At 41.7% G+C, this 71,928-nt stretch overlaps 1 protein-coding gene, 1 non-coding gene and 1 pseudogene across 3 annotated transcripts; 2 read left to right on the top strand and 1 right to left on the bottom strand.

Moving 5' to 3' along the window:
- Nucleotides 1–2,831: 2,831 nt before the first annotated feature.
- LOC138997480 (U6 spliceosomal RNA) lies at nucleotides 2,832–2,938 on the bottom strand. Its single transcript, XR_011468944.1, has one exon. It is a non-coding gene; the product is annotated as a U6 spliceosomal RNA (small nuclear RNA).
- A 10,176-nt stretch (nucleotides 2,939–13,114) lies between these two features.
- On the top strand, nucleotides 13,115–58,868 carry ZNF570 (zinc finger protein 570). Of its 2 annotated transcripts, none has more exons than XM_070398431.1 (5): nucleotides 13,115–13,202; nucleotides 16,588–16,753; nucleotides 20,045–20,171; nucleotides 20,455–20,550; nucleotides 57,071–58,868. In XM_070398431.1, exons 2-5 carry the CDS (start codon nucleotides 16,724–16,726, stop codon nucleotides 58,423–58,425), a joined length of 1,608 nt encoding a protein of 535 aa, XP_070254532.1. In that variant the 5' UTR covers nucleotides 13,115–13,202; nucleotides 16,588–16,723; the 3' UTR covers nucleotides 58,426–58,868. The 2 variants fall into 2 exon arrangements, with proteins under 2 accessions (XP_070254532.1, XP_070254533.1); XM_070398432.1 differs by having other exon boundaries at nucleotides 13,121–13,202; nucleotides 16,673–16,753.
- On the top strand, nucleotides 41,114–41,691 carry LOC138997270 (jun dimerization protein 2 pseudogene; annotated as a pseudogene).
- Nucleotides 58,869–71,928: the final 13,060 nt, after the last annotated feature.

Genomic DNA, 71,928 nt, shown 5'->3' with positions numbered 1-71,928 from the left:
ATATATTTCATTCCATTACCTCCTGGCCTAGTGTGTTTCTGTTGAGAAATCAGTCACTAGTCTGATGGGAGATCCTTTGAAGGTAACTTTCTGTCTCTCTCTGGCTGGTTTTAAGATTCTTACTTTGTCGTTGGTGTTTGCCAATTTAAGTATAATGTGCCTTGGCATTGGTCTTTTGGGGTTAATTTAGTTAGAGACTCTTTGAGCTTCTTGAATTTGTATGAGTTTTTTCTTCCCTATATCAGGGAAGTTTTCTGTCATTATTTTTTCAAACAGGTTTTATATTCCTTGCTCAGTTTCCTCTCCTTCTGGCACCCCTATTATGCGGATGTTGTTTCATTTTGTGTTGTCCCAAAGTTCTCTTAGGCTCTCCTCCTGCTTTTTAATTGTTTTTTTCTAGAAGCTGCTCTGCTTGGGTATTTTTTCCTACCCTGTCTTCTATCTCACTGATGAGGTCCTCTCCTTCTTCTAGTCTACTTACTATTGATGCTTTCTATTGAGTTCTTTATAGCAGTGATGTCATTTTTCATTTCTTCTTCCTTCTTCTTCATTTCCTCTTGGTGCTTACACATATTGTTGAATTTGTCTTCCATTCTTTTCATTCACCTTATGACCATTTCTCTGAATTCTTTCTCTGACAGGTTGCTTGCCTCCATTGCCTACAATTCATTTCCTTCCTTTTCTGGTGATGTCTGTTTTTCTTTCATATGCAGGCTGTTTCTTTGTCTCCCCATGGTCTCTCTTCTCTAGGTGTTTGGTTATGTAGTTCTCTCTCTGCTGTGTTGATTTAAAGGCACAAATTACAACACAACAAGGCACAACACACAAGGCACTGAACACAAATATATTCATGATACTAATAACCCCATATAAAGGTGACCACCAGAGCAAAGAGAATTAGGGTATAAGGAAAAAGGAGACAAAAGGAAAAGAAAAGGAGTGCAAAAATGAAGTTGGGAAAAGGAAAAAAAAAGTAAGAGAGAGAATGAAATAGAAGAGGGGAAGAAACTATTTATATGGGGAGAAAACTGTAATTGAAGAGCCACTAATCCCAACTAATTCCAGCAACAGATCCCTAGAGATGAGTGCAAACTACAAACAACCACTAATATCAAGTGAGGCGAGGGAACACAGAAGCAAAAAAATAACCGGGGGGAAAAAACCAACAGAAAAGAAAAAGAAAAACCATCTCACAAACAAGCATAAAAACCAATATACTCAACAATCAAGTGAACAACAACAAAACGACAGAGAAAAAATATTTGGATAGTGAAAAAAGAGAAGAGTATATGGATTTAGAGCAGGGGATTGGAAATTAGATATATAAGTAGGGTGAAATTTAGACAGGGGGTAAAAAGAAGGAATAGGGAAAATCTAAAGCAGGAATAGGGTAAGAGAAACAGGACAACAAAAGGGGAAAAGTGAGGAAGAGAGTTTTGGCATAAAGGTAAAGTTGAGGTAGAGTAAAATGATGCTAAAGGAGAGATGAAAATAGAATGTAGAACACTAATCCCAAAATAAAATAAAGAGAAAATAAAATGACACTATAAAAAAAGGTAAAATGGTAGTAGTGATAATACTGGTTAAAAATAGAAATGTAGTAATTAAAAAGGTAAAATCAGGTGATGAAAAAAGAAAAAAAATTAGTTTCTTGAGTAAAAGGTGAAAAAAAAAAGTGCAGTAGTGAAGGTCCTTCAATTCCTCTACTCTTCTGTTTGGCACGCCTTAGTCCTGTCAGGTATTCAGGAGAGTGTTGAAGTTCCCTATGATACATTGTTCCTCTGTGTTGTAAACCACAGTCCTGTTTTTAAAGCAGGCCGTATTTGTTTCCCAGACTGCCTTTATTTGTGTTTACAGAAGAGTCAGTTTGTGGTTCAGCCCCTGGGTGGCAGTGTTTCTGGATTGACCTCCAAGGCTATAAGTCCTCTCTAGCCAGTAGTTAGGTTTTGGGAGAGTCGACTGCCCCAGAACTGGTTCTTTGATCATTACTCCCCGCTCTGATTCTCAGGTTCCACAAAAACAACTTTCCCCTGCAATCTCTGAGTGACCCCGATTGTGCGAACCTATGTATTGGGTTTAATAATCAAACACAAAGATTTAAAAGGAAGAGAGAAAAGAGAAAAAGAGCCTGAGAAGGTACGCGAACTGGCAACCCTCTACTGTCCAGCTCTGTGCTCAAACTCTTCTGCGAGACCTCTCTCCCCTGGCACTAAGCAGCCGGCACACTGGCAAAATCCGAGGCTGCCTTTTTGCACCCAGTCCAGCTATGGGCTTATTTTTAGAGTTCCCTTCTGCCAGAAGCCCTATGGGAGCCCTTCCACATTCATGGATCACTCTGGCCCCAACGGCCGCAGACTTTGTGGGGCGCAGAGTTCCTCCACGTGTGTTCCTCTCTCCAACCTGGATTGCAAACCACACCTTTAGGTGAGATCTGACCTTTCCATGAGGAGGAGCAGGGCTTGTCTGAGTCCACATAGTCGCGCTGCTTGAGATGATCCCTGGATGCCGTGGTTGTAGGGTCTCTGCATGTATATGCTTCCGATATCAGCCACTCAAGATGGTGCGGTCTCCGTGGCTGAGCTGCCCGTGATTTCAGCAGCAGTGGAGCCTGCCCATGTAGGGGAGCCCGATCCAGCAGTCTCCAACAGTCCCCTTTCTCTTGGAGTCCTCTGTCTTTCCCGGCTGCAAACTGTCTCCCAGCTGAATCTCCTCTGCCAATTTGGGCTAGATGTTACTGGTTTCAGCTGCTCACCCTATCTGCTCCAGGACAAGGCTAGGGACATGTCCATCTATACCACCACCATTTTCTCAGTCCCAGTAATTTTTTTTTTTTAAATATGGAACGCTTCATGAATTTGCATGTCATCCTTGCGCAGGGGCCATGCTAATCTTCTCTGTATCGTTCCAATTTTAGTATATGTGCTGCCGAAGCGAGCACAGTCCCAGTAATTTTTTAAAAAATATATTTTATTGACTTTTTACAGAGAGGAAGGGAGAGGGATACAAGAGTTAGAAACATCGGTGAGAGAGAAACATCGATCAGCTGCCTCCTGCACAACCCCCACTGGGGATGTGCTCACAACCAAGGTACATGCCCTTGATCAGAATTGAACCCAGGACCTTTTAGTCCATAGGCCAATGCTCTATCCACTGAGCCAAACCGGTTAGGACCAGATTTTTTTTTTATCCTTTGTAGCACTCAGTGTGTAATCTGGGTGTGGCTGTATTGGTTGCCTGGAGACTGATGGGAGGGGCTATCTCTTCAGGAAAAAATGGCTGCCTAAGTCCAGCTTGTCAGGTATGTGTCAGTGCCAGACTCCAGGCCACCTCTCCGCAACCTGCTCCTCTCCTCAGCCTCTCCCCAGACTCTGCATCTCAGCCACGGGTGAGTGTTTGTATTTGAAGGTCCTATGAACTGGGTTTAGCGAATAAAAGCAAAGACCAAAGAAGGAAAAGAGCTGGCCACTGAGAACTTCTTTCCCGTGGCACGGCGCGGCTTGGGCAGTTGTTCAGGCTGCCCACTCCAGGCTCAGCCTCTCATGGTTGTGGGCTTAGATCTAGAATCCCCTGCCACCAGCAGCCCTGTGGACTTCCTTTCCATAGTCAAATGTTACGCCTGTCTCAAGGGACGCAGCCTTGGTGCTGTGTGGCTTCCTTCTGACCCTCTGGGCTTGGAGGTCTCATAATACTCTCCAGCCCAGATTCCTAATTTCACCATATTTTAGTATCTACTCTGGGACAAGGCTGGGGACATGTCTGCCTATTCTGCTGCTATTTTGTCTCTCCAGTGTTCAAGTTTTTAATCTATTTTTAGTTTATTCTCGTTTATGATGTAAGAAGGTGGTCTAGTTTCCTTTTTTGTACATGATTTTTTCAAGGTTCATCCATAGTGTAGCATGTATTCCTTTTTATGGCTGAAAAAAATGTTCAAATGGATGTATACCCCATTTTGTTTTGTCCATTCACCTATTGATAGACACTGGTGTTATTTCCACTTTTTGTCTATTTTGAATAATGCTGCAGCTAATATTGGAATACAAGTATATGCTCAAGTCCCTGTTTTCCATTCCTTTGGCTGATACTTAGACGAAGGGTGCACATTTTAAGTAGAAATAAGATAGAATCCAACATGTAGTACTCCCTGGGTTGGCCTTCCTTTCCAGTCCCCCACACCACATAGTTGGTCTTCACTCTCTTGGGCCAGGAGAACTTGCCACAAAAGATGACTTTGTCCCCCTTCACCAAGATCTCCTTCTCCAGGACATTGTATTGTTGCAGGACACTGAGCACAGCTGCCATCTTCCGCCACTGCCACCACGAGGGCCCCGCACACCAAAGCCATTGCCTCCTAGCCCACCTCTGGCCATGCCTGCGACCTTGCTCACTGGGCTGCTGCTGCTGCTGCTACATCGGCCGCTGCTGCCACTACCTGTTCCACACACCCACTCAGCAGTTTCTCTTATACATTTGAAATTAAGGATGAAATGTAAAAAAGATTACATGAAGGTGGGAGAAAACAAGACAGGGATTGGATTATAAGATTACTAGAAGCCTGGTACATGAAATTCGTGCACTGGGGGAGTGTCCCTCAGCCCAGCCTGCTCCCTCTCGTAGTTCGGGGGGATGTCCAACTGCCACAGAGGCCGGAGAGGCTCCTGCCACTGCAGCTGTGCTCACCAGGTATGGCCAGAGTTTCTTCAATAGGGTGGGGCAGTTTCTTTTGCCTGGAGGCTAATTGTTATTTTTAATCTCTTAAGTGGCCTCAGGGCAAGGTGTTTTCTAATAGGGTGTGTCAACTGTCTTCCCCCCAGGCAAGACAAATGTCTATGTGGGAAAGATGACCTCTACTGTGTGAGGGAATGACTCAACCCAGGAAACTTGGGGTGTCTGCCTTCTGAGCTCTATCTCCGGAGACCCCAGTCCTGGCTTCTGCTCTCACAGTTCTAGTCCACTTCACCCTCCCTCTGGTGGAGTACAAGGTGGGTGGCTCCACAGGGAATTTTGTGTGTTGGCCCTTTAAGAGGGTGCTTGAATTTTCAGCTGCTACTCCCTAGCAGACAGTACCCCCTTGCTTTTCACAGCTAGATGTTATGTGGGGACCCTCCTCAGTTTAGGTGTTCTCTGCTGGGGAGCACAGCTTGGGGATTAAATCCCAGAGTTTTTGGTAGCAACCCCCCAAGCTGAGATATCTCTCTGGGACTTCAGTTGCCATCTGTGGGTGCCAGGCCAGCCCTTTTGTGCCTCAGAACCTCCTACCAGTCTCTATGTGGTCGCCACCTTCAGTCTTCAGTTATCAGGGGTCTCTCCTGCAAGTTTTCTGTTGATTATTCAGGAAGTTTTTCTGTATTTTAGTTGTAATTCCAGTTTGTTCCTGGGAGCATATCTGTGAAGCATCCACTTACTCTGCTGCCATTTTTAATCCTTCATATCTTCTTTAGAGAAATATATATTCAGGTCCTGTGATCACTTTTTAATTGGGTTAATTGTCTTTGATGTTGAGCTTTAGAATCTCTTTAGATGTTCTGATTATTAAACTCTTATTAGATACTAGAGGCCTGGTGCACAGATTCATGCACCGGTGGGGTCCCTTGGCATAGCCTGTGGGGATCAGGCTGAAATCAGCAGTCCAACACTGCCTGCTGCTCCTGCCTACCACTCCACTCATCCCAGCCCCACTGTGCTTGCCTCTGCCGCTCAGTAGTACTTCCATGGAGGGAGAGGCTTGTGCCACTGCAGTGGCACTCGCCAGCCATGAGCCGGCATCTGGTGCCTGTTGGTCAGCTGAGCAGTGCTCCTTCTGTGGGAACACACTAACCATCAGGGGGAAACTCATACATTGAGCGTCAGCCCCCTGTGGTCAGTGTGCATGATAGCAACTGGTTGACTGGTCAATCGGTCGCTTAGGCTTTTATATATATAGGTATGATTTAAAATATTTTCACCTATTCTGTAGGCCACTTGTAAAAAAAAATCTTTATTGTTGAAAGTATCACATATCTCCCCTTTTTTCCCCCATTGACTCCACTAGCTCACCCCACTCCCTGCCCCAGACCTTCACCACCCTATTGTTTGTGTCCATGGATTATGCATATATGCATACAAGTTCTTTGGTTGCTTACCTCCCACCCTCCCAACCTACCTCACCTTCCCTCTGAGATTCTACACTCTGTTCCATGCTTCATGTCTCTGGATCCACTCCATTCAGCAGTTCATTTTGTTAATTAGATTCCACATACAAATGAGATCATGTGACACTTATCTTTCTCTGACTGATTTATTTTACTTAGCATGACACTCTCCAGGCCCCCACATGCTGTCCCAAAGGGTAAGAAATTCTTTTTTACTGCTGCATAGTATTCCATGGTGAAACTGGCAGTCCAATGCTGCCAGCTGCTGCTTTTTTCCCCATTCATCTGATGGGCAGTTGAGCTGTTCACAGATCTTTGCTATTGTAAATTGTGCTGCTATAAACATAGGGGTGCATACATTCTTTCTGATTAGTGTTTCAGGTTTCTTTGGATATATTCCTAGGGATTACTGGATCAAATGGCAGTTCCCTATTTCATTCTTTGAGTAAAATCCATACTGTTTTTCATAATGGTTGTACCCGTCTGCATTCCCACTAGCAGTGTACTAGGGTTCCCTTTTCTCCACATCCTTGCCAGCACTTGTCATTTGTTGCTTTGTTGCTGGTACCCATTCTGACAGGTGTGAGGTGATACCTCATTGTTATTTTAATTTCCATCTCTCTGATGACTTTGAGCATTTTTGCATATTTCTCTTGGCCACCTGTATGTCCATTTTGGAGACGTGTCTATTTAGGTCCTTTGCCCATATTTTTATTGGATTGTTTGTCTTCCTTTTGTATGAGTTCCTTATATATTTTGAATATTAACCCTTTATCAGATGACTGCCAAATATGTTCTCCATACAGTGGGCTCCCTTTACATTTCATTGCTGTGCAGAAGCTTTTAATTTTGATGTAGTCCCATTTGTTTATTTTCTCCTTAGTTTCCTTTGCCCTTGAAAATGTATCTGTAAACATATTTCTATGAGAGATATCTGAAATTTTGCTGCCTATGGTTTCTTCTAGGATTTTTATGGTTTCACAACTTACGTTTAAGTCTTTTATCCATTTTGAGTTTATTCTTGTGTGTGGTGTAAGTTGATAGTTTAGTCTCATTTTTTTGCATGTATATGTCCAATTTTTCCAACACCATTTATTGAAGAGACTGTTTTGACTCCATTGTATATTCTTGTCTCCTTTGTCAAATATTAATTGAGCGTAATGGCTTGGGTGGATTTCTTGGATCTCTGTTCTGTTCCATTGACCTATATGCCTGCTCTTGTGCCAGTGCCAAGCCTTTTTTTATTATTATGGTAGCTTTGTAGTATAACTTGAAATTGGGTATTGTGATTCTTTCTCAACATTGTTGCAGCTATTCTGGGTCTTATTTGGTTCCAAATAAATTTTTGGAGTATTTTTTCTAGATCTGTAAAATACGCTGTTGGTATTTTAATAAGGATTTCATTGACTCTGTATATTGCCCAGGGTAGTATGGGCATTTTAATGATGTTAATTCTACCAATCCATGAACACGGTTTATTCTTCCATTTGTTTATACCTTTATCTCTTTTTTTCAATGTCCTGTACTTTTCCAAATACAAGTCTTTTACCTCCTTGGTTAAGTGTATTCCTAAGTATCTTAAATTTTTTTGTTGCAATGGTAAATGGGATTGTTTGTTTGGTTTCTCTTTCTGAGAATTCAGTATTGGTGTATAAAAAAAACCCAATAGATTTTTGAGTATTTTGTATCCTGCTAATTGCCAAATTTATTTATTAAATCTAGTAGTTTTTTGGTGGAGTCTTTAGAGTTTTCTATGTACAACATCATTTCATCTTCGAATAATGAGAGTTTTACTTCCTCCTTTTCAATTTGGATGCCTGTTATTTCTTCTAGTCTGATTGCTGTGTCTAGGACTTCCAGTGCTATGGTGAATAAGAGTGGTGAAAGTGGAAATCCCTTTCTTATTCCTGTTCTTAGGGAAAATGATTTTAGTTTTTGCCTATTGAGTATGATGTTTGCTCTAGGTTTGTCATATATGACCTTTATCATGTTGAGATATGCTCCCTTTATTCCCACTTTGCTGAGTTTTTTTTTATTACTAAAAATGGGTATTGGATTTTGTTAAATGCTTTTTCTGTGTCTACTGATATGATCATGTGATTTTTGTCTTTCAGTTTGTTTATGTGATGTATCACATTTATTAATTTGGAAATATTGTAACAGACTTGCAACCCTGGAATAAATCCCACTTGGATGTGGTGTATAATCTTTTAAATATATTGCTGGATGTGATTTGCTAATATTTTGTTAGGATTTTAGCATGTATGTCCATCAGGGATATTGGCCTGTAATTCTCTTTCTTTGTAGTGTCTTTATCTGATTTTGGAATTAAGATAATGCTTGCCTTAATAAAAGAGTTTGGAAGTGTTCCTTCCCCTTGGATGTTTTGGAATACTTTGAAGAGCATAGGTGTTAGTTCTTCTTTGAATGTTTGGTAAAACTCCCCTGTGTAGCCATCTAGACCCGGGCTTTTGTTTGCTGTTTATTACTATTATTATTATTATTATTATTGCTTCTAATTCATCAGTTGTTATTGGCCTATTCAAGTTTTCTGATTCTTCCTGATTCAGATTTGGGAGATTCATCCACATTGCCCAGCTTGTTGGCATATAGTTGTTCATAGTGTTTTCAGTGATTACTTCTCTGCTTTCATTTCTGATTTTATTTGGGTCCTCTCTCTTTGTTTCTTGATGAATTTGGCTAATGGTTCATCAATCTTGTTTATTCTTTGAAAGAACCAGCTCTTCGTTTCATTGATTTTTTTGTATTGTGTTGGGTTTTTTTTGTTGTTGTTGTTTTTTTAGTCTCTATATCATTTATTTCTGCTTTAATTTTATTATTTCCTTCCTTCTACTTACTCTGGGCTTTTCTTGTTTTTCTATTTCTAATTTTTTAAGTTGTAGGGTTAAATAGTTTATAGTTAATTTGTCTTGTTTTTTGAGGTAAGCTGGTAATGCTATGAACTTCCCTTTTAGGACTGCTTTTGCTGTGTCCCAGAGATTTTGGGTTGTTGTGTATGTTCATTTTAACTTGTTTCCAGGAAGTTTCTTTATTATTATTTTTTTTATCTCATTGGTAACCCATTCACTGTTTAATAAATGTTATTTAGTCTGCATGTGTTTGAATGTTATGGGGTGTTTTTACTGTAGTTGATTTTTAATTTCATTCCACTGTGATCTAAGAAGATGCTTGATATGATTTCAATCTTCTTGAACTTGTAGAGATTTGTGCCCTAACATATGGTCTATCTTAGTGAATGTAGGTCACTTTCTTGATGTTATTTGATGCACACAAGTTCTTAATTCAGAAGAGGTCCAGTTTATTTTATTTTTTTTTTTGTGGTTGCTTACTCCTTTGGAATGACATCTAGGAATCCATTCTCGAAACCAAAGCCATTCCAGCTTTCTTTACACAGCATTAGCATGTATCTTTCTATTCTTGTAATTTTAACCGTTTGATTTCTATTTTTTCTTTTCTTTTTTTTTATTAAATCTTTATTGTTCAGATTATTACATTTGTTCCTCTTTTTTCCCCCCATAACTTCCCTCCTTCCAGCTCCCACCCCACCCTCCGCCCTCACTCCCCACCCACTGTCCTCATCCATAGGTGCACGATTTTTGTCCAGTCTCTTCCCGCATCTCCCACACCCCTTTTCCCCCCAAGAATAGTCAGTCCATTCCCTTTCTATGTCCCTGATTCTATTATAATCACCAGTTCATTCTGTACATCAGATTATTTATTCACTTGATTCTTAGATTCACTTGTTGATAGATGCATGTTTGTTGTTGATAATTTGTATCTTTACCTTTTTCTTCTTCTTCCTCTTCTTAAAGAATACCTTTCAGCATTTCATATAATACTGGTTTGGTGGGGATGAACTCCTTTAGCTTTTCCTTATCTGTGAAGCTCTTTATCTGACCTTCAATTCTGAATGATAGCTTTGCTGGATAAAGTAATCTAGGTTGTAGGTTCTTGCTATTCATCACTTTGAATATTTCTTGCCACTGCCTTCTGGCCTGCAAAGTTTCTGAGTTCTATTTAAGGTGAAATTTTCCTAGGCAACATGTGTTAAGCTGTGTGTGTGTTTTTTGTTTGTTTGTTTTTGTTGATATTTTTAATCCATTCTGACACTCAGTGCCTCTTAATTGGGATGTTCAGATCATTTATATTTGATATGTTGAGTAATATAAACCTTGCTTCCTGTAATTTGTTTCTCATTTGTTATTTGTTCACATCTCTTCCCAATTGAATATTTTTATGATTTTATTTTATCTCCTTTGTTAGATTATTAACTATAACTTTTGGTTAGTTTAGTGGTTGCTTTAGGGCTTTGAATTTGAGTATTTCATTGATCACAGTATTTGTTCAAGTGATATTATATTACTTCACATAGAATATAAGAACTTACAATAGTTTATTTCAATTTACATCTCCTCTCCTGGCCTTTCTGCTATTTTTTCATACAATTTGCTTCCATATGTGATATATCCTAACAATAGATTTTCAGGTGTTAATTTTGTATTTATTATTTAAACCTCATTTGTTGAGGTTTAAATAATAAAAAAAAAGTCTTACATGTTTACCCTATATTTCCTGTCTCTGGTATTCTTATTTCCCTTCTATGGATTGAGATTTCTATTTGTTAACCAATTACACATATGTTAATATGCCGCTTGAGGTTGCACTTCCATTCATTAATATTCTGTTTGCAAATTTTTAAAGTTTGTTTTCTCTGTGTCTATCTGAGCACCTCAAAGAGCATCTGGCACACTGTGGGTGCTTTCTAATCAGATACCACAGGGAAGAATTCCACACACAGACAGACATCTATTCGTCTAATCCTCATGGTCTCTCACACACCATCATATCACACTCCTGCTCCACTCTCCACCAGTATGTCCGTTTCTATTACAGCAGATTCTCAGAGGTAACATCACAAATCTCAAACACACGATCACATGGTCACCAAAACACAGCATGCCAACCTCAGCACATAGAGTTTTATATAGGTACTCTCATAGAAACACACACATACACACACAATGACAGAATCAAAGGGTCATGCACCAACTCACAAAATCACAATCTGGTGACAGAAACTCGTGGCTAGGCAATAAACAAATAAAAAATTTAAAATATAAACACTATTGTTCTAACGGGGTATACAGTTAGTTACATTAAGGAGCCATGGAGTGCCAAGGGAGAGCTGTGATCAGGTAAAGCCTCTTTGGAAATGTGACATTTTTATCTGAATGTAGGGAGTAAGGGAAATTTGAAGATACCTAACAGAAGGCCCATGTTAGAAGAGGGTTCACATTCAATCCCATCATCACTAAATCACAAATAGCAGAACCATATGCAAACAGTTATGCATTCTACCCTATCCCCACTCTCGTCCCACCCACCCCCATCTGCAAGGTAAGGTGTTCCCTGAACTAGAATGCCCTAAGACAGGGGTGGGCAACCTTTTTGTGAGCACGTGCCAAAACCAGCAAAATCTCTGACTCAAAATTCTTCTGCGTGCCAACCCTAATTTTTTGAGAACATGTTACGCCTACTTGATATCTCTTAAGGTGTACGTATGTGAAGAACCTTGAAGAAATAATAAAATTCATTCGAGTGACAAAAACACAGTATATGATGATGAAAAATACATTTATTTTTAATGTATACATGTACAATGATAGTCGGACAGAAAACTTCATGATTCTGTTTGATATTATCAGTAGGACTTTTGCTGCTGCATCACTGATGACAGAGATTTTACATCAGGTTTATATTTCGTGACCTTCAGAGATATGCACGAGCTACTACTTTCATCCGTCAGGCTACTTCTATTACGAGACTTAACAAAATTCATCACTGAGAACAAAGATTCACAATTGTAAATGGAAGATTATAAGAGAGGGTTTCCCATGCCAGCAAAAGTTACTGGCGTGCCATGTTTGGCACGCGTGCCAGGGGTTGCCCACCCCTGTCCTAGGGACTGGGAGAAAGTATAATATGCCTGTACACTCTAGTCCAGTGATGGTGAACCTATGACACGTGTGTCAGAGGTGACACACGAACTCATTTTTTTGGTTGATTTTTCTTTGTTAAATGGCATTTAAATATATAAAGTAAATATCAAAAATATAAATCTTTGTTTTACTATGGTTGCAAATATCAAAAAATTTCTATATGTGACACGGCACCAGAGTTAAGTTAGGGTTTTTCAAAATGCTGACACGCCGAGCTCAAAAGGTTCGCTATCACCGCAGTCCCTGCTCCCCCCCACACACCAACTTTTGGGGGATACCCTTACGGAATTCTAGGAACTATCCCTTCTCCCACTTTGTGTAGACGCATGCACTATCAGTGATGGCGAACCTTTTGAGCTTGGCGTGTCAGCATTTTGAAAAACCCTAACTTAACTCTGGTGCCGTGTCACATATAGAAATTTTTTGATATTTGCAACCATAGTAAAACAAAGATTTATATTTTTGATATTTACTTTATATATTTAAATGCCATTTAACAAAGAAAAATCAACCAAAAAAATGAGTTCGCGTGTCACCTCTGACGCGCGTGTCATAGGTTCGCCATCACTGCACTAGATCCAGCCTACACAAACCCTGCGCCTTGGCTAATCTCGGGCTCTAAATTCTTCACCCCGGGTTGCTAAGGGTTGTGGACCGGCGCCCGCGCACTTTAATCTTAGGCCATCTAGTGTGAAACTTAGCTCTGTCCCTGTTGCGGACCCAGGCCAAGCTAAGAGGAACAGGGACTTGGGGCTTCTTTTGGAAGATCTGGGAAAGGCCCCCGTGGGAGGACCTGTAACAGAGGGGGTGGCGTTTGCAGCCCCTAGTGTGGACGCAGTTGGATTCTGTGGCGTTGGCTACGGGTTTTTTTCCTGGTCTGGACTACATTTCCCAGTGGACACCGCGTGCATCAGTCGGTGGCCCTTTTGTCCCTTCTTTCCCGGGCCTTGGGGGCTGGGTTCCATCAGGCACTCAGGGCTGTAGGTGGGCCCTAGTAGAAATTGCCGGAGCCTTGGGGGCGAGGACCGTATCTTCCCGCCGTTCAGTTCTGCAGGTAGGGAGTGGGCTGAGGAGTGGCCTGTGAGTCTTCGGGCCGCGGGGCCGGGGCTCCTCTGTGTGACGTGGTAGTCGCTATGGTGCCGTGTGAGACTGTCACTGGATGTGCCCCACACATGTATTTGTGTGACTGTGGGTGCGAGTAAGTGCGAGGTTGGTGTCACGGGGAGTAAGACTGTGGACAGGGGTGGGAGAGTATTTTCTGCCCCTCGTTCCCCTACCCTCGGCTCCGTGAGGGCGGTGAGCGAGACCATCGGTTGTAACACCCTAGTATTTGAGGTTGGGGGCATGGGAGAGAGGGCGAGACTGTGTCCATACCCGGGGCCTCTGACTGTGATGTCTGTAAAATGGTGGTTGACGCTGTCGTTTTAAGAATCAGTGAGTATTTATGGAGATTGAGACTGTGTGCCACCACTGATCTATTGAAGAGGACCGTGAAGTCAGGAAGATCTTTAGTTGATCTTGGTGTTGTTATTTATTACTTGCATTGTCTTTTATAAATGATTATATTACTCGGAGTTTTTATTTATAAAGTCTAAAAAATTTATTGTTAAAAAATAAATTAGGAAGTGATTTAGGCATGGATTAAATGGTATGCAAATAAATTCCCAGGTTTCCATTATGCTCTCTTTTTTTAAAATTTAAATTCTTTATTGTTCAAAGTATTACATATGTCTCCCTTTCCCCCCCTTTGACCTCTTCTCTGCCGCTCCCACCGCCCTCCTCCCCCCCAGCACATGCTCTCACCTTCCTACTGTCTGTGATCATTGGTTATGCTTATATGAATGTATACAAGTCCTTTGGTTGATCTCTTACCCCTTTCCTCCCCTACCGCCCTCCCCTGCCTTCCCTCTGAGGTTTGACAGTCTGTTTCATGTTTCTATGTCTCCGGATCTGTTTTTGTTCTTCCATTTATGTTGTTCATTATATTCACAAATGAGTGAGATCATGTGATACTTATCTTTCTCTGACTGACTTATTTCGCTTAGCATAATGCTCTCCAGGACCATCCATGCTGTTGCAAATGTTAGGAGTTCCTTACTTTTTATAGCAGCATAGTATTCCATCCTGTAGATGTACCACAGTTTTTTAATCCACACATTTGCTGATGGGCACTTAGGCTGTTTCCAAATCTTAGCTATTGTAAATTGTGCTGCTATGAACATAGGGATGCATATATGCTTTCTGATTGGTGTTTCTAGTTTCTTGGGATATATTCCTAGATGTGGGATCACTGGGTCAAATGGGAGTTCCATTTTTAATTTTTTGAGGACACTCCATACTGTTTTCCACAGTGGCTGCGTGTGCTCCTCTCTTAAGATATATATATATATATATATATATATATATATATATATATATATATATATACATACACACACTAGACGCCCGGTGCAGAAAAATTTGTCCACTCGGGGGGGCGGGGGGGGGGGGTCCCTCAGCCCATCCTGTGCCCTCTCGCAGTCTGGGACCCCTCAGGAGATAATGACCTGCTGGCTTAGGCCTGCTCCCGGGTGGCAGAGGGCAGGCCCAATCCCTAGGTGCAGCCCCTGGTCGGGCTCAGAGCAGGGCTGATTGGGGAGTTGGGGCGCTGCCCCCTGTCATGCACAGAGCAGGACGGATCAGGAGGTTGCGATGCCACCCCTAGTCACGCTTAGGGTACAGCCGATTGGGGGGTTGGGGCACCGCCCCCTGTCACACTCAAGGCAGGGTCGATAGGGAAGTTGCAGCGCCACCCCCTGTCACACACAGAGCAGGGCCGATCAGGGGGTTGGGGCGATGCCCCCTGTCATGCACAGAGCAGGGCCCATCAGGGGGGTTGGGGCTCCGTACCCTGTCACACACAGAGCCGGGCTGATCGGGGGTTGAGGAGCTCCCCCCTGTCACGCACAGAGCGGGGCCGATCAGGGGTTTGGGGAGCTACCCCCTGTCACGCACAGAGCGGGGCCGATCAGGGGGTTGAGGAGCTCCCCCCTGTCATGCACAGAGCGGGGCCGATCAGGGGGTTGGGGAGCTCCCCCCTGTCATGCACAGAGCAGGGCCCATCAGGGGGTTGAGGAGCTCCCCCCTGTCACTCACAGAGTAGGGCTGATAGGGGAGTTGGGGTACTGCCCCCTGTCACACACAGAGCAGGGCGGATCAGGGGGTTGGGGCGCCGCCACTGTCACACTCAGGGAAGGGCCGATGGGGAGGTTATGGCTCTACCCCGTCACACACAGAGCAGGGCCCGAGGGGGGTGGGGGCGGGCGCCGCCCTCTATCACTCACAGAGCAGGGCGGATCAGGGGGTTGGGGCGCTGCACCCTATCACACACACAGCAGGGCCGATCAGGGGGTTAGGGCGCTGCACCCTGTCACACACAGAGCAGGGCCGATCAGGGGATTAGGGCGCTGCACACTGTCACACACAGAGCCGCAGGGCAATCAGGGGGTTGGGGCGCCTTCCCCTGTCACGAACAGAGCAGGGCTGATCAGGGGGTTGAGGAGCTCCCACCTGTCACGAACAGAGCAGGGCGGATAGAGAGGTTGTGGCCCCACTCCCTATCACACACAGAGCCGCAGGGCGATCAGGGGGTTTGGGCGCTGCCCCCTGTCACACTGATCCTGGTGCCGGGAGGCCTCACGGCTCCACTGATCCCGGCGCTGGGAGGCATATTACCCTTTTACTATATAGAATAGAGGTCTGGTGCATGGGTGGGGGCTGGCTGGTTTGCCCTGAAGGGTGTCTTGGATCAGGGTGGGGGTCCCCACTGGGGTGCCTGGCCAGTCTGGCTGGGGCTGATGGCCGTTTTCAGGCTGGCGGGTGACTGAAGCTCCCAAACACTCCTTTTTTTCTTTTTTTTTTTATTCTGGGCCAGCTTTAGCTCTGAGGCCTTGGCTGCTGAAAGCAGGTTTCTGGCCTTTGTTTACCTTCTGTATTTGATACAATGTTGCGGTCCGGCTGGCTGAAGCCCGGCTGACTAAAGCCGGTTTCTGGAGTTTTGTTTAGCTTCTATATTTGCAATATAGTTGCTTAGAATTGCAGGTGAGAGGCCGGCAAGTCAGGCAGGGAACGTTGGAATCTGCCGTCACTGGAGCAAGCAAGCCTCCCTGTTCGCTTCAGTGCATGGCTGCTGGCCGCCAACTTGGCTGGCAGTTAATTTGCATATCGCCCTGATTAGCCAATTTTTATACATATATTTCAGAGAGGAAGGAAGGGGGAGAGAGAGAAACATCAATGATGAGAGAGAATCATTGATTGGCTGCTCTCTACATGCCCCACACCAGGTATCCAGCCCACAACCTAGGCATGTGCCCTGACCCTGAATCAAACTGTGATTTCCTGGTTCATAGGTTCATGCTTAACCACTGAGTCTTGCTAACCAGGAGCTCCTCTCTTTACAGGAGGAGAGAAGCTTCAAACCTTAGGCTGGTGATTCTGGATGCTGCAAGAAAAACCTAGTTTCTCATGTTCTCTTTTCCATCTTAGTCATCTAAGAACACTGCCATTTCCCAACAGAAGAGCCAAGAAAAGGATAGAATGGCTCTTGACCTTAAAACCATGTACCAGGTGAGTTGGTGTTTTTTCCTGAAATATTGTTCTGCTATATGAAATAAGCAGACCTTAGTTTTTCTTTTGCTGAAGCTTTTTCTGGTTGGCGACCACTGTTTCAGAGCACAGGAATCAAATGATCTGATTCTCATTTTAATAGGATCACTCTCACTGCTACTTAGACCAATGGTTTTCAACCTTCCTAATGCCGCAACCCTTTAATACAGTTCCTCATGTTGTGGTGACCCCCAATTTCATTGTTACAAATTGAACATAATTAAAGCATAGTGATTAATCACAAAAACAATATGTAATTATATATGTGTTTTCAGATGGTCTTAGGCGACCCCTGTGAAAGGGTCGTTCGACCCCAAAAGGGGTCGTGACCCACAGGTTGAGAACCGCTGACTTAGACTAAACCTAATGTGACAAAGATAGAGGCAGGGAAACCAACTGGGAAATTCTTACATATTCCTTATTTGAAGTGCTCAAGCTAGAAGTCTTCCACCTTCAAAAGATATCTAGAATCTGACCACTTCTTAATACCAACACTTTTTTTTTCCTGGTCACATCATCATCTCTCAACTAGATCATTGCTATACTCTCCTAACTTACTCTCTTCTAGTCTGTTCTCAACAGAGTAACTGAAGTGATCCTGTTACACAGGTTATATTATGTAATTCCTCTTCATGGTGGGGATAGAAATAAAAGTATAGACAACTTTATAAAATAGTTTAGCTATAAGCAAAAAAGAGAAATGGGTGATGACTGAAGGAGAAACTGGTGGACAAAGTTTTTTAAAGATGAGTATATGTATTAGGCTGATGTTGATTCTGTAGAAATGGAAACCTGAAGGTGAAAAAGCGAAAGGAGAGAATTGCTGGAACACTACTTGAGTAGGTCAGAGGAGCTGAGGTTTAGTGTATAAGTGGAGAGGTTAGCATTTGCTAGGAAGGCAGGCTGTTCATTTATAGTAACAGGAACAAGTTAAGAGTATATAGGCACAGGTGCAGGTAGATGTATAGATGCTGTAGGAGTTTATGGAAATTCTCTTAAAATGGCTTTTTTTTTTTTTAGTGGAACAGAACGTAGGATTACCAACTAAAAATAAGGATGGGGGAGGAGATATCAAAGATTTGAGGAGAGGAGAAAGTATTAAATGGTCATTTAGGAGAATAGTAGAATACATGGACTACTATATTGTGTAGGTAGCATTTTGGCCTACTTGAGGTTAGTGATCATGACTTTAAAGTGAGACCAGTTAGTATGGTTGGTATGATTTCTCCAGTATGTTTACCTGTGTACTGTATAGAAATGGAGTATATGCTGAGAAATGGCTATGGTTAAACCAGGTGAGAAAGGAGCAAGTAAGCTGAGGATGTATGAATGGGATGATTATAACAAATGGTTGTGCTAGGAAGTGAGGGTATGCAGGGATGAAGAGCAGTGAAAACATGGCAAGATCAATGATCTATAGGTTCAGTTGGGATGAAAAATTATCCTAATTGGGATACCATAGAGCTAAAGTTGGAATATAGAAGATGGAAGTCAGAGTTAAAGAGTTGAGATTATGGAGGGTTTGGCAATGAAAAGGTCTGGGCATTATGATGGAAGTGTGACTTTAGAAGTGTAGAGGACTGCATTATTGAAGGAGAGGGGGTTGGAGTACTGAGAGGCCAGGCTGTTGTGAGGATTATTTTATGGGTATTGAAATGACCAAAGATTATAACAGGAATAGCATTGGGAAGAGTGACAGTGAGCCATATGTTCAAGGAATGACAGAAACTTGGTATCTACCAGGAATTGGTAGATAACTGAAATGAGGGATAGTGTGATTGATATAGTCTGACTTCATGAGGCATAAAACTAGGTGTCTTTCTGTTGCATAAATAATGAATAAAATGATTCATATGTTTGTAATTCCATTGTTTCATTTTATCAGCAGTGCCTGGACCAGAACAGTTATCAGTTTCAAAACAGGCATAGGACAAAAAATTTATTCATTTCTGTAGATTCTTTTAAATTTTGAAAATGACTTTATAATCATTCAAAGTATGTATATATTGCTTTGGGACACCCTGTATTTATATAAACTAAAAAAGACATTTTTTGAAAGCATATATACCATATGAACCAAACTCTTAACAGGAATGTTTCTGCAACATATGAGATATGTTAATGGCAGAACAGAGAGGGCAAAATTCACAAACTACTTCATATAATTAAGAATAAAAGTTACTGAGTGGTGAAAAACACTTTAAGAGTTTTTATTTATTTATTTTTTAAAAAATATATTTTATTGATTTTTTACAGAGAGGAAGGGAGAGGGATAGAGAGTTAGAAACATCGATGAGAGAGAAACATCGATCAGCTGCCTCCTGCACGCCCCCCACTGAGGATGTGCCCGCAACCAAGGTACATGCCCTTGACCAGAATCGAACCCGGGACCCTTGAGTCCACAGGCCAATGCTCTATCTATTGAGCCAAACCGGTCAGGGCAAGAGTTTTTATTTGGCAGAGAGAGTTTCTTTAACTATGACAAAATTATTTCAAATGACCAATAATGAAGTCTTTTCTTGCCATGACAGATTTACCTCTTTCAATTTTGTAAAAAAATATATATATATTTTACACACACACACACACACACACACACACATTAATTTCATCAGCAAGTGATCACATTATAGAAATCTGGAATCAGCATGACTTGCAAGTTTTTAAGAACTTTGCCCAACCTATTTAGGCAGAAGTAGTATTATGAGTGAAACATCTATTCCTTTACATAAAATGTAAGGTTCTCTTGATTGAAGTGCTTGAATTTTAATGTGGTCTACCACATTTTTTAGAGATATAGTATATACTTTCTGGTCCCACTTTTAATCCTCTTACAGGTTCTTGAACTTTTCAAACCATTCATTTATTAATTCAGTTTATTCAATGCATGTTTGAATACCTCACCTGTGCCAAATACTGTTCTGTACCTGGGAATACAGCAGTGGCTGAAACAAAAACATGCTTTGCCCTCATGGAGCTTATATTGTAGTGGAGGTGAGGGACAGACAATAAATAACAAAAATATTAAGTGCTATCAAGAAAAATAACGAGGGTTCGTGAATAGAGAACTGAGGCATGAGCATTGATATTTTTATACAGAATGATCCGAGAAGTACAAAAGCCCTAAGGGGGATCATGCTTTACATATTTGAGGTTGTAATATCAGGGAGACCCCATTGTGCCTGGGGCAAAATGAATGAGTTAAGTGTGGTAAGAGATGAGGTTATTTTACTTCCACTTATTTCACTTCAGGAGTTGGTGACCTTTGGGGATGTGGCTGTAGACTTCTCCCAAGAGGAATGGGATTGTCTAAATTCTTCTCAAAGGCATCTGTACAGTAATGTGATGTTGGAGAACTACAGGATCTTGGTATCACTGGGTAAGAATTAAGCTTCTATTCATAAGGGGCTCTTTGCTACCACCATTATGATTTTTTTGGATAACATCTGCAGTGCTTGGTTGAATGTGTACTGCTTGTACCAAATAATGATTTATAAATATTTGTGGAGTTGGCAGTGGACAGGTCTATTATTAACCTATGTTGGAAGCTTCATTTTCCCTATGCTTTGAATACATATCTCTTCCCTGATGAACAAAGGGTTGGATGTGAGTTCTGAGATATCCACAGCATGACCAAATTCTGTTTCTTTTTATATATGCAGGACTTTGTTTCTCTAAGCCAAGTGTGATATTATTGTTGGAACAAGGAAAAGAGCCCTGGATGGTGAAGAAAGAGCTGGCAAAAGACTTGTGCTCAGGTGGGTGAAGAAGAATTAGGCAGGCAAAACCTTTGCAGGGTACAGCTCTGTTTGTGTTACCCCATCACTTTTCTTTGTTGGCATGTTCTCAAATGCTCTAGGTCTTAGTAGAAGCTCAGGGCCTTTTAGGGTGTTCTCCCAATTTATTATTCATAACTGTCTCTCCTTTAACATTTTGCCCCCTTCTTTCTAATAACTCACTTATCTATTTTCTGAGTACAGTTTCTTCCCAGTTTCATAAGCCTCTCTCAGTCTTTTAAAAAAATATTTTCCTAATCTGATAAACTTTTAAGCTGGACAGATAGCTGTAACTGATGTACCAGGTTGAAATCCTGACACATGCAGGAAAATTTGAGGAAAGTTACTAACCTCTCTGTGCTTTTGTTTCATCATATGTAAAATGGGATAACACTTTAAAATTCTTTGAACAGTTCCTACCTCATATTATGAACTCAATAGATGTTAGCTACTACTGCTACTAGTAGTATACATCTAAATGCTTCATTTTTCTCTTAATGGTCAGTTTATTTTCCCTTTAATCAACATATTTTGAAATTGTACTTTAAGCGAGGTACTTGCAAGATACTAGGGTGTTATACACTTATATAAATAAATAATTAGTAGGCTAGTTCCAGAGTTATGATATAGCTATAAATGGAATATCTGGAGAGAAAGCTGACATAAATGGGAAACTCACAGAAAAAGGTGAGAGGCAGAGGAATCTGGGTAACTGGAAGATGATGATCTTAAGCAAAAACACAGGTCAGAAGCTAGAAAACATGCACATACTATGAGTTTATCTTTGTGGCACAGGAAGGATTTTCATACAGATAGGAAGCATTAAGATAAAATGGAAAACTGAAGTTCAGAAAAAAATCAGGGTCTTTATAAACATCTCTGTCAATATCACTCCCCACTCAACTATCACTACTTCTTCCTATGTTTTATATATATCCTTGTTCAGCTTTCTGAGAAAAAAATTTGATGTAGAATCATAGTATTAAATATATATTATTTTAAACTAATTATTATTAAATAACTCTCACACACATAAATATATATTAGCATGCATGTGTAGTTTAAATAGTATTAAAACTATGGTATCAGATTGCAAGACAGATGTACCATAAACCTACTCCTTAGTGTAAGAAATAGAAAATTGTCAGTGCCATTTGAGGCCCTTAAAGGCCTCTGCCCAATGATATACCACTTCATACCCATGGTTCATTCTCACTTCTCATTGGAGAACCAATTTTGCTTATAATTTATTGGCTTTTCTTTATAGTTGTATCATATATCCCTATTTTCAACTTTTTATGCACAGAATTGTGTATGTAATTCTGACTTTTTAAAACTCAAAATTATATTACTAAGATTCATCCATGCTGATTTTAGTTTCTGTGGTTCATGGAATATTTTTTTCTTCTGAAATGTAATGTATTCCACTTGTAAATGACACTTTATCCATTTAAGGTCATTGGAATTGTTTCAGTTTTATGTTAGTGCTATGAATCTTAGTAAATGTGACTGACTGCTAGTACACATATGCTGGAGTTCATTTAGAGAATACAGCCAGGAATTTACTAGATAATGTTATTTTACTTTCCAAAGTGTTTGTACTAATTTACATTTCTAACAATTGTGTGTAAGGTTGGTCATTATTCCACACTTGGAATAGACAAATTAAAAAAATTTTTTGCTAACCTTCTGGGTATAAAATATTATTTCTTTATATTTTAATCTGAATTATCTTGATTACTAAAAGAAATTGAGCATATTTTAATATTTATAATGGTCATTTGGATTTTCTCTCTAGTCTTTTGCCCATTTTTAAGAAGGTTGTCTTTTGTACATACACTAGTGGCCTGGTGCATGAAATTTGTGCATGAGGGGGGCGGGGGTATGGGGTTCCCTCAGCCCAGCCTGCACCCTCTCCAATTGGGGACCCCATGGGGGATGTCTGACCACCAGTTTAGGCCTGATCCCTGTGGTCAGACATCCCTAAACTGGCGGTCGGACATCTGTCTTGCAATCTGGGACCACTGGCTTCTAACCGCTCACCTGCCTGCCTGCCTGATTGCCCCTAACTGCCTCTGCCTGCCTGTCTGATCTCCCCTAACTGCCATCCCCTGCCGGCCTGATCTCAACCTGTCAGGGCCAGCCTGACAGGTTGAGCTGGGCTGAGGTAGGGAGGTGGGAATTGAGAAAAGAAAGAAAGACAGGAAAGCGGGGTCGGGAGGACTCCAGCTCTCTCGATGAACTGAAGCAACTTTATTAGCCACACAGTCCTATTTATACATAACACACTGAATAGGAGGTCTGTCAAGAGGAATGTATTCTTTGTTCCTCTTAATCTCTAAGGGAGAGACACAGCAGAAGGACAAGTTCTCAGTACAGCAAATCTCAGTAAATAGTTACAGACTTCTTGGTAAGCTATGAAAGGCTGTTCTCATTCTACAAATGTTGCTCTCATTCTACTGATAATCGCCATCCAAACCAGTCTGGGAAAACTGTGTGGGTAAGGGTCCCAGCCTTGCTAGCCCCTTCAGGTGCAAGGACCTTGCCAGCTTACATCTGGCCCCCAACAGATCCCCCTTCTTTGTTTTTTAGGCGAAGTTCATGTTTCAGTGTCCAACAGTTTTTTATGTGTACATGTCAGCAGTAATATTTCAGTTCTGGATGGTGGACAAATGGTGGCAATGTAGGTCCGACCCTCTCTGGTTTGGTCCTGGGCAACCTGCAGCGACGCACAGCTGCTGACTGCTAGCATGATAAAGCATTGTCACCGTCTTCATTTCTGGACTGCTTCTCTTCTTGTTGTCTCACGGGGCCACTGCTATTCTGTGGCTGGAGCAGTCCTGATAATTCCTCTCTGTTGCAGGAATCTACATGGTCATGGAGTTGTTTTCTGAAAATATACAAATGTATTCTCGACCAAAGGTTAATAATTATTTTTGCTCAAATGAATTTCCTTTGGCTTATTTTGACACCATGTATGTTTTTCATGTGTGTCTTGCTGTTAGCATTACAAATAAAAAAAATTAATTTTCAAGTAAAAATTTTAAAGCAATTTAGGCATTTACTTAGTAGGTTATTATTCCACTATCCCCCTTCTTTGTTTTTTAATATTAGGAGGTTTTTGGAAATTTTATAATGCAGTCTAGATAACTTTAAATTTTAATTTTTTGTACAAAAATATGACTGCTTTAGGTTTTTGTATGTTAAGCAATTTTTCCATGAAATGATAATTTTGGTTAATACTACTTAAGCTAATTTTAATTAATCTGAAAACTTGACTATTATTTTATTGTTAGATTAAATATTTTAATAACAATTTTAATTTATACTGTAAATATTAATGGAAAGGATTATTTTGCATCCTTGAGAAGGCCTTGAGCATTCCTGGTGTTAAGCTGGATTTAGACATAGGGTAGCTGCTGTTAGCTAAGTCTCTGTTATCTGGGTATCAATCTCGGCTGGGCTAAGTCTCTTTCTGTTATCTGGGTCTCGATTTGAGCAGGGCATGGGAATTGGGAAGCATCCATGGGGGCAGGAGACCTCCCTCAGAAGGGGCGAGTGTTCAAACCCCTGCATAGTTGGGGGGGGGTGAGGATCTCTGCCCCACCTCTGTTTACCCCCAAGTTCTCCCCTGAGGCCCCCTGCGACTGTGCCTGTCTTAGGTCGCCCCTCCCTGAGGGGTCTTACCCGTCATTGACTAACCAGCCATCCTCCAGGGCCAAGCAGGGTGATGTGAGGTTTAGTTCTGTCTCCTTGGTAGCGTATGCCCCTGTGACCTCCATGCCCAGTAACTGCTTTTGGATCCCCTCACCTGCTGGCGGGGCCCCAGCATTGATCATGGGGAACCCAGATTTCTTCTACAGAGAGGGCCCAACTTACGCCATTGGGCAAGAGACAGATCCATGGTACCAGCCACCATGAGGCTTCAACCTCAGCATGAACAGAGAGCTTAGGTAACAGCTATGGGCAATTGGAAGAGGGACCCCCTTGGTAAAAAGGTCAAGAGAGGTCAATATAGAATGCTCAAGTGCCTTCCTTGGGGGCCTTCCACACAGTGGAAGGGATAAAATCCTTATTAAATTGCTGCTAAATATTTAAAGAATTAGTTTGTAAGTTTGTTTGGGATAAATGTACAATATGCCGTTGTAAAATATTAAACATTATTAATGAGCTTTTGTAGAGTAATATCATGTAAGGATATTCTTTGCGCTAGGCCAGGGGTGGGCAAACTTTTTGACTCAAGGGCCACAATGGGTTCTTAAACTGGACCGGAGGGCCGGAACAAAAGCATGGATGGAGTGTTTGTGTGAACTAATATAAATTCAAAGTAAACATCATTACATAAAAGGGTACGGTCTTTTTTTTTTTTTTTTAGTTTTATTCATTTCAAACGGGCCGGATCCGGCCCGCGGGCCGTAGTTTGCCCACGGCTGCTCTAGGCCATGGCAATTCAATTTTAAACTGGCTGTCAATTTCTTTTTGTATAGACAAGCTCTTAGTTATATTTCCTGTACCTCTCCCAGGAGCAAGTAGTGACAGTCCCCTATTTCCTTGCCCTATTTATGTTCCTACTGGATACTATATTAGGCGGGGGATCATCCCACGTAAGGGTTCTTACCTATGAAGGGTCAGGAGCATAAGTCTGAAATACTTCTATATTTGCCCTAGGTAATATTACCGTATAGATGATTACTGCTAGCATGGCAAGAAAGATGTTCTCAGGCTTCAGGCGTCTTCTTTACTATGCTCCAGGTGGTTTCCGGGCTGTTTGTCGTCTGGCTCATCTTCCTCCTGCTGGGTTATACTTGGAAAACTTCAATTAAAAAAAAAATTTTTTTTTCTTTTATACTAGGTAGTCTACAGGTTACTTCTTGGATGTGGATTGATAGTGCCGTAAGGCTATGTATATTAAGTCAAAGTTATTAAATATTTATGGTGATTGTACTTATTTTTAGATTTGGTATTTTAATAGCAAATCATTAGATCATCTTATAAATATTAGTGGAAGATACTTCAAAATTTTAAAATTTCTTCTTTTTATTAAATTTAAGATAATATTTTTAAATAACATTCCCTTTTGGCTTATTTCTATATACAGAGGGATTATGGGAAGTCTTCAGTAACTATTTTATAAGAATTTACTTTACTAGGATTTAATTGCTTATAAAGATATTGGCTTCTTATGGTAGGTACTTTTATTAATAAAGTTAGTAAAGTTTTATGTCTGATTTACGAGGTGTAAACGCTGCCTATCTTTAGCCTAATTTAAAATGTAGCAGCAAGGAGCTTTTGTTATTTTAAATTACATCTTAAAATTCTATTGCTGTATTTTAAGAAATTTTAAATAAAATAACTTGTTTTGCCCTTTCTTAGAGGCAAAAACTTAAAATATATATTTATTAACTTTTATTTGATAAAGCTTTCCATGTGATTTCAAGTATATTAAATTGGCTTTATTAAAAAATCCTTTAAGAAGAGAGAATAAACTTTTGAAAACATTTCAGGGCACATGAAATGTCCTAAAGTCATTCCTTGCTTATAGTTTTGAAATCTAACTTGAAAGACTATTAAATATATATGTATATATATGATTTAAAGATTATATACTATTTATAATTATTAAGAGATATCAATTAAATTAAAATTGATCTTTGTATTTAAAAATTTTGGTTGGGATTATAGAATTTATCCTCTTTTTTCAATTAGACAAATGTTGAAATTTTACTATAATTATATGATTTCTCCCAATTTATTTAACCAGAACTTTAAACTCTTAGCTGGCAAGTTAAATATTTAGTATTTTTTAATCAGTAACATTTTTAAGAATAAACTTCATAAATACAAGACATAATCAATAGATTTAATTCTGTCCTCTAGATTTTTCGTGAGGGACATTTAGATTAATATTTTAGCATTTTGTTATTTCAGAATATCTAATTCAATTCAGCAAACTCCTAAGCCTTGGGGTGCCATTGACTGAAAACAGGTAACCATTAAAATGTAAATTAGTTACATTCTTTCTACTAAGGATGGGAAACTGAGAAGCAAGCCTCTTTTTAAAAGTTGTCACTGGCAGGAAATTTTTGGCCTACCTGCTCTGTTGGGAGAAGGGAAGCTAGCCCTTCCTCTATTAGAAATTGCTTTGGGAAGCCAGCCTTAAATAGAGGGCGTAGCCGTCTTTTACCTGGGCTACTTAGATTTTTATAATTAATATATTTTAATAATTCTTGAGATTTAAATCTAATTTATTATTTTAAGGCATATTCTTAGCAAATTTTTTAACAGAGACAATGTTACTGAATTTCCTTTTTGGCCTTGAAATTAACATTTTAATATTCTTCATTAGTATTTAAAAACTGTTCTTTATTATGGAAATGCCAATCCTGCTGCTAGAATCTAGCCAGCATCTTTTTTCCTTTGGGTTAAATTTTCTATTTTTCTTAGGAAATAATCAGTCTCGGGTTTTATTTTGTATATTTGTAAAGAGATTTCAGCTCAAAACTCTATCTAAATGTCCAAAATTGGACGATGCGTGCCTTAGTTCCAAGCCAACTTTTCTCTTTACACGTGCACAGAAATCCCAGATGTATTTTTAAATTTCAGATCCGGTGGCATTTGCTGTAGCTGTATCGGGAATGCAAGGAAATCATCATTTCTTCTCTATGTGGGAGGTTTTAAATCTAATGATATTTTGTTTACTTCAGTAGGCAAGGGCAGCGCCCAGGGCAGACAGAATGTCTTATTCCTATGGATCCAAGGTCCAGCCCGGCACTTCCGGGGGTTGCTCGGAATAGCTCTTTGTATCTATTTTGCTCTCTTGGGTAGGCTGGGTGCTGTGCAGCCTGCTGGCCTTGAGACGGCATAGGGACAGGAGGGTAAATAGACAATGCCCCTGTTATTTGCCTTGGCTGGGCTGGCCCCTTTTGGTAGTTTCCCAACTGGTGTTGAGGCAAAGAATTTCCCTGGACATCTGTCTTAGATTTACACTCATTTGCCCAATGTTTTCCTTTTTTACATTTAGGGCATAGTCCAGGTTGTTTGGGACCTCTGCCATTTCCTTTATTAACCCCTTTATTAGAAGGACACTGTTTTGCCATGTGTCCTGTTCCTCCACAAGTAAAACACTTGTGTGTTTGACTTTTCCTTGGAACTGGTGCCGCACAAGGCAGCGGAGAGCGGCGGGAACGGCCCCCGTGGCTTCTCTTTTTCTTGCCAAGAAGCTTTAATGTTTCTAAAAAGCGTTCCAACACATCCTCTTTATTACTACCCTCTTCAGTTCCAGCAGAAAAATATTCTTCCTCCTCTTCTGCCTGAACAATACCTGTATTATCATCATGACAAAGAGCAGCAGCTTCCTCAAAATCCTCCTCATCTTGAGGAGTTAAATTATCTTTAAAAGTTACATTATTTCTTTTTAATATACTGTCTTTTTTAGGCCCCTGTTTTGTGCTATCACACTGCTTCTCCTTTTTTTCTGGCTTAAGAGATGGTTGATTATGGTCATGCCTGGGATCTAAACAATCCCATATTAAATTTCATAAGGAAAATGCATCTACCAGGGTCTTACTTGGCCCAAGGGCTTTATAATGATTGCGCATTTGTTCTCCATCTTTCTGCCACATGTCTAAGTTAACGGTTCCTTCCTCAGGAAACCAAAGGCAGACCTCTTGAATGAATTTTAAAATTTTTTCTACTTGCTTGTCATTAACCTTAGTTCCTTTACTGTTGAGCATAAACTTTAACATTTGCCCATAAAGGGCATTTTCTCTAGATTCTAATTGCCCCATACTTTACTCCCGATTACCAAAAAATTGCTCCTCCCTTACCTTAACGAGTGCACTCTTTCTCCGGAGGAGTTCCTCACTGTCTGCTTCCCTCCTCAGTCCCTGTTCGGGCGCCAGTTTGTCAGGGCCAGCCTGACAGGTTGAGCTGGGCTGAGGTAGGGAGGTGGGAATTGAGAAAAGAAAGAAAGACAGGAAAGCGGGGTCGGGAGGACTCCAGCTCTCTCGATGAACTGAAGCAACTTTATTAGCCACACAGTCCTATTTATACGTAACACACTGAATAGGAGGTCTGTCAAGAGGAATGTATTCTTTGTTCCTCTTAATCTCTAAGGGAGAGACACAGCAGAAGGACAAGTTCTCAGTACAGCAAATCTCAGTAAATAGTTACAGACTTCTTGGTAAGCTATGAAAGGCTGTTCTCATTCTACAAATGTTGCTCTCATTCTACTGATAATCGCCATTCAAACAAGTCTGGGAAAACTGTGTGGGTAAGGGTCCCAGCCTTGCTAGCCCCTTCAGGTGCAAGGACCTTGCCAGCTTCAACATCAACCCAACTTCTCTCCCCTGTCGGCCTGTTCTTGCCCTCAACTGCCTCTGCCTGCCTGATCACGGGCCGTGGGGGTGGGGGAGTCCCTCAGCTCAGCCTGCACCCTCTCCAATCAGGGACCCCTTGGGGGATGTCTGGCTGACAGTTTAGGCCCCTATGGAATCAGGCCTAAACCGGCGGTTGGACACCCCTCTTGCAATCTGGGACAGCTGGCTACTAACCTGCCTGCCTGCCTGATTGCCCCTGCCTTCCTCTGCCAGCCTGCTCACCCCTAACTGTCCTCCCCTGCCGGCCTCATCTTGTCCCCAACTGACCTCCCCTGCCAGCCTCATCTTGCCCCCAGCTGACCTCCCCTGCCGGCCTGATCTTGCCCCTAATGACCCTCCCCTGCAGGCCTGATCTCACCCTCAACTGCCCTCCCCTGCCGGCTTGGTCTCGCCCCCAACTGCCCTCCCCTGCCGGCCTGATTGCCCTTAACTGACTTTGCCTCAGCCCCCACCACCATGGCTTTGTCTTGAAGGAAGTCCGAAAGATAGCCGGTCGACCTGGTCTAATTAGCATATTACCCTTTTATTAGTATAGATAGATTATATAGGATAGGATTACTTAAATGGGTAGGGGGGAGCCTTTTTCATCAGGAGAAGATGCTCTTGGCAGACAAAAACACATAATCCCTATATCTGGACTGATAGCCAGCCATATGCACTATACTGCCAAAACAGTCATTAAAAAATTGAACCGTTTTCTTTCACCTTACACCAAATAGCTGTTGTCCTTAAAACCCCTCCTCAGCCCCCACCTTAGGTTCTGCCTTCGTAGTTTACCCAGATTAGGTTCTGATTGGTCGGTTTCTATGCCAGTCAGCATCAAAAGCTCCACTTCCTAGGCTGCCATTGGCTCCTGGCACTTAACCCAGATTTGGTTTTGATTGGTCGGTTTCTATGCCACTAAGCATCTCCAGGCCTATCTCTGGGCCTGATCAAAGAGGCATGGCTGATCAGCAGCCCCCCTGGAGGCCTGGAGAGAAACAGAGGCCCGGCTGCTGGTGAAGCCAGGAGGAAGAGAGAGGCAACGGCTGATTAACAGCTGCCACAGAGACTGCTGATCAGACCCTGCCTCTCTCTCTTCTGGCCTCTCTCCTGGCCTGATCTGCAGCCCCCTCAGCAGTCAGTGCTGGGTCGCTGCACCACACTGGCTGCAGTCAGTGCTGGGTCGCCCTGGCAACCCAGCACTGACTTCTGGTGTTGGGTCGAGCCTTGGTCTTTTCGGAAGTTACTGACCCTGTCTATTTATATACATAGATTTGTAGTTTATATTTTTGATATTTTGTTTTAAACCTTTATATATTCTAAAATCATATGTATACTCTTAAATTGTCTTTTAAAGATTTTCCTTTTATATTTAGGGCCATAATATAATTGAAATTGATTTTTGAGATTGAAGTAAATTTAATTTTAGTACCTATAGAAAAGCAGATGTCATAGATATTTATTAAATAAATGAGCCCTCTTTGTTCATTGTTCTGAATGTTATATACTATATCAGATTATAGTATATTTATGGTTCTGATTTTTTTAAACTATAAGAGAACATTTATTTGGAATATAAGAGATAGAAGAAGTAATTTGTAGAAGAAATGGGCTTAGAAAACAAGTTATAGAGGTAAAGGAAGGGCCCTAGGAGCTTAGGAGTGAGTAAGGTAATAGTAACACACCTGGGCAGGAGGAGAGATGTGGCAGGAAGGGAAAGTCACAGGCTTGCTCCAGGAGGGAGAGCCTGGGGGTTTAATTTTGAGCTCTATTCCACCCATCTTCATTTTTTTATGCCCAGCCTATCTTTAATTAAAATACTTTATTATAACACTGAATATCTGTTAAGGCAGGTACCTATGTCTTGCTTATGTTCTTTAGAATCTTTTGTTTGCCCTTTGGCCATCCAAATAAAGTTTAGGGTTGGCTTGTCAATTTCTACCAGAAAACAAGAGAGCTATTGGCTTTTGATTTGTTCATTTATTTATTTTATATACCAGTTTTTCTCTTTGTAAATATGATTTATCTCCATTTATTTAGGTTTTAAAATTAATCCTTACCTGTGGATATTTTTTCCGTTACTTTCTAGAGAGAGTGGAAGGGAGGGCAGAGGAGGAGAGAGAAAGAGTAAGACCTCAACAACTGAGAGAGACACATCAATTGGTTGCCTCCCACATGTGCCCCTACCAGGGCTGGGAAACCTGCAACCAAGGTACGGGCCCTTGACTAGGGCACGTGCCCTTTGGTCTGCAGGCAGGTGCTCTAACCACCAAGTCCAACTGGCCAGGTCTCATTCAATATGTTTTATAATTTTCTCTATAAAACACATGCACACCTTCTGTTAGATAAATTCCTAGGCATATTGATTTTGATGCTATGTTAAGTGTTGTCTATATTTTCTATTTGTTGTTTGTATATAAAAATGAAGTTAAGGTGTATACATTGACTTTATATCCAGCAACGTTTCTAAGCTGTCCTGCTAATAATAATACATTTTAGATTTCTTTGGATTTTATTCTGTGAGCAGGTAATCTGTGAATAATGGCAGTTTCTTCATTTTAAATTCTTATGCCCTTAATTTCTTTTTGTTTTTGTTAACCTGTCTTCAATCTTCAGTATGGTATGAACTAAAGTAGTGATAGCAGGTGTACTAGTACTTGTCAACTTCTGGTCTCAATGAGAATGCTTTAATATTTTTTTATTAATAATTCTGATGTTTACAGGTTTTTAGCAAATACCCTTTCAATTCTACTTACTAAAGTTTTGAGTTTTAAGACATGTTTTTTAGTTTTTCATGTGTTAATGTTGTAAATTACATATTACAATTTTCAATGTTGAACCAACCTTGTATTCCTGATACAAACCCATCTTTATATCTTTTCTGTTCACCGTTAGTTGCTACTCAGTAATATTATCTTTAGGTTTTTTACATCTATGTGTATTGCTGAGGTTGTTCTTCAATTTTCCCTTCACATACTCTTGTCATATTTTGGATTTAAGATTGCCCTAGTCTCATAAAATTTGTCTGTGAGTATTCCTCTTTTTCTTCCTTAGAAGGATTTGTGTAAATCATTGTCTTTTCAAAGTTTGGTAGAACTTTTTTCATCTTGACCTGTGATGTGTGTGTGTGTGTGTGTGTGTGTGTGTGTACATAATTGAAATTGATAATTCAGTTTCTGTTTTGTTCTAAGAGTCTATGTTTTCTGTTTCTCCTGTAGTCATGCAGTTATGGTATTTTTTCTAAGAACTTCTACTTCTCATGTAAATTTTCAAATTTATTAGGTAAAGTTGTCTATTATTTTCTAAAGTTGGTAACATATGTATTTATGGCTTAATTTTTCCTTCAAAAAATGGAGAGACAGATCTTTACAGGGAATGATCAATTTATATATATACTAGAGGCCCGGTGCACAAAAATTTGTGCACTCAGCGGGGAGAGGGAGTCCCTCAGCCCGTCCTGTGCCCTCTCGCAGTCTGGGACAGCTCAGGAGATAACGACCTGCTGGCTTAGTCCTGCTCCCGGGTGGCAGAGGGCAGGCCCAATCCCTAGGTGCAGCTCCTGGTCGGGCTCAGAGCAGGACCGATTGGGGAGTTGGGGCGCTGCCCCCTGTCATGCACAGAGCAGGGTGGATTGGGAGGTTGCAAAGCCATCCCTAGTCATGCTCAGGGTACAGCCGATTGGGGGGTTGGAGCACCACCCCCTGTCACACTCAAGGCAGGGTCGATAGGTAAGTTGCGGCGCCACCCCCTGTCACACAAACAGCAGGGCCCATCAGGGGGGTTGGGGCTCCGTACCCTGTCACACACAGAGCAGGGCTGATCAGGGAGTTGAGGAGCTCCCCCCCTGTCACGCACAGAGCAGGGCCGATCAGCGGGTTGAGGAGTTCCCCGCTGTCACGCACAGAGCAGGGCCGATCAGGGGGTTGAGGAGCTCCCCCCTGTCACTCACAGAGTAGGGCCAATAGGGGAGTTGGGGCACCACCCCCTGTCACACACAGAGCAGGGCAGATCAGGGTTGGGACGCCACACCCTGTCACACTCAGGGCAGGGCCGATGGGGAGGTTATGGCTCTACCCCGTCACACACAGAGCCGCAGGGCGATCAGGGGGTTGGGGAGCTCCCCCCTATCAGGCACAGAGCAGGGCTGATCAGGGGGTTGGGGCACCTTCCCTTGTCACGAACTGAGCAGGGCGGATAGGGAGGTTGTGGCCCCGCCCCCTGTCACACACAGAGCTGCAGGGTGATCAGGGGGTTTGGGCACTACCCCTGTCACGCTGATCCCAGTGCTGGGAGGCATATTACCCTTTTACTATATAGAATAGAGGCCTGGTGCATGGGTGGGGCCCGGCTGGTTTGCCCTGAAGGGTGTCCTGGATCAGGGTGAGGGTCCCCACTGGGGTGCCTGGCCAGTCTGGCTGAGGGCCTGGGGGCTGTTTTCAGGCTGGCGGGTGACTAAAGCTCCCAACCGCTCCTTTTTTTTCTTTTTTCTTTTTTTTTTATTCTGGGCCAGCTTTAGCTCTGAGGCCTCGGCTGCTGAAAGCAGGTTTCTGGCCTTTGTTTACCTTCTGTATTTGATACAATGTTGCGGTCCGGCTGGCTGAAGCCCGGCTGACTAACGCAGGTTTCTGGGGTTTTGTTTAGCTTCTATATTTGCAACATAGTTGCTTAGAGAGCAGCTGAGAGGCCGGCAAGTCAGGCGGGGAACGTTGGAGTCCGCCGTCACTGGAGCAAACAAGCCTCCCTGTTCGCTTCAGTGCATGGCTGCCAGCCGCCATCTTGGCTGGCAGTTAATTTGCATATCACCCTGATTAGCCAATGGGAAGGGTAGCGGATGTATGGCTAATTACCATGTTTCTCTTTTATTAGATAGGACTAGAGGCCCGGTGCACAAAAATTTGTGCACTCAGGGGGCAGAGGGGGTCTCTCAGCCTGGTCTGTGCCCTCTCGCAGTCTGGGACCCCTCAGGAGATAATCACCTGCTGGCTTAGGCCTGCTCCCGGGTGGCAGAGGGCAGGCCCAATCCCTAGGTGCAGGCCCTGGTTGGGCTCAGAGCAGGGCCGATTGGGGAGTTGGGGCGCTGCCCCCTGTCATGCACAGAGCAGGGTGGATCGGGAGGTTGCGATGCCACCCCTAGTCATGCTCAGGGTACAGCCGATTGGGGGGTTGGGGCACCGCCCCCTGTCACACTCAAGGCAGGGTTGATAGGGAAGTTGCAGCGCCACCCCTTGTCACGCACAGAGCAGGGCCGATCAGGGGAGTTGGGGCACCGCCCCCTGTCACACACAGAGCAGGGCTGATCAGGGAGTTGAGGAGCTCCCCCCCTGTCACGCACAGAGCAGGGCCGATCAGCGGGTTGAGGAGTTCCCCGCTGTCACGCACAGAGCAGGGCCGATCAGGGGGTTGAGGAGCTCCCCCCTGTCACTCACAGAGTAGGGCCGATAGGGGAGTTGGGGCACCACCCCCTGTCACACACAGAGCAGGGCAGATCAGGGTTGGGACGCCACACCCTGTCACACTCAGGGCAGGGCCGATGGGGAAGTTATGGCTCTACCCCGTCACACACAGAGCCGCAGGGCGATCAGGGGGTTGGGGAGCTCCCCCCTATCAGGCACAGAGCAGGGCTGATCAGGGGGTTGGGGCACCTTCCCTTGTCACGAACTGAGCAGGGCGGATAGGGAGGTTGTGGCCCCGCCCCCTGTCACACACAGAGCTGCAGGGTGATCAGGGGGTTTGGGCACTACCCCTGTCACGTTGATCCCGGTGCTGGGAGGCATATTACCCTTTTACTATATAGAATAGAGGCCTGGTGCATGGGTGGGGGCCGGCTGGTTTGCCCTGAAGGGTGTCCTGGATCAGGGTGAGGGTCCCCACTGGGGTGCCTGGCCAGTCTGGCTGAGGGCCTGGGGGCCGTTTTCAGGCTGGCGGGTGACTAAAGCTCCCAACCGCTCCTTTTTTTCTTTTTTCTTTTTTTTTATTCTGGGCCAGCTTTAGCTCTGAGGCCTCGGCTGCTGAAAGCAGGTTTCTGGCCTTTGTTTACCTTCTGTATTTGATACAATGTTGCGGTCCGGCTGGCTGAAGCCCGGCTGACTAACGCAGGTTTCTGGGGTTTTGTTTAGCTTCTATATTTGCAACATAGTTGCTTAGAGAGCAGCTGAGAGGCCGGCAAGTCAGGCGGGGAACGTTGGAGTCCGCCGTCACTGGAGCAAACAAGCCTCCCTGTTCGCTTCAGTGCATGGCTGCCAGCCGCCATCTTGGCTGGCAGTTAATTTGCATATCACCCTGATTAGCCAATGGGAAGGGTAGCGGATGTATGGCTAATTACCATGTTTCTCTTTTATTAGATAGGACTAGAGGCCTGGTGCACAAAAATTTGTGCACTCAGGGGGCAGAGGGGGTCTCTCAGCCTGGTCTGTGCCCTCTCGCAGTCTGGGACCCCTCAGGAGATAATCACCTGCTGGCTTAGGCCTGCTCCCGGGTGGCAGAGGGCAGGCCCAATCCCTAGGTGCAGGCCCTGGTTGGGCTCAGAGCAGGGCCGATTGGGGAGTTGGGGCGCTTCCCCGTGTCATGCACAGAGCAGGGCAGATCGGGAGGTTGCGATGCCACCCCTAGTCACGCTCAGGGTACAGCCGATTGGGGGGTTGGGGCACCGCCCCCTGTCACACTCAATGCAGGGTTGATAGGGAAGTTGCAGCGCCACCCCTTGTCACGCACAGAGCAGGGCTGATCAGGGGAGTTGGGGCACCGCCCCCTGTCACACACAGAGCAGGGCGGATCAGGGGGTTGGGGCGCTGCCAGTGTCACACTCAGGGCAGGGCCAATGGGGAGGTTATGGCTCTACCCCGTTACACACAGAGCAGGGCCCGTGGGGTGGGGGGGAGTTGGGGCGCCGCACCCTGTCACACACAGAGCAGGGCCGATCAGGTGGTTGGGGCGCTGCCACTGTCACACTAAGGGCAGGGCCAATCAGGGGGTTAGGGTGCTGCACCCTGTCACACACAGAGCCGCAGGGCAATCAGGGGGTTGGGGAGCTCCCCCCTATCAGGCACAGAGCAGGGCTGATCAGGGAGTTGGGGCACCTTCCCCTGTCACGAACAGAGCAGGGCTGATAGGGAGGTTGTGGCCCCGCCCCCTGTCACACACAGAGCCGCAGGGCGATCAGGGGGTTTGGGCGCTGCCCCCTGTCACACTGATCCCGGTGCCGGGAGGCCTCACTGCTCCACTGATCCCGGTGCTGGGAGGCATATTACCCTTTTACTATATAGAATAGAGGCCTGGTGCACAGGTGGGGGCTGGCTGGTTTGTCCTGAAGGGTGTCCTGGATCAGGGTGGGGGTCCCCACTGGGGTGCCTGGCCAGTCTGGCTGAGGGGCTGATGGCCGTTTTTAGGCTGGCGGGTGACTGAAGCTCCCAACCACTCCTTTTTTTCTTTTTTTTTTTTATTCTGGGCCAGCTTTAGCTCTGAGGCCTCAGCTGCTGAAAGCCGGTTTCTGGCCTTTGTTTACCTTCTGTATTTGATACAATGTTGCGGTCCAGCTGGCTGAAGCCCGGCTGACTAAAGCCGGTTTCTGGGGTTTTGTTTAGCTTCTATATTTGCAACATAGTTGCTTAGAGTTGCAGCTGAGAGGCTGGCAAGTCAGGTGGGGAACGTTGGAATCTGCCGTCACTGGAGCAAGCAAGCCTCCCTGTTCGCTTCAGTGCATGGCTGCTGGCCGCCATCTTGGCTGGCAGTTAATTTGCATATCACCCTGATTAGCCAATGGGAAGGGTAACGGATGTACGGCTAATTACCATGTTTTTCTTTTATTAGATAGGATATATTTTTAATGTAACTTTATTGTTGAAAATATGACAGACATCCCCTTTTTCCCCCCATTGACACCCTCCCCAGGACTTCACCACACTATTAGTTGTGTCCATGTGTTATGCATATCCTATATAATAAAAGCCTAATATGCTAAGTGTCTGGTCATTCATTCAACCAATCAAAGTGTAATATGCTAATGATATGCTAAGACTACTCAACCACTCGCTATGATGTGCACTGACCACCAGGGGGCAGACAGTCAATCTGTCAACAAGTTTCTATGATGCACACTGACCACCAAGGGGCAGACGCTCCGACCGGTAGATTAGCTTGCTGCGGGGGTCCGGCTGATGGGGACTGAGCGAGATGGGCTGGACATGCCCTGGAGCCCTCCTGCAGTCCCTCCCCAACTGGCCAACCTCCCGCATCCCTCCTCAGCCCCAATCGTGTACTGGTGGGGTCCCTTGGCCTGGCCTGAGCCCTCTCGCAATCTGGGACCCCTCGGGGGATGTTGCAGAGCGGTTTTGGCCAGATCCCACAGGCCAGGCCAAGGGAACCCACTGGTGCATGAATTCATGCACCGGGCCTCTAGTATGCATATAAGTTCTTTGGTTAATTTCTTCCCGACCCCCCACACCCACTTCATTCCCTCTGCTATACGTCAGTATATTGCATATGTCAATGACTCTGGCTCTATTTTGTTTGTCAGTTTATTTTGTTCATTAGATTCCACACATAAGTGAGATCATGTGATAGTTGTCTTTCTCTGACTAGTTTATTTCACTTAGTATAATACTCTCCAGGTCCCTTAATGCTATCTCTAAGGGTAAGAAATTCTTCTTTTTTACAGCTACACAGTATTTCATTGTGTAAATGCACCACAGTTATTTTATCCATTCATCTACTGGTGGGCAATTGGGCTGTTTCCAGATCTTAGCTATTGTAAAGGATGCTGCTATGAACATAGAGGTTCACATATTCTTTCTGATTGGTGTTTCGGGCTTCTTAGTACATATTCCTAGAAGTGGAATCACTGGGTCAAATGGCAGTTCCATATTTAATTTTGAGGAAACCACATACTGTTTTCCATAGTGCTTGTACCAGTCTGCATTCCTATCAACAGTGTACTAGGGTTCCTTTTCTCCATATACTCATCAGCATTTGTTTGTTGATTTATTGATGATAACCATTCTGGCAGGTGTGAAGTGGTAGTTTTAATTTGCATCTCTCTGATGATTAGTAATATTGAACATTTTTTCATGTGTCTCTTGGCCACTTGTCTGTCCTCTTTGGAGAACTATCTATTCAGGTATTCTTCCCATTTTTTAATTGTATTTTTTTGTGTTCCTTTTGTTGAGTTGTATGAGTTCTTTATATATTTTGGAAATTTACCCCTTATCCGATGTATCATTGGCAAATATGTTCTCCCATACAGTGGGTTCCCTTTTCATTATGATGCTGTTTTCCTTTGCTGTGCAGAAGCTTTTTATTTTGATGTAGTCCCATTTAAAAATTTTTTTCCTTTGTTTCTCTTGCCCTAGGGCCGTGGTCGGCAAACTGTGGCTCGCAAGCCACATGCAGCTCTTTGGCCTCTTGAGTGTGACTCTTCCACAAAATACCACGTGTGGTGCACATACAGTGCGATTAAAACTTCGTGGCCCATGCACAGAAGTCGGTTTTTGGCTTGGGCGAGTCTATTTTGAAGTACTGTTGATATTTGGCTCTGTTGACTAATGAGTTTGCCGACCACTGTCCTAGGGGAAATTTAACTACATGAGATGTCTGATATTTTGCTGAATACATTTTCTTCTAGTATTTCTATGATTTCACAACTTACATTTAAATCTTTTATCCATTTTGAGTTTATTCTTGTGTCTGGTGTAAGTTGGTGGTCTAGTTTCATTTTTTTGCAAGTACCTCCCCAATTTTTCCAACACTCTTTATTGAAGATACTGTCTTTACTCCATTGCATGCTCTTGTCTCCATTGTCAAATATTAATTGAGCATAATTGTTTGGGTTGATTTCTGGATCTCTCTTCTATTTCATTGATCTCTATGCCTATTCTTGTGCCAGTACCAAGCTGTTTTGATTAAAATGGCTTTGTAGTATAGCTTGATATCCAGTACTGTGATTCCTCCAATTTTATTCTACTTTCTCAAGATTGCTAGGATATTCAGGATCTTTTTCTTTTTTTGTATATAAATTTTGGACTGTTGGTTCTAGATTTGTGAAATATGCCATTGGTATTTTAACAGGGATTGCATTGAATCTATAGATTGCTTTGGGGAGTATGGACATTTAATGATGTTAATTCTACCAACACATGAACACTATATATTCTTCCACTTGTTTATATCCTCCTCTATCTCTTTTTTCAATGTCCTATAGTTTTCTGAATACAGGATTTTTATTTTCTTGGTTAAGTTTATTCCTAAGTACCTTATTTTTTTGTTGTTGCAATGATAAATTGGATTGTTTGTTTAGTTTCTCTTCGTGAGAATTTATTATTGTTTTTAAAAATGCCATGGATTTCTGCATGCTAATTTTGTATCCTGTTACATTGCCGAATTTATTTATTAAATCTAATAGTTTTTTGTTGGAGTCCTTAGGGTTTATGTACAATATCATGTCATCTGCAAATAATGACAATTTTACTTCCTCCTTTCCAATTTGGATGCCTTTTATATTTTTCTTTTGCCTAATCACTCTTGCTAAGACTCCCAAACTATGTTGAATAAGAGTGGTGAAAGTGGACATCCCTGTTTTGTTCCTGTTCTTAGGGGAAATGCTTGTAGTTTTTGCCCATTGAGTATGATATTAGCTGTAGGTTTCTCATATATGGCCTTTATCATGTTGTTGTATGATCCCTCTATTCCCACTTGGCTGAGAGTTTTATAAAAAATGGGTGTTGGATTTTGCCAAATGCTTTTTCTATATCTATTGATATGATCATGTGATTTTTGTCTTCCAATTTGTTTATGTGGTGTATCACATTTATTGATTTGCAAATATTGTACCAACTTTGCATTCCTGGAATAAATTCCACTTAGTCATAGTATGTGATCTTTTTAATATGTTGCTGGATCCAATTTGCTAATATTTTGTTGAGGATTTAATGACTATGTTCATCAGGGATATTGACCTGCAATTTACTTTTTTTGTCATCTCTATATGGTTTTGGGATTAGGATAATGCTGACCTCATAAAAAGCTTGGAAGTGTGCCCTTCTCTTGGATTTTTTGGAATAGTTTGAGGAGTAGAGGTGTTAGTTCTTCTTTGAATGTTTGGTAAAACTCCCCCATAAAACCATTTGGACCAGGGGTTTTGTTTGCTGGGAGGTTTTTTATTTTATTTTTATTACTGCTTCAATTTCATTGGTTGTTATTGGCCTAATCAGGTGTTCTGCTTCTTCCTGATTGAGTTTTGGATACATGTATGCTTCTAGGAATTTGTCCATTTTGCCCAAGTTGTCCAATTAATTTGCATATAATTGTTCATAGTATTTTCTTATAATCCTTTGTAAATCCATGGTGTCAGTTGTTACTTCACCTCTTTCATTTCTGATTTTATTTATTTGGGTCCTCTCTCTTTGTTTCTTGATGAGTATAGCTAAAGGTTCATCAATCTTGTTTATCTTTTCAAAGAAGCAGCTCTTGGATTTTTTTATTTTTTTTATTTAGTCTCTATGTCACTTATTTCCACTTTGATTTTATTATTTCTTTCCTTCTACTTACTCTGGACTTCTCTTTTTGTTCCCTTTCTAATTCTTTTAGTTGTAGTGTTAAATAGTTTATTAGAGCTTTTTCTTGTTTCTTGAGGCAGGCCTGTAATACTATGAACTTCCCTCTCAGGACTGCTTTTGCTGTGTCCCATAGATTTTGAGATGTTGTGTGTTCATTTTCATTTGTTTCCAGGAAGTTGTTTTATTTGTTCCTTGGTTTCATTGGTAAGCCAATCATCCTATATAATAAAAGCCCAATGACCATAATGGCAGAACGATAAGAACAACCAGAGACCAGAACCATCACAGGCCCTCACTGGGATGGCCCTGCCCCCCAGCAACCAGATATGGGAATCAGGCAGGCAGGCAGAGTGGTTAGGGGCAATCAGGTAGGCAGGCCAGCAGTTAGGGTCGATCAGGTAGGCAGGCCAGCAGTTAGGGGAGATCAGGTAGGCAGGTGAGCAGTTAGGGGAGATCAGATAGGCAGGTGAATGGTTAGGGGTAATGAGGCAGGCAGGCAGAGCCCCGTGATCAATTGCCTCAAAGAGGGAGACCCAGGGCACAGCCTGTGGGAGGGACACTCAGCGTCTGTGATGGGAGGAGCTGTCAGCAGTGGACGCTGCAGGGCAGGGCTGGCGCCATGGCAGTTCCTGAGAGGGTATGGCGCCTGCAGCCTGGCCCAGGCCCCAGCGTCGCAGCCTCCCCCCGCGGCTTCTGCAGGTCTGGACTGCCACTCCTCCTGCTATGATGCTATCCTGCTATGGTAGATTCCAGACCCTTCCATGACTGCGGGCTCTCTACCAGGTCTCGGCCCCCTGACCGGACTCGCCAGCTTGGCCCTGACTGCAGAGGAGCTGAAATACGTTGACATCCACATTGGGGCCATGATCACCCCTTTGCACTGCTTGGAGGTGAAACTGGGCAAGAGGCCTCAACCTGTGAAGTGAGCTAGACGAGGAAGAGGAGTGGAGGAAAAGTCGCCAGGAAAAGAACAAAGTGGCCGCAGCCCCATGCCAGAACAAGAAGAAAGAGCAGAAGGGGTTTCTGCAGTGGGAATCTGAGTGGCTGGAACTCATGAAAGTGTAGCTGAAAACCCAGATGGAGGAGCTGAAGCAGGAGTGGCAGCAGCTCATTTGATGCTCAACTGGCATCTCCCCACCTGCATTGTCAGGACCGACAGCATTAAGACCCCGGACTCAGAAGGCAATCCACTGCTGGAGTAGCTGGAGAAGAAGTGACCATGGGCTTGGAGAAGGAGAAGGAGGAGATGGAAAGAGGCAGGAGGAGGAGGGTCCCAGAGGGCTCTTCCTTGCTGCATGAAAAACTCTTCAATGAGGCTCAGCACAGCCAGCATCGGCCGGGCTTTTTTGTGAAACTCAGATCAGCCACACCAGGGGAAGAAACCCAGGCTGATGAAATGCAGGACCAAGTGCTGAGACCAAAGTAATCCTGGGGGGGGGGGGCTTGTTCTACCTGGGGCAAGGATTGCAGGCAGCAGAACAGAGGCTCTGGGCAGGAGAGATGCCCAACCAGGCAGCTGTGGGCACTTCTCCAGACTCTCTGCTAGGGCACCCACCCTAAGGAACTCCAAGCAGCCAGGAAAAGCCATGAGTTGCAACCAAAATTAGGCTGAGTATGGAACTCAGAGTGAAACTGCAATCTGCCTGCTCCCAGTCCTGACCCTGATCCTGATGCAAGGCTGGAGAAGGGCACAATGCCAGGCCCTGCTGTACCCACCCACTGTGGTCCAACTCAGTCCTGCCTGGAGTGGCAGCCGGGACGTTCCCTCACCGGCCCTGCTGGAGTTTCTGTGGGCATGAGGCACGGGTGCCCTTCCAAAGCACATACTCACAATGTTTACAGACTGGCTGTCCTGGCAGGGTTTTCAGCTGCATATGTTTTTTATGTGTGTGTGTTTTTTTAATATTTAAAAAAAAAAAGATTTTATACAAGTAATATATAAATGGATTTCTCTAATCACTCAATGTGATATAGTATACATATGCTATGATTTGTTTGTTACAGATATTCAGCAGTTATGGCCATTGCGTGTAACTTCTAAGTACTGTCTCTGGGTGTTGGGGGTGTCAGGGGCAGGGTGCAGTACATTTCCATCCTGGTAAATCCTTCATAGCACTCAATTCTTTATCACTCAGTAAACATTACTCTTACTTAAAAAAGAGAGAGGAGGAGAGAGAGAGAGAGAGAAAGGAAAGAAAGAAAAGAAAAGAAAAGAAAGAAGAGAAGAGAAGCGAAGCGAAGCGAAGCGAAGAGAAGAGAAGAGAAGAGAAGAGAAGAGAAGAGAAGAAAAGAAAAGAAAAGAAAAGAAAAGAAAAGAAAAGAAAAGAAAAGAAAAGAAAAGAAAAGAAAAGAAAAGAAAGAAGAGGGAGACCCAGGCCACTGGCCGGCGACTCTGTGGCAGGTGTGCGGCTGGCCAGCAATTGCCCTGCAGAGGGAGGCCCAGGCCAGCCAAGCCATCACACTCCATGCTTGTGGCTTGCAGAGGGAGGCAACCTGTGGCAGGGGAGGAGGGTGCAGCACTGCACAGATGGCAAGCAGTGGTAGCGGCAGGGGCAGGGCCAGTTGCCTGCAGCTGGGGAAAGGAAAGCCCTGATAGGCCCTGATCTCAGACAGGCCTAGGGACCCTACCCAAGGAGTCCCAGATTGTGAGAGGGTGCAGGCCGGGCTGAGGGACCCCCCCCCCAGGGGCACAAATTTTCATGCACCAGGCCTCTAGTAGTTTAATAACATGCTATTTAGCCTCCATGTGTTTGAATGTTTTTTGAGTGTTTTTATTGTAGTTGGTTTCTAGTTTCATGCCATTGTGATCAGAGAAGATGCTTGTTATGATTTCCATTTTCTTGAACTTGTGGAGACTTATATTGTGTCCTAACATGTGGTCTATCTTTGAGAATGTCCTATGTGCACTTGAAAAGAATGTATATTCAGCAACTTTGGGGTGAAGTATTTTATAAATGTCAATTAAATCTATCTGATCTAGTGTGTTGTTTAAGGGTCTCTGTTTCCATGTTGATTTTTTTCTCTGTAAGATCTATCCAGTGATGTGTTGGAGTGCTAAAGTCGCCTACTACTAATATTGCTTTAGATCCCTCCCTTAAAGTCCTCAAAAAGTGATATATATATATATATATTTAGAATTGCCTATATTCAGTGCATATACTAGTATATTTAGCAGGGTTATATCCTCTTGTTGGATCAACCCCTTCAGTATTATATAGTGAGCTTTTTTGCATAATTATGGGCCTTGTTTTGAAGTCTATCTTGGCAGATATAGGTATTGCTGCCCCTGCTTTTTTTTTTCAATTTGCATGGAATTTTTTTCTATCCCTTCACTTTCATCATGTGGGAGTCTTTTGTTCATTGGTTGGTATCTTGTAGAGAGCATATACATGGGTCATGTTTTCTTATCCATTCAGCCACCCTATATCTTTTGATTGGAGCATTTAATCCACTTACATTTAAGTTTATTATTGACTAGAGGCCCGGTGCACAAAATTTGTGCACTGGGGGTTGGGGGGAGTCCCTCAGCCTAGCCTTCACCCTCTCGCAGTCCAGGACCCCTTGCTCCTCGCTGCCTGCCTGCTTGCTGTTCCTTACCACTCAGCTTGCTGCTCCTTAGCACTACTGCAGAGGCAGTAGAGGCTCCCATCACCACTGCTGTGATCGCCAGCCGTGAACCCAGCTTCTGGCTGAGCAGTGCTCCCCCTTGGCAGCACACTGACCACCAGGGGGCAGCTCCTGTGTTGAGTGTCTGGCCCCTGGTGGTCAGTGCACATCATAGCAACTGGTCGTTTTACTGGTCATTTTGCCATTCAGTCAATTTGCATATTAGGCTTTTATTATATAGGACAGGTACTTATTTATTGCTATTTTCTTTTATTTTAATGTTATTTTTCTCTGTTTCTTCTTAAAGCAGACTCTAGAACAGTGATTCTCAACCTTCCTAATGCCACGACCTTTTAATACAGTTCCTCATGTTGTGGTGACCCCCAACCATAAAATTATTTTCGTTGCTACTTCATAACTGTAATTTTGCTACTGTTATGAATCATAATGTAAATATCTGATATGCAGGATGTATTTTCATTGTTACAAATTGAGCATAATTAAAGCATAGTGATTAATCACAAAAACAATATGTAATTATATATGTGTTTTCTGATGGTCTTAGGCGACCCCTGTGAAAGGGTCGTTCGACCCCCAAAGGGGTCGCAACCTATAGGTTGAGAACTGCTGCTCTAGCATTTCTTGCCATGCTGATTTCATGGTACTGAACTCATTTAACCCTTTCTGTTGTTGTTCTGGGAAGCTGTTAATTTTGCCTTCAATTTTGAATAGTAGCCTTGTTGGGAAGAGCAGTCTTGGATGCAGGTTATTGCTTTTTGTTACTTTGAATACTTCATGCCATTCCTTTATGGCCTAAAGTGTTTCTGTTGAGAAATCAGCAGACAGTCTAATGGGATCTCCTTTAAAGGTAACTTTCTGTCTCTCTCTCTTGCTGCATTTAAGATTATTTCTTTATTCTTAACATTTGCCATTTTAATTATGATGTGTCTTAGAATGGGTTTCTTTGGGTTCATCTTTATAGGGACATTCTGTGCTTCCTGGACTTGTGTGACTTTTTTCTTCACCAGGTTAGGGAAGTTTTCTGTCATCATTTCTTCAAATAGGTTCTCTATACTCTGCTTGCTTTCATCTCCTTCTGAAACTTATATGATGTGTATGTTGTCCCAGAATTCCCTTAAACTATCCTCATTCTTTTATATTCTTTTTTCTTTTTGTTGGTCTGACTGGTGGTGTTGTTTTTTCTACCTTGTATTCCAAATTGCTGATTTGATCCTTTGTCCAGCCTGGTTTTTATTTCTTTGAAGGTATTCTTGATGCTAGATATGGTATTCTTCATTTCCTACTGATTTTTATTTATGGTTATTTTGTTCTTTTTCATGATGATGTAGTCCCCAATGAGTTTCTTGTAGTTCCCATGAAGATTCCTGTAGTTCTCACTAAGTTCCTTGAGCATCCTTATATCCATTACTCTGAATTCTATGTCTGATAAACATCTTGCTTCCATTTCATTTCATTCTTTTTCTGAAGAATTTTTCTTTTTCATTTGGGGATTATTAGTTTGTATACCCATTTTAGCAGTCTCTTTGTGTTTTTTATATGTCTTAGATACTAGTGCTATGACTTCCACATTTCATGGGTGGCCTTATGGAGTATGTGTTCTATAGGATGCAGTGGTGCAGTCTCCTTGCTCTCTTGAGCTTGCTGCACTTGGAATATCCTTGTGTAGATTATATGGGCCCTTCTGTTGTAATTGGGTCTTGATTGCTGTTGGCCTATTTGTGAGTGGGATCAACTTTTAGGCTGGCTGCCTTAGGCTCAACCTGACCACTGTGAGCAAGCTCCTCTGCAGGTGTAGTCTTGAAGTGTCTTGCTAGGCTCAGTGGCACAATCTTCCTGATCGTCTATGCTCCACACTTAGGAATGTTTTTTGTGGATCATGTGCACCCTCTATTGTCATTGTGTCCTGATATATGCTCTTGAACCTTTCATGGATGGAATTAACCCTTCAAGCTGGGTGGCAATAAGGGTGAACCTCAATCAGGGTATATGAGATATTGTTCATGGCCTGCCCCCAAGGCAGAATTGCTCATAGAAGAATCTGGTGCCTTCTGAATTATTCCTTTGTATGTGTCATTTGTGTGGCTGATTGGGTCACACTCTGGTGTTTCTGAAGCCCACCACTGGTTGTGTTGGTTCTGGTTCCACTTGGGTGGATTTGAGGTTCAGCTCACTTTCAGAAGTTGTGGGTAATGGTTTGGGGCTACATGTCTGGAGCTTCCACACTGTTCACTGCTTGTGTCTGCATTTACTGGACCTGGCAGTGCATGGGAGGCGCCAATCTGTGTAGACTGGTTGTGTTCCTGGAGCTCTGAACTGGGGTCACATCTATAAAAGACCAAGGTACCCCATTGATGTTGCCTGGAATTCCCCCAGAGTCTTACACAGGAAGGCTGTAGAGTGGGCCCAAGCTGGCCATGCCCCACTGACCCATCCACAAGGCTCAGGCTGGGTGTGTCAGGGTGACCAGGTTGGACACACAGGGTTAGTGGCTCTCCTAGTTTGAGGCAGCATGGTCTGGTACTCAATGGAGAGAATGTGGCCCCTATTCCCAAGCGATACCATTCAGACTCAGTACCTGAGTCTCCAACTCTATCTCCCCCAGGAGGAGTGCACCACAGGTTTAGTTTTGGTGTAGTCTGCTGTTCTCACTGCAGGTGAAAGTTCAAAAGGACAGGATAGATTCACTGGGACTTGGGAAAATAAATGGAGAAAGACTTTTTTTAGGGTGGTACCAACTGTGCCACAGGAAGGGGGTGAGCTGCACTACCTTTAGTTCTGTAGCCACTCCTGCTTAAGCCCTGGACTAGAACCTTTAAGGTAGATATGCTCTGAATATCCCAGCTCTGAGTAGAGCCTCCTTCTCCCTCAAAACTGAGCCTACCTGGATGGGACCAACTGGGCTTTCCCTGCTCTCTTTACCCCTGCAGGACTTGGAGGAACAGATCAGGGTAGCCTTCCACTTAGGATGGCACCAGCTCTTTTGAGGGGAGAGAGCTGCAGCACACTACCAAAGAACCTACTGGAGGGCTCTGAGTAGGTTGCATCAAATGTCCCAATTCTGAATTGTGCCCCATTCTCTCTGCAGATATGAGTTTAGCAGGATGGGGCCAGCAGTATTTGGGAGTACAAATCCAGTCTATCATTGCCTGACCAGCATAGCTCAGTGGTTGAGTGTCAACCTATGAACTAGGAGGCCACAGGTCATATAACCAGGATTGCAGGCTTGATCCCCAGTGGGGCCGTACAAGAGGCAGCCGATCAATGATTATCTCTCGTCATTGATGTTTCTACCTCTTTTTCCCTCTTCCTTCCTCTCTGAAATAAAAAAATATATTTGTTTTTAAAAAATGGGAAATAATCCAATCCATCCATTGATTGGGGTGGCACCAGTCCTTGGCCCTTGGGAGGGGAACTAGCTTGGCAGCACCTCATCAGAAATCCTTAAGGGAGGTTCCAAGTGGGCTCCAGATGTCCCAGTTCTGAGTTGTGCCCCATTTGCCCTGCGAGGCTGCACCAGCAGGAAGGTACCAGGGGGCTTGGAGGAAAATATCAAGGCTGCTCCCTCTGTTTGAGGTGGTGCCAGCTCTTGGGGATGAGAGAGATGCCTGCCTTTTTTTCTATCCCTGCAGTGCCCTGACATGTTTGAGGGCATCACATCAAATGTCCAAGCTCTGAGTTGTGCTGTAAGAATAGACGTGCTGGACCCTAGGAGATGGCAACTCAGGGCTCAGGACCAGGACCACAAAAAACTATCTTTCAGATTTCCAGAGCTATGCCAACCAGATCTTCTCTTTATGGCTTCTGTATGCCCCGAGTCTCCTTCCCTCTATAAGAGCCAAGGGTGAGTGCCCAAGGGTGATTCCGTTTGTTAGCCCTTAAGGAGATTACCTGGGATTCAAACAGATTCCCTCCTCTTTCCAGTGGACAAAGTCCCTGCTGCCAGATGCTATGCAGACTTTTCTTGTTCTGATTTGTGGACCCCGCTGTGGGAGCTTTTGCAGCTTCAATATTTCTCCAGCTTCACCACTGCTGCCCCTGCCTGGGTGCAGGGACCAGCCCTCTTTGCATCTCCATCATTCTTATCAGTCTCTGTGTAGCTTAATTTTTTTCAGTCCTTTGATGTAATACTCCTGTTCAGGTGTCCTTCTGTTGTATATTTAGGTTGATTATTCTAAATTTTAGCTGTTATTCAGGGTTGGTGCTGGGAGGAGGTGCGTATTGCTTTCATGTACTCCACTTTCATGTACAACTAACCATTTTAGAATAGATCTGGAAACACTACTTATTGGAGATTCCCAACTTCCACTGTTTTCATTAATCAATTATTAGGTATTACCCCTCCATTCACAACACTTGTGGCTGTTCATCTGCTCAGAGTAAAAGCCAAATTCTTTAGGATGCTTGTAATGCTCAACTAATCTGCTTATCCTTTACCTCCTATCTTCTACTACTCACTCACACTGGCTTTCTTGTTATTCCTCAAATATACCCAATATACTTCTAGGGTACTTTAGGGTATTTCTTCAACCAGATAGATATCTAAGTAACTTTCTCTATTTAATTAATCTCTTCACTTCTTTCAAATATTTGTTAAATGTTAACTTAATAATTCCTATCTTTGACTTCACCAACAGTCCTTAACTGTCCTACCTGCTTTTTCTCCTGTAGAACTTAATATCTTATAACTTACAATAAAATTTGCTTAATTACACTTGCTTTCTGTCTCCCTAAGAAAATAAGGCCCATGAAGGTAAGGATCTTTGCTTTGTTTACTATGATATTGAAAGCTTTTAGGACAGTACCTGTCACAATGTTAAGTGAATTCCTTAAAAGAAGAAACTATAAGAAGTAACTACAGGTTATTTTAGTACCTGTATTATTCATATATGCATAAAGTCGTAATAGTCCAACCACCTTCATAATTTCTTCTTTTTAAAAATATTTTTCACCCTAGCTAGTTTGGCTCAATGGAGAGAATGTCATCCCGAAGACCGAAGGGTCACAGGTTTGATTCTGGTCAAGGGCATGTACCTTGGTTGCAAACTCGATCCCAGCCTCAGTCAGGGCATGTACAGGAGGCAACCAATCAATGTGTCTCTCTCACATCGATATTTCTCTGTGTCTCCCCACCCCCTTCCACTCTCTCTAAAAATCAATGGAAAAATATCCTCGGGGAGTATTAACAACAACAAAAAAATACTTTTCAATTACAGCTGATATAAAATATCATATTACTTTTAGGTATACAATCTATTAAATTAGTCATTTACTATATACCTTAAAAAGTGATCACCCCAATAAGTCTAATACCCATCTGACACCATACATAGTTGTTACAAAGTTATTGACTATTTTCCTATGCTGTACTTGATCCTATATAATAAAGAGGTAATATACAAATTGACCATCACTCCAACAAACAAGATGGCCGCCCCCATGTGGATACAAGATGGCCACCACAAGATGGCCGGCAGGGGAGGGCAGTTGGGAGGAACCAGGCCTGAAAGGAAGGGCAATTTGGGGGCGATCAGGCCTGCAGGGGAGGGCAGTTAGGGGTGACCAGGCCAGCAAGGGAGGGCAGTTGGGGGGAACCAGGCCTGCAGGGGAGAGCAGTTAAAGGTGACTGGATCGGCAGGGGAGGGCAGTTGGGAACGACCAGGCATGCAGGGGAAGACAGTTAGAGGCAGTCAGGCTGGCAGGGGAGCAGTTAAGCATTGATCAGGCTGGCAGGGGAGTGGTTAGGGGGTGATCAGGCTGGCAGGCAGAAGCAGTTAGGGGCAATCAGGCAGGTAGGCGAGCAGTAGGGAGCCAGCAGTCCTGGATTGTGAGAGGGCAGTCGGACGTACTTCAAGTGGTCCCAGATTGGAAAGGGTGCAGGCTGGGCTGAGGGACACACAACCGCATGCACGAATTTCATGCACTGGGCCTCTAGTATTTTTATAACTATTTTTATTTTTTCCCCCTTACTTGATGAAACATATACAAAAAAGCAATGCTAAAAGCAATGTCAGAAAGTTTACTGCCTATGTTTTTTTTCTAGGATTTTTATAGTTTCAAGTCTTACATTTATGTCTTTAATCCATTTTGAGTTCATTTTTAGATATTGCAAAAGAAGGTGCTCTTGTTTTATTTTTTGCATGTACCTGTCCAGTTTTCCCAACACCAATTATTAAAGAGACTGTCTTTACCACATTGTATATTATTGCCTCTTTTGTTAATTGACCATATGGGCATGGGTTTATTTCTGGGCTCTATAGTGTTTCATTGATCTTTGTGTCTATTTTTATACCAATTTCATCTGTTCTGATCACTAACACCTTGTGGTATAGATTGAAGTCAAGTAGCATGATACTGCCAAATTTATTCTTTCTCAAAATTGCTATCGCTATCCAGGGTCTTTTGTGGTTTTGTATACATTTTTAAATTATTTGTTCTAGTTATGTGAAAAATTCCATTGGTATTTTTCATAGGGATTTCATTGAGTATGTGGGTTACTTTGGGTGCTAACCTTGCTTATTTTTTTTTATCTGTGAGCATAGTATATCTTTTTACTTACGTGTATCTTTTTTTTTTTTTTTATTGTTCAAAAGTTTGTAATGGTCTTTATTATCCATGAATGAGTAAGATCATGTGGTATTTTTCCTTCATTGACTGGCTTGTTTCACTTAGCATAATGCTCTCCAGCTCCATCCATGCTGTTGCAAATGGTAAGAGTTCCTTCTTTTTTACAGCAGCATAGTATTCCATCGTGTAGATGTACCACAGTTTTCTAATCCATTCATCTACTGATGGGCACTTAGGCTGTTTCCAGATCTTAGCTATGGTGAATTGTGCTGATATGAACATAGGGGTGCATATATCCTTTCTGATTAGTGTTTCTGGTTTCTTGGGATATATTCCTAGAAGTGGGATCACAGGGTCAAATGGGAGTTCCATTTCCAATTTTTTGAGGAACCTCCATACTGCCTTCCATAGTGGCTGCACCAGTCTGCATTCCCACCAGCAGTGCACAAGTGTTCCTTTTTCTCCACATCCTCTCCAGCACTGGTCGTTTGTTGATTTGTTGATGATGGCCATTCTGACAGGTGTGAGATGGTACCTCATTGTTGTTTTGATTTACATCTCTCGGATGATTAGTGACTTTGAGCATGTTTTCATATGTCTCTTGGCTTTCTGAATGTCCTCTTTTGAAAGGTGTCTATTTAGCTCCTTTGCCCATTTTTTGATTGGATTGTTTATCTTCTTTTTGTTAAGTTGTATGAGTTCCCTATAAATTTTGGAGATTAGGCCCTTATCAGATATGACGTTGGCGAATATGTTTTCCCATGAAGTGGGTTTTCTTGTTGTTTTGTTGATGGTTTCTTTTGCTGTGCAGAAGCTTTTTATTTTGATGTAGTCCCATTTGTTTATTTTCTCTTTAGTTTCCAATGCCCTAGGAGCTGTATCAGTGAAGAAATTGCTTAGGCATATGTCTGAGATTTTGTTGCCATTAGATTCCTCTAGTATTTTTATTGTTTCCCCTCTTACATTTAAGTCCTTTATCCATTTTGAGTTTATTTTTGTGTATGGTGTAAGTTGGTGTTCTAGTTTCATTTTTTTTTTTTTGCATGTATCTGTCCAATTTTCCCAACACCATTTATTGGAGAGACTGTCTTGACTCCATTGTATGTTCTTGCCTCCTTTGTCAAATATTAATTGAGCATATTTGTTTGGGTCGATTTCTGGGCTCTCTATTCTATTCCATTGATCTATATGTTTGTTCTTGTGCCAATACCAGGCAGTTTTGAGAACAGTGGCTTTGTAATACAGCTTGATATCTGGTATTGAGAACCCACCTCCTTTGTTCTTCTTTCTCTTGATCGCAGCAGGTATTTGGGGTCATTTTTTATTCCAGATGAATTTTTGGAGAGTTTGTTCTGGATCTGTGAAATATGCGGTTGGCATTTTAATGGGAAGTGCGTTGAATTTATAGATTGCTTTGGGTAGTATGGACATTTTAATGATGTTGTTCTCCCAATCCAAGAACATGGTATGTTCTGCCATCTGTTTATGTCTTCCTTTATCTCTTTTTTCAACGTCCTGTAGTTTTCTGAGTAGATGTCTTTTACCTCTTTAGTTAGGGTTATTCCAAGGTATCTTAATTTTTTTGGTGCGATGGTAAATGGGATTGCTTTTTTAGTCTCTCTTTCTGCAAGTTCACTATTGGTGTATAGAAATGCCATAGATTTCTTGGCATTAATTTTGTATCCTGCTACGTTTCCAAATTCATTTATTAAGTCTAATAGTTTTTTGATGTAGTCTTTAGGGTTTTTTATGTACAATATCATGTCATCTGGGAATAAGGACAGTTTTACTTCTTCATTTCCAATGTGGATGCCTTTTATTTCTTCTTCTTGTCTAATTGCAATGGCTAATACTTCCAGTACTATGTCAAACAGGAGTGGTGAGAGTGGGCATCCGTGTCATGTTCCTGTTCTTAAGGGAAATGGTTTTAATTTTTGTCCATTGAGTATGATGTTGGCTGTGGGTTTGTCATATATGGCTTTTATTATGTTGAGGTATGACCCTTCTATTCCCACTTTGATAAGAGTTTTTATCAGAAATGGGTGTTGGATTTTGTCAAATGCTTTTTCTGCATCAATTGATATGACTATGTGGTTTTTTTCTTTCAATTTGTTTATGTGATGTATCATGTTTATTGATTTGTGGATATTATGCCATCCTTGCATCCCTGGGATAAATCCTACTTGGTCATGGTGTATGATCTTTCTGATGTACTGCTGGATCCGATTTGCTAGGATTTTGTTGAGGATTTTGGCATCTATGTTCATGAGGGATATTGGCCTGTAATTCTCTTTCATTGTGTTGTCTTTCCCTGGTTTTGGTATTAGGGTAATGCTGGTTTCATAGAATGAGCTTGGAAGTGTTCCTTCCTCTTGAATTTTTTGTAATAGTCTGAGGAGGATAGGTTTTAGTTCTTCCTTGAATGTTTGGTAAAACTCCCCTGTGAAGCCATTTTCCCTGGGCTTTTGTTTGCTGGAAGCTTTTTGATGACTGCTTCAATTTCTTTCATAGTTATTGGCCTGTTGAGATTTTTAGATTCTTCCTGATTGAGTTTTGGAATGTTGTAGTTTTCAAGAATATGTCCATTTCCTCCAGGTTGTCTAGTTTGTTGGAGTAGAGTTGTCCATAGTATTTTTTAACAATCGTTTGTATTTCTGTGGGGTCTGTTGTTATTTCACCTCTATAATTTCTGATTTTGTTTATTTGGGTCTTCTCTCTTTGCTTCTTGGTGAGCCTGGCTAGAGGTTCATCAATCTTGTTCATCCTTTCAAAGAACCAGCTCTTAGTTTCATTGATTTTATGTATTTTTGTCTCTATGTCATTTATTTCTGCTCTGATCTTTATTATCTCCTTCCTTATGCTCACTCTGGGCTTTTATCGTTGCTCTCTAATTCTTTGGGATGTAGAGTTAGATGATTTACTACCATTTTTTCTTGTTTTTTCAGGTAGGCCTGTAGGGCTATAAACTTCCCTCTCAGGACTTCATTGTGTCCCATAGGTGTTGGCTTGTTGTGTTTTCATTGTCATTAGTTTCCAGGATGTTTTTAATTTCTTCTTTGATCTCATTGGTAACCCAATCAGTATTTAATAACATGCTATTCAGCTTCCAAGCGTTTGAGTATTTTGGGTTGTTTTTATTGTAGTTTATTTCTAATATTATGCCATCGTAATCTGAGAAGATGCTTGGTATGATTTCTATCTTCTTGAATTTGGGGAGACTTGGCTTGTGACCCAATATGTGGTCTATTTTTGAAAATGTCTCATGTGCACTTGAGAAGAATGTGTATTCCGTGGCTTTGGGGTGAAATGTTCTGAAGATGTCAATTAAGTCCATCTGATCTAGTGAATCATTTAGGATTGCTGTTTCTTTGCTGATTTATTGTCTAGAGGATTTATCCAGTGATGTCAGTGGTATATTAAAGTCCCCTACTATGATTGTATTGTTGTCAATCTCTCCTTTGATATCTTCCAGGAGTTTTTTTTATGTATTTGGGTGCTCCTGCATTGGGTGCATATATGTTTATCAGGGTTATGTCCTCTTGTTGTATGGATCCCTTTAGTATTATGAAGTGGCCTTCCTTATCTCTTGTTATGGCCTTCACTTTAATGTCTATTTTGTCTGATATAAGTATGGTTACCCCAGCATTTTTTTCATTTCCATTTGCCTGAAAGATATTTTTCCATCCCTTCACTTTCAGTCTGTGTGAGTCCCTTGTTCTGATGTGGGTCTCTTGTAGACAGCAAATATATGGGTCATGTTTTTTTATCCATTCAGCCACTCAATGTCTTTTGGTTGGAGCATTTAGTCCATTTACGTTTGAAGTTATTATTGAAAGGTACTTGTTTGTAGCCATTTTTATTTTTGTCCCTGTTTTCTTTCTGAGCTTTTTATTTCTTCTTTTTACACCAGTCCCTTTAGCATTTCTTGCATTGCTGGCTCGGTGGTGATAAACTCCCTTATCCATTTTTTGTCTGTGAAGCTTCTTATTTCCCCTTCAATTTTGAATGATAGCCTTGCTGGATAGAGTATTCTTGGATTCAGTCCTTTGCTTTGCATCACTTTGTAAATTTCCGTCCATTCTTTTCTGGCCTGATGTGTTTCTGTTGAGAAATCATTTGATAATCTAATGGGAGATCCCTTGTGGGTAACTTTTCGTCTCTCTTGCAGCCTTTAAGATTCTCTCTTTTTTCTGAACATTTGCCATGGTAATTATGATATGTCTTGGTGTGGGTCTTCTTGGGTTCATCTTGTTTGGGACTCTGTGTTGTGTGACTTTTTTCTCCCCACCTCAGCGAAGTTTTCTGATATTATTTCTTCAAATAGGTTTTCTTTTTTAAAAAATATATTTTATTGATTTTTCACAGAGAGGAAGAGAGAGGGATAGAGAGTTAGATACATCGATGAGAGAGGAACAAAAATCAGCTGCCTCCTGCACACCTCCTACTGGGGATGTGCCCACAACCAAGGTACATGCCCTTGGCCAGAATCAAACCTGGGACCTTTCAGTCCACAGGCCGACGCTTTATCCACTGAGCCAAACCGGTTAGGGCCAAATAGGTTTCCTAACCCTTGTTCCTCTTCCTGTTGTTCTGGCTCCTCTATTATTCGTATGTTGCTTTGTTTCATGTTGTCCCATAGCTCCCTTAGGCTCTCCTCCTGTCTTTTAATTTTTTTCTCCAATTGCAGTTCAGTTTGGGTTTGTTTTGTTTCCCTGTCTTCTAATTCGCTAATTCGGTCCTCCGCTTCTCCTAGTCTACTGTTGAAACTTTCAATGGTGTTTTTTATTGCAGCTATATCACTCTTTGTTTCTTCTTGGTTCTTACATAAGTTATTGAATTTTTCATCCATTTCTTTTTGATTCTTACATAAGTTGTTGATTTTTTTCATCTGTTTCTTCTTGATTCTTGCATAAGTTCTTGATTTTTTCCTCCATCCGGTTTATGCATTCTAGGACCCTTAACCGTTTGAGTCCCAAGCAGCGCAATTGCGCTGCTTGGTATTTCTCGACATAAAATAAAACAAGCGCTATCATGCTGTTTGGGTCTTTTCATACTCATTTAGAGAAAGCGCGGTTGCACTGTTTGGGATTCTTCGACAGTGTTTTTTCAATACCCCCTGGGACTCAAACGAATCGTATGTTTTCTCAACTCAAATGGTTAATCTGAATTATTTTTCTGACATGTTGCATGCCTCTGTTTCACTAAGCTGCTTTTCTGGCGAGTCCTCCTCTTTTTCCTTTGGGGGTTTCTTTGTCTACCCATGTTTGATCTCACTGATAGATGTAGATGTTGCGTCATTCAGGGGTTGCTCCTTGGGTGGCTGTGGCTCCTCGGGCTGTGGTTGCTCCTCGGGCGGTTGTGGTAGCAGTTGCTCCTCAGTTGGCAGCTGCTCCTCTGGTGGGTGCTGTTCACAGCTGTGGTGGCTCCTCTGGCTTGTGTGGGAAGGCTTCTCACACAGCTGCTGTTCCTCAGACAGAGTGTGTGCTGATCACGAGGCTGCTGTTCCTTGGATGGGTGTGGGCTACACACGCAGCTGCTACTCCTTGAACTCGGGCGGACTGCTTACGTGGCTACTGTTCCTTGAATGGGGGCTGGCTGCACACTGCTGTTTTTCCTCTGGTGTGGTGGGCTGCTTGTGGGGCTACTGCTCCTTGGACTTGGAAAGGTTGATTGCAAGTCTCCTGCTCCTCAGATGGGGTTGGGCTGCTGGTACTGCTGCTGCTCTTTTGACGGGAGTGAGCTGCACACATCGCTGCTCCTCCTCTCCAGGTGTCTGGTTATGTGGCTTGCTCTCTAGCACTTTCCAGGGGAACTCTGCCCTTCCCAGCTGCAAACTGTCTCACCAGCTGAGTATACTTCGCCAATTCGGGGGTGGATGTTATCTGTTTCAGCTGCTCATCCTATTTGCTCCAAGATAAGCCTTGGGATGCATCTGCCTATTCTGTCACCATCTTGTCTCTCCTATACTTTTTTTTACTGTGGCTAGAACTTGCAATACTGTGTTTAATAAAAATGGTGAAAGCGGAGATCTTGTCTTGTTCCTGATCTTAAAGAAAAAGCTTTCAGCTTGTCACCATTGAGTGTGATGTTAGCTGTGGGTTTTTGTTATGTTGTCTTTATATTGAGTTATGTTCTCTCGATTTCCACTTTATTGAGTTTTTATTCTATATTTCTTCTTGACTTGATATTTACCTGCTGGTTTTTTTTTTATAATTCTAAACAATCCTCCCCAAGTTTCTATACAGCCTATTTTTAGTTTTTATTCTTGCACACTTTAAAACTATGAAAGCCAGTGTTCTGGTTGGTTTTATTTGCTATTAAACTTACATACTTCCTTTTATGTACTTGCATAGAAGTATCTCCTGGTACATAAAGAGGAGACATGTTTTTCTTATTATTTTTCAGGCTGGGAATCTGTGTGTGAGAGTGAAGAATTAACCCCAAACCAGGACATTTGTGAAGCACAGTCATCCCAGAAGATAATAGTAGAATTTAAAAGCTGCGGTCTTGAGTACTCCAATTTGAGAGAGGAATGGAAATGTGAGGGCCATTCTGAGAGGCAACCAGTTAATCAGAAGTCATATTTCAAAGAAGAGACAGGTACTAATGAAGGAGCCCTTATTTATGAAAGAGGACAAGAATATAACAAATCTTGGCAAAGTTTCCATCTGATCACACTGCTTCATACACAACAGATAACTTCAAAAGAGGAGAAAGTACATAAACATGACACACATAAGAAAGGCTTTAAAAATAACTTAATGGTTATTAAACCCAAGAATATATATACAGAGAAGAAACTTTTGAAATGTAATGACTGTGAAAAAGTTTTCAGCCAAAGCTCATCCCTTATTCTTCATCAAAGAATTCATACTGGGGAGAAGCCCTATAAATGTGTAGAATGTGGGAAAGCCTTTAGCCAGAGATCAAATCTTGTTCAACATCAAAGGGTTCATACTGGAGAGAAACCCTTTGAATGTAAGGAATGCAGGAAAGCATTCAGTCAGAATGCACACCTTGTTCAACATCTGAGAGTTCATACTGGAGAAAAACCTTATGAATGTAAGGTATGTAGAAAAGCCTTCAGCCAGTTTGCCTATCTTGCTCAACATCAAAGAGTTCATACTGGAGAGAAACCTTATGAATGTATTGAATGTGGGAAAGCATTTAGTAATAGATCATCCATTGCTCAACACCAGAGAGTTCACACTGGTGAGAAACCTTATGAATGTAATGTGTGTGCGAAAGCATTTAGCCTTCGTGCATACCTTACTGTACATCAGAGGATACATACTGGAGAGAGACCCTATGAATGTAAGGAATGTGGGAAGGCCTTCAGTCAGAATTCGCACCTTGCTCAACATCAGAGAATTCATACTGGAGAAAAACCTTATAAATGTCAGGAATGTAGGAAAGCATTCAGCCAGATTGCCTACCTTGCTCAACATCAGAGAGTCCATACTGGAGAGAAACCCTATGAATGTATTAAATGTGGGAAGGCTTTTAGCAATGATTCATCCCTTACCCAACATCAGAGAGTTCATACTGGAGAGAAACCTTATGGATGTAATGTTTGTGGAAAGGCTTTTAGTTACTGTGGATCCCTTGCCCAACACCAGAGAATTCATACTGGAGAGAGACCCTATGAGTGTAAGGAATGCAAGAAAACCTTTAGGCAGCACGCACATCTTGCTCATCATCAGAGAATCCATCTTGGGTTGTCACTTACACCTAATTCTGTCAATCACCAAGTCCTATAGATCCATTATAAATATTTCAGGAATTTATATATTTTTCTCTATCTTTAATGTCACCCTAGTCCATTTCACCTGGATCACTGCCGTAGCTTTTCTAACAGGCTTTCCTGTATCAATTTTGCTTTCCTTAAATTTATTTCTCACCATGCACCCAAAATTATATTTTTAAATACATACATTACTGCCTCTAATGAAAACTTTTTTGGCTTATTATTCTTAATCTAACATCTACAGTCTTTAACATTTTCAATGAGGTACTTTATTATCTGGTTCTTATGGACCTCTCAGCCTTATTTTGTTTTAGTTTTCCTCTCTGGGCACTAAGCACTTCCCAGGATGAAAAGCTTAGATTCTAGAACATTATAGCTCTATCACTACTGTGTGTTATGTGGCTTTGAGTAATTTGCTTGACTTACCTAAACCTCAGGGTTTTCTTTAATTTCAAAATTGGGATAATAAAGGATACTGTAATTTAGAAATGTCTGAAATTAAATAGTGTATGTTGTAAATTGATACATATTAAGTAAGAATTTTGCATGTAAAGTACTTCATACAGTGCATTAAATATAGGCCACATTCAGTAAATGATAGCTAATATTTATTGAATGCCTATTTATACACCAGGCATTGTTCTACATAGTTAACATATATTAACTCACTCCTCATATCTGAAACAAGTAGAACATCCCTGGGAAGCAACCTAAAAATTTTATAACATAAGTGAAGTCTTTGTGCTCTAGGTGAGTAATCAATATATACACAAAAAGTAGCAGAAATATAACACTTATAACCAGTTTTAGGAAGTTTCCAGAGAGAATGAATTGGATAAATTTAATTAAAATAAAATAAGGATTTACTGAGAATTACAGAGCTTACATTTAGGTAAAAAAAAGAATAGAGGATCACAACTCTAAGCAATAACAAAACAAGATCCATAAACCTAGAAATTCATATTGTCCCATAAAAAGGCACCAGGACCAGGTAATTGTATGGTTGAATCTAGTTAATTTCAAAGCTTTAAACTTTCACACTGTAGGAAACAAGCATAATATTTAGAAATATTTTTTTTATCCAGTGATTATAAAATTGAATTTAAGAGAGGACTTAGAGAAGAAAACTACATATATATGTATTTCATTCATTCAGTGAATATTGGACAGCTACTATTTGCTAGGTACTTACACTATTATAGGCATGAGGAGACAATGATGATCAATACGAAGACCATGTTCACATACAGTAAAATTCCAGAGGCTGGAAGGGTTAATACATAAATATAAGCATAGATTTCCACACTCAGAAGATGGAAGAATAATGAAGTAAATTAAGAAGTATTATATAGTCTAGACCAGTGATGGTGAACCTATGACACGCGTCAGAGGTGACACACGAACTCATTTTTTTGGTTGATTTTTCTTTGTTAAATGGAACTTAAATATATAAAATAAATATCAAAAATATAAGTCTTTGTTTTACTATGGTTGCAAATATCAAAAAATTTCTATATGTGACACGGCACCAGAGTTAAGTTAGGGTTTTTCAAAATGCTGACACACCGAGCTCAAAAGGTTCGTCATCACTGGTCTAGACTCTAGACTGAAGAGACTGAAGATAACAAAGTTACCAGTTATTCCTACTTCACAAATTCATTGCATTTTGAACTAAAATTTCTGAATGGGCCTTTTTGCCATTTATTTTCACAACTGTGTTCTGAAATTCATCTATGAAGTATGAATTATTAAGAATGGGAAGAAAGTTTTTGAGAATGATCTGTTTGTAGAAATTTTGCATATGATAAAAATGGTTCACACCAGTAAAGAAAGAATAGATTCCAGGATGGTATAATAATTGACTATATGCATCACTAGTAGTAGGGGTAAAGTAAATAAAACCACAATTAACTATTTCAAGATCATCACATTGACAAAATCATTACATTGCTAATGACTTAAAATATGTACAACATTGGAATGTGAATACAGTTGTATTTGGAAGTAGTTGTGCTTAGAATAATTAGGCAATATCTAATAAAGTTAAGGATGTGGATATTCTGACCCAGCAAATCCACTTAAACCTCTATAGCAAGCATGTCAAACTGAAAGGTTAACACGGGCCAAATAAACAAGGTTTAAGCTTGTTTATTTATGTGGGCAGTAAAAAAAATGCTTCAATTTTCATAGAAATGCAGGTTTATTTCAATAGAGACATGCTGAATACAAAGGGCTAAAATGAGTAATCATTAACATAAAATAATAGAACATTTTAATAAAAATATTTTTTCTTGAACATTAACTTACCAGACACCTAGTAACTGCACAAATTAATAAGTGTAATGCAAATAAACCTATGTTTCTTATTCTCCGAAAACAAAATATTTCCTGTTATGCTCACCAAACAAGTCAGTCCAAGACTAATGACATGGCAATTGGCTGCTAAAATATTTGCTGCTAGTATTAGGAGAGAAATGGTGCACCTGCATGTAAAGGTGAGCAAGGGAAATGAATGCAACACGATTATAGCAATCAGTCATTAGCGTACGTTGTAGTTCGTTATTAATAATTATGTATAACAGGATATTGTAAAAATTAAATTACAAAATTTTTACTAAAACGTTTCGTACATACCATTATATTGGCTGGGCCGCAAAAATATTCATTGTGGGCCACATGTGGCCTGCAGGCCATGATTTTGACATGCTTGCTTTATAGAATCTGTCCTCAGGTGTTCAGGGACATGTACTTGAAAATCCATTTCAGTATTGTTTGTGAGAATGGAAGTTGAAAGTAACAAAATAACCCAAGTTAAAGTGAATGAACTAGATATACTTCTATCAACATGGACAAATCTCAAAAACAATGAAATTGAATCAGAGCATTTTGTATAACATGGTACCACTTATTTATATAATGTGCAAATCAACACTTTTTTTCCTGTGCTAAATACCATATAGAAATAGTTTAATAGCATTTATGGAAATAATCATCAAATTCAAAACAGTGGTGACCTCTGGGAGGGTGAATAATGATATTGAGGAAAGGATGCAAATAATAATTTCTTCAAAATATAAGCAAGTATGGCCAATTATAATTTGATAAAGCTGGTCATGGGTTTGTTTATAGGTAGGTTTTTACTCTCTGTACCTTTTGTACATTTAAACTATTTCATAATAAAAATATTTAAATTATGTTTGCTTTTTTCAATTATTTACTTGCTAAACCTCAGGTTTGCAGATGGTGTTCCCATTGATATTCACCTTCACTTTAGGAAGAAGCTCACATATAATTGACTTTCATATGCATTCACTGTTAACAAATTGTTGACTATCCTTCTAGAATTTTGAGAGTGACTATATTTTTATACTGAGCATTTTGTAGCCTACTTATTACATGATTTCTCCATCATTCTCTCCTCACCCAACTTTCTTGAGGTATGACTGACAAAATTGGATATATTTAAGGTGTGCAACATGATGTTTTCATTTATACATTGTGAAATGATTACCACAATCAGACTAATTAACATGCCCATCTATATATATAAAAGCCCAGTGACCGTTAATGGTGAAACGACCAGAATGACTGGTTGCTATGACACACACTGATCACCAAGGGGGAGACACTCAACCCAGGAGCTGCCCCCTGGTGATCAGTGTGCTCTCACAGTGGGAGCGCCACTCAGCCAGAAGCCAGGCTCATGGCTTGTGAGTGCAGCGGCAGTGGCGGGAGCCTCTCCTGCCTCCATGGCAGCACTAAGGAGCAGCTAGCCAAGTGGTAAGGAGCAAGCAGGTGGGTGGTAAGGAGCGAGGGGTCCCAGATTGCAAGACTGCTTGTTTAGCACCAGCAGTCAGACATCCCCCGAGAGGTCCCAGATTGCGAGAGGGCACAGGCTGGGCTGAGCGACCCCCTCTGCCCCCCCATGCACGAATTTTGTGCATAGGGCCTCTAGCCACTTCATAGTTACCATTGTGTGTGTGTAATGAGAACACTGGAGAGCTACTCTTTTAGCTAATTTCAAGTATACAATACATTATCATTAACCATGCTGTACATTATGTATTCACAATGTACTCATTTTATATCTGAAAATTTGTACCCTTTGATCGATACCCTTTATCCCCCCCCCCAACCTGTTTGAAACTACCATTCTCTACTCTACTGAGTTCAATTTTCTTGTCTTTTCTTTTTTTAGAGTCTACACGTAAGTGAGATTATGTGGCATTTGTCTTTCTGTCTCACTTATTTCACTTAGCATAATGTCCCCCAGGTTCATCCATGTTGTTGAAAATGACAGGATTTCCTCTTTTTAAAGGCTGAATAATATTTCACTGTGTATATATACTCAGAAATAGGATTGCTGGAATATATGGCAGTTCTGTTCTTAAATTTTTAGGAACCTTTATACTGTTTTCCATAATGGATGTACCAATTTACATTTCCACCAACAGTGTAAAAGGTTTCCATTTCTTCACATCCTCTTCAATGCTTTTTATCTTTTGACATTTTTAAAATAACTATCCTAATAGGTGCAAGGTGACAACTCTGACATATTTGTGGTTTTGGTTTACATTTCTCTGATAATTAATGATGTTGAGCATCTTTTCACATACCTGTAGGCCATTTGTCTTCTTTTGTAAAATATCTGTTCATGCCCTTTGCCCATTTTAAATTCATTTTCTTTTGTATTGAGTTGTAATAGTTTCTTATATAATTTGGATATTAAGCCCTCATTTGCCATATGACTTTCAAGTATTTTCTCCCATTTCATAGGTTGCCTTTTCATTTTTTATTGATTCCTTTGCTGTGCAGCAGTATTATTTTATTTGGGTGTAGTCTTAATTATTTATTTTTGCATCTGGTGCCTGTTTATGGGGCCAAATAAAAAAATTATTGTCAAAACCAATGCCAGGGAACATTTCCTAGTTTTCCTATATGAGTTTCATGGTTTTAGGTCTTACATTTAAATCTCTACTACATTTTGCATTATTTTTCATGTAAAATAAGGGTCTAATTTTATTCTCTTGCTGTTCCCAACAGCATTTATTGAAAATACTGCCCTTTCACCATCACGTGTTCTTGGTTCCTTTGTCAGAAATTAGTTGACTGTATATGTGAAAATTGATCCGTAATCGCTCATTCTTTTTTATTTTTTTAAAATTCTTTATTGATTAAAGTATTACATATGTCTTCCTTTCCCCCCATTGACCTTTCCCTGGCCACTCCCACCCCCCAATACATGCCCTCAGCCCTCTAGTGTATGTGTCCATTGATTATGCTTATATGCATGCATACAAGTTCTTTAGTTGATCTTTTACTCCCTCCCCGCCCCCAGCCCACCTGGCTGTCCCTCAGAGGCTTGATGGTCTGTTTGATGCTTCTCTGTCTTGGGATCTATTTTGTTCATCATTTTATGTTGTTCATTATATTCCACAAATGAGTGAGATCATGTAATATTTATCTTTCTCAACTGGCTTATTTTGATAAGCATAATGCTCTCCATGTCCATTCATGCTGTTGTGAATGGTAAGAGTTTATTGTTTTTACAGCAGTGTAGTATTCCATTGTGTAGATGTACCACAGTTTTTTAATCCACTCATCTGCTGATGGGCACTTAGGCTGTTTCCAAATCTTAGCTACTAGAGGCCCAATGGACGATATTCTGCACTTGGGGGTGAGGGTCCCTCAGCCTGGCCTGTGTCCTCTCACAGTCTGGGAGCCCTGGGGTTGTCCAACTGACAGCTTAGGACCACTCTCCACAGGGAGTGGGCCTAAGCTGTCAGTCCGACATCCTTAGCGCTGCCACGGAGGCAGGAGAGGCACCCACCAACACACAGGCTTCTGGCTGAACAGTGCTCTCCCTGTGGGAGTGCAATGACTACCGGGAGGCAACTCCTGCATTGAGCATCTGCCCCCTGGTGGTCAGTGCACATCATAGATACCAGTCATTCCGCTGTTTGGTTGATTTGCGTATTAGCCTTTTATTATATAGGATTGTAGATTGTGCTGCTATGAACATAGGGGTACATATATCCTTTCTGATCAGTGTTTCTGATTTCTTGGGATATATTCCTAGAAGTTGGATTACTGGGTCAAATGGGAGTTCCATTTTTAGTTTTTTGAGGAAACTCCATAATGTTCTCCACAGTGGCTGAACCAGTCTGCATTCCCACCAGCAGTGCATGAGGGTTCCTTTTTCTCTACATCCTTGCCAGCACTTGTCATTTGTTGATTTGTTGATGATAGCCATTCTGACAGGTGTGAGATGGTACCTCATTGTTGTTTTGATTTACATCTCTTGGATGATTAGTGACTTTGAGCATGTTTTCATATGTCTCTTGGTCTTCTGTATGTCCACTTTTGAAAAGTGTCTGTTTTGGTCCTTTGCACATTTTTTTTATTGGATTGTTTATCTTCCTTTTGTTAATTTGCATGCATTCCCTTTAAATTTTGGAGATTAAACCCTTATCAGAGATAACATAGGCAAATATGTTCTCCCATGCAGGGGGCTTTCTTGTTGTTTTGTTGATGGTTCCTTTTGCTGTGTAGAAGCTTTCTATTTGGATGTAGTCCCATTTGTTTATTTTCTTCTTAGTTTCCATTGTCCTAGGAGCTGTATCAGTTAAGATATTGCGATAACATATGTTTGCTATTTTGCTGCCTATGGACTCTTCTAAGGTTTTTATAGTTTCCTGTCTCACATTTAAGTCCTTTCTATTTTGAGTTTATTCTTGTGTATGTTGTAAGTTGTTTGGTCTAGTTTCATGTTTTTGCATGTATCTGTCCAATTTCCCCAACACCATTTATTGAAAAGACTGTCTTAATTCCATTCTGTGCTCTTGCCTCCTTTATCAAATATTATTTGAGCATAATGGCTTGGGACTATTTCTGGGTTCTTTGTTCTGTTCCATTGCTCTATATGTCTGTTCTTGTGCCAGTACCAGGGAGTTTTGAGAACAAAGGGTTTGTAATATAGCTTGATATCTGATATCGTGATCCCTCCAACTTTGTTCTTCTTTCTCAGGATTGCTGTGGCTATTCAGGGTCTTATTATTATTATTATTATTATTATTCCGTATGAATTTTTGAAGAGTTTGTCTTATGTCTGTGAAATATTCCGTTGGTATTTCAATGGGCATTGCATTGAATCTATAGATTGCTTTGGGTAGTATGAATATTTTAATGATGTTAATTCTACCAATCCATGACCTGTAATTTTCCATTTACAAGCTTTTTTACCTCCTTACTTCTTTTTTTTAAGTCAGCCTGTAATACTATCTTAAGTTTTTCTTTCAGTGGTAAATGAGATTGTTTTTTAAAATTTCTCATTCTGTGAGTTTATTATTGGTGTATAAAAAAGCCATAGATTTCAAGTTGTTTATTTTGTATCCTGCTACATTGCCAAATTCATTTATTAAGTCTAGTATTTTCTTGATGGAGTCTTTAGGGTTTTCTTTGTACAATACCATGTCATCTAATAATGACAGTTTTACTTCTTTTCCAATTTTGGATGCCTTTTATTTCTTTTTCTTGTCTAATTACTATGGCTAGCACTTCCAGTACTATGTCAAACAGGAGGGGTGAGAGTGGGCATCTCTGTCTTGCTCCTGTTCTTAGGGGAAATGGATTTATTTTTTGCCCATTGAGTATGATTTTGGCTGTAGGTTTGTCATATAAGGCTTTTATTATGTTGAGGTATAATCGCTCTATTCCCACTTGGCTGAGAGTTTTTATCAATAAAGGGTGTTGGATTTTGTCAAATGTTTTTTTCTGTATCAATTGATAATTTGTTTAGATGATGTATCAGGTTTATTGATTTGCGGATATTGTACCTTCCTTGCGTCCTCAGAATAAATCCCACTTGGTCTTGTATGATCTTTCTAATGTAATGCTGGGTCCGATTTGCTAGGATTTTGTTGAGGATTTTAGCATCTATGTTCATCAGAGATATTGGCCGGTAGTTATCTTTCTTTGTGGTGTCTTTTTAAAATATATTTTATTAATTTTTTACAGAGAGGAATGGAGAAGGATAGAGAGTTAGAAACATTGATGAGAGAGAAACATCGATCAGCTGCCTCCTGCACACACCCTACTGGGTATGTGCCCACAACCAAGGTATATGCCCTTGACCAGAATTGAACCTAGGACCCTTGAGTCTGCAAGCTGATGCTCTATCCACTGAGCTAAACCAGCTAGGTCTCTTTGTGGTGTCTTTTTATGGTTTTAGGGTTAGTGTAATGCTGGCTTCATAGAAAGAGTTTGGAAGTGTTCCTTCCTCTTGAATTTTTTGGAATAATCTGAGGATAGGTTTTAGGTCTTCTTTGAATGTTTGGTAAAACTCCCCTATAAAACCATCTGGCCCAGGGCTTTTGTTTGCTGGAAGTTTTTTTATTGCTGCTTCAATTTCCTCCATAATAATTGGCCTATTCAGATATTTTTATTCTTCTTGATTGAGTTTTGGAATGTCATATTTTTCTAGGAATATGTCCATTTTTCCCCGGTTGAACAGTTTGTTGGAATAGAGTTGTTCATAGTATTTTTTTTACAATCCTTTGTATTTCTGTCAAGTCTTTTGTTATTTCACCTCTTTCAATTCTGATTTTGTTTATTTGGGTTCTCTCTTTTTGCTTCTTGGTGAGCCTGGCTAGAGGTTCATCAATCTTGTTTATCCTTTCAAAGAACCAGCTCTTGGTTTCATTGATCTTTGGTATTTTTTTGTTGTTGTTTTGTTTTTTGGTGTTTTTTTGGGGGTCTCCATCATTTATTTCTGCTCTAATCTTTATTATTTCCTTCCTTCTGCTCACTCTGGACTTTTCTTGTTGCTCTCTTTTTAATTCTTTAAGTTGTAGAGTAAGATAATTTATTACCAGTGTTTCTTTTCTTTCTTCCTTCCTTCCTTCCTCCCTTCCTTCCTTCCTTCCTTCCTTCCTTCCTTCCTTCCTTCCTTCCTTCCTTTCTTTCTTTCTTTCTTTCTCTTTCTTTCTTTCTTTCTTTCTTTCTTTCTTTCTTTTCTTTTCTTTTCTTCTCTTTCCTTTCCTTTCCTTTCCTTTTCTTTTCTTTTCTTTTCTTTTCTTTTTTTTAAGTCAGCCTGTAATGCTATAAACTTCCCATTCAGGACTGCTTTCACTGTGTCCCATAGATTTCAGATTGTTATGTTTTCATTGTCATTTGTTTCCAGAATGTTTTTAATTTCTTCTTTGATCTCTTTGGTAAGAGATCCTATATAATAAAGAGGTAATCTTCAAATTGACCATCATGCCCTTGCACAAGATGGCCACCCCCATGTGGTCACAAGATGGCCAGCAAGGGAGGGCAGTTTTGGGCGATCAGGCCAGCAAGGCAGGGCAGTTATGGATGACCAGGCCAACAGGGGAGGGCATTTAGGGGTGACCAGGCTGGCAGGGGAGGGCAGTTTGGGGTGATCAGGCCGGCAGGGGAGCAGTTAGGCGTCAATCAGGCTGGCAGGGGAGTGGTTAGGGAGTGATCAGGCTGGCAGGCAGAAGCGGTTAGGGACAATCAGGCAGGCAGGCAGGTGAGCGGTTGGCAGCCAGCAGTCCTGGATTGTGAGAGGGATTTCCGACTGCTGGTTTAGGCCTGATCACACAGGGATTAGACCTAGACCGGCAGTCGGACATCTGCCAAGTGGTCCCAGGTTGGATAGGGTGCAGGCTGGGCTGAGAGACAATCTCCCTCAGTGCACAAATTTCATGCACCGAGATTCTAGTTGTTTAATAATATGCTATTTAACCTCCAAGTGTTTGAATTTTTTTATTGTTTTTATTGTAGTTCATCTCTAATATTATGCCATTTTGTTCTTGATACGATTTTTATCTTCTTGAATTTGAAGAGACTTTACCTCTGTCCCCATATGTGGTCTATCTTTGACTATGTCCCATGTGCACTTGAGAAGAATGTGTATTCTCTATCTTTGGGGTGAAATGTTCTGAAGATGTTCAGTCCATCTGATGTAGTGAGTTGTTTAGGACTGGTGTTTCTTTGATGATTTTTTTGTCCACAGGATTTATCCAGTGATGTCAATGGGGTATTAAAGTCCCCTACTATGACTGTATTGCTGTTGATCTCTCCCTTGATATCTTCCAGGCATTTTTTTATGTGTTTGGGTGCTCCTGCATTGGGTGCATATATGTTTACCAGTGTTATATCTTCTTGTGTGGATCTCTTCAGTATTATGAAATGGCCTTCCTTATCTCTTGTTATGGCCTTCACTTTGTGGTCTACTTTGTCAGACATAGGTATTGCAACCCCAGCGTTTTCATTTCCGTTTGCCTGAAAAATATTTTTCCATCTCTTTACTTTCATTCTATGTGAGTCCCTTGTTCTGAGGTGAGTCTCTTGTAGACAGCTTATATATGGGTCATGTTTTCTTATACATTCAGTCACTCTATATCTTTTGATTTGATCATATAGTCCATTTACCTTTAAGATTATTATGGATAGGTACTTGTTTGTAGCCATTTTTATTCTTTGTGCTTGTGTTCCTTATTGCCTTTGTATTTTTTTTTCTTTAAAACCATCCCTTTAGCATTTCTCGCATTGCTGGCTTGGTAGTGATAAACTTCCTTAGCCTTTCTTTTGTCTGAAAAGCCCCTGTAATTTTGAATGATAGCCTTGCTGGATAGAGTATTCTTGGATTCAGTCATTTGCTTTGTATCACTTTGTATACTTCATCCCATTCCCTTCTGGCCTTATGTGTTTCTGTTGAGAAATCATTTGATAATCTAGTGGGAGATCCTTTGTAGATAACTCTGTCTCTCACATGCAGCTTAAGATTCTCTCTTTGTCGCTAGTGTTTACCTTTCAGCATTTCATTTAATATTGGTTTGGTGGTGATGAACTCCTTTAGCTTTTCCTTATCTGTGAAGCTCTTTATCTGACCTTCAATTCTGAATGATAGCTTTGCTGGATAAAGTAATCTTGGTTGTAGGTTCTTGGTATTCATCACTTTGAATATTTCTTGCCACTCCCTTCTGGCCTGCAAAGTTTCTGTTGAGAAATCACCTGGAAGTCATATGGGTACTCCCTTGTAGGTAACTGACTGTCTTTCTCTTGCTGCTTTTAAGATTCTCTCTTTGTCTTTTGCTCTTGGCATTTTAATTATGATGTGTCTTGGTGTGGTCCTCTTTGGATTCCTTTTGTTTGGGGTTCTCTGCGCTTCCTGGACTTGTAAGTCTATTTCTTTCACCAGGTAGGGGAAGTTTTCTGTCATTATTTCTTCAAATAGGTTTTCAATATCTTGCTCTCTCTCTTCTTCTGGAACCCCTATAATTCGGATGTTGGTACGCTTGAAGTTGTCCCAGAGGCTCCTTACACTATCTTTGTATTTTTGGATTCTTTTTTCATTTTGCTTTTCCAGTTGGGTGTTTTTTGCTTCTTCGTATTTCAAATCTTTGACTTGATTCTTGTGATCCTCTAGTCTGCTGTTGGAACTCTGCATAATATCCTTTATTTCAGTCAGTGTATGCTTAATTTCTAGTTGGTCCTTTTTCATAACCTCGAGGGTCTCACTAGATTTCTTGAGGGTCTTACTAAATTTATTAGCAGTTTCTAGAAAGTTCTTGAAAAACCTTAAAAGTGTGGTTTTGAACTCTATATCCAGTATTTTGCTTTCCTCCATTTCTGTCATTTGTGTCCTGTTTCTTTGTCTCCGCATTTTTTATGCTTACCTGTGTTGATAGAGTGGCTTTCTGTGCTAGGTGTCCTATAGGGCCCAGTGGCTCAGCCTCCCCAATTACCTGAGGTGGACACTCTTGGTGCACCCCTTTATGGGCTTTGTGCACAGTCTTGTTGTAGTTAAGCCTTGATTGTTGTAGGTATCACTGGGAGGAATTGACCTCCAGTCCAATTGGCTGTGAGAATCAGCTCTGTCTGCAGTGGGAGAACTTCTGTGCTGAAGACAGCCCTCCGGGGCAAGACTTGTTTCAGTGGGGCTTTGGTGCTCACTGAGTCTGCCCCCTGAGTGTGTCCCTTATGGATCTGAGGAGTTGTAATCTGGCTCTTGGATCTAAGGAGGTGCTAATTTAGCCTCTGCCTGAGGATACCCAGCAGGAGCTACGAAGAGATCTGCAGATTCCCCTTCCTTGTTTGGGGTTTGGAGATGCCCAGATGAGGCGCAGATGTGAAGCAATGCAAGCTTTTGTGGGGCCTTGGGCCTTCTCTTGGAAGTTCTGAGTCTGTCTGGCCCAGTTGCAGTTTGTTAGGTAATTTTCAGATTGCAAAGGGCCAGGGCATTCATATGCAAAAGCCTCTGCCACAGCTTGGGTGGGGCGGGGTCTCAGGGGATCAACAGGGCAGAGCAAACAGCCATGGCTGATCCTCAGCCCTACCCTAAGAGGCCTCCCGTCTCAGTGTCCCGTGGTAATTGTTGCAAGCACCTCTGAGAGGAAGCCACCCTCGAGTTCCGAGTTCTGCCCGCTGCCAGACAGTCCAGTTCCTCCCCGTATGAGTCTGGGTCCTTAGAGACTTCCCGGAACTGGAGTTAAGAGAAGTCGGGGGCTTGAGACTCCCTCCCGATTAAAAAAGACAGCCGTTTCCTCAGTTGTCAGCCCCTGCCGTGTGAGCCTCTGTACCTCTGCATTTTACTTCCACCCCTTCTCTGAGTCTCAGTGCTTTTCTCTTTCCCTCTAGTTGTAGAATTTCCACTCAGCCAGCCTTCCCGTGGTTCTGGATGATGTCCGTTTTGTCTTTTAGTTGTATTTTTGAAGTTGTTGTGGGAGGCAGCAATTTCTGGTGTTTACCTATGCCGCCATCTTGGTTTTCTCCAGTAACTGCAGTCCTATGGGGGAAGGGAGAATGACTCAGGAGGGACATTTAAATTGTGACGCCCTCTAAGGCTATTGTCTCTGACCGGGAGAAAGTGCTTAACTCACTCCTGAAGGCTAAGCCAGATCTATCCCCTTGAGTCCAAGAAAGCTGACCACTCCTGCAGAAGAGGTGGCTGGCTATACCCAACCTGAACCTACAGTGAGGCTCAGTAGGTGGAACTGGAGTTAGAGACACTGGCAGAGACAAGGGTTTGGTTTTAATGCAGAGACTAATTTCCCCTTATTAAATGCAACCTCAGCGGGAGGCAGAGTAAGTGCAGGTCTCATAGAGCGTCAGTCCTATTACAAATCTACCCCCAGCTTTAAGCAGGATGAAACCAACCCTTTTTCCCAGATTAGCCCCTCTCACACACATGCAGGTCTAGTAGATGCAGACACAGTGACTAACAGCAACCTGCACCTGAAACCCACCCAGTGGACTTAGAACCAACACAACCAGGGGCAGGCTTTAAACCACACCGGAACTAATCTCAACTAGCCACACAATCACCAAAAGGGGGAGTCTGGAAGGCACCAGACCATGCTGAGAACAATCTCACTTCCAGGGGATAGCCCCTGCACAGCATCTTACATACACAGACATTTATCCCAATAGTCACCCAGCCTGAAGGGTTTACTCTAACCACAAAAGGGCCAGCAGAAATAAAGCATCAACTACCACAGGGGGTCCA

This window comes from Myotis yumanensis, unplaced genomic scaffold (assembly GCF_028538775.1).
Source record: "Myotis yumanensis isolate MYYU_CA2020_CCGP unplaced genomic scaffold, mMyoYum1.0.hap1 SCAF_18, whole genome shotgun sequence".
Taxonomy (NCBI): Eukaryota; Metazoa; Chordata; class Mammalia; order Chiroptera; family Vespertilionidae; genus Myotis; species Myotis yumanensis.
Note: the sequence above shows the minus strand (reverse complement) of the source record. Positions and strands in the feature narration are given on the sequence as shown.

What these genes read in the sequence shown, in the direction of transcription:
- ZNF570 (XM_070398431.1), top strand. Translation starts at nt 16,724, where the DNA reads ATGGCTCTTGACCTTAAAACCATGTACCAG. An exon ending in ACCTTAAAACCATGTACCAG is followed by an intron (nt 16,754 to 20,044) that starts GTGAGTTGGTGT and finishes ATTTCACTTCAG; the next exon opens with GAGTTGGTGACCTTTGGGGA. An exon ending in CAGGATCTTGGTATCACTGG is followed by an intron (nt 20,172 to 20,454) that starts GTAAGAATTAAG and finishes TTATATATGCAG; the next exon opens with GACTTTGTTTCTCTAAGCCA.